This window comes from Chroicocephalus ridibundus, chromosome 6, assembly GCF_963924245.1.
Source record: "Chroicocephalus ridibundus chromosome 6, bChrRid1.1, whole genome shotgun sequence".
Classification (NCBI taxonomy): domain Eukaryota; kingdom Metazoa; phylum Chordata; class Aves; order Charadriiformes; family Laridae; genus Chroicocephalus; species Chroicocephalus ridibundus.
The window spans coordinates 74,565,939-74,632,826 of NC_086289.1; the positions used below are offsets into that span (position 1 = coordinate 74,565,939).

The 66,888-nt window shown below is 41.8% G+C and overlaps 2 protein-coding genes and 2 long non-coding RNA genes across 10 annotated transcripts in view; 2 read left to right on the plus strand and 2 right to left on the minus strand.

Annotated features, from left to right (window-relative positions):
• Positions 1-9,453: 9,453 nt before the first annotated feature.
• LOC134517833 (uncharacterized) lies at positions 9,454-16,904 on the minus strand. 5 transcript variants are annotated; one of them, XR_010071754.1, is made up of 5 exons: positions 16,392-16,904; positions 14,920-15,075; positions 14,339-14,523; positions 12,939-13,053; positions 9,454-10,654 (listed from the first exon to the last, which is right to left on the minus strand). It is a non-coding gene; the product is annotated as an uncharacterized LOC134517833 (long non-coding RNA). The 5 variants fall into 5 exon arrangements; XR_010071753.1 differs by having other exon boundaries at positions 12,939-13,393; XR_010071752.1 differs by having other exon boundaries at positions 12,939-14,489.
• Positions 16,905-18,886: 1,982 nt separating this feature from the next.
• Positions 18,887-54,571, plus strand: FXR1 (FMR1 autosomal homolog 1). 2 transcript variants are annotated; one of them, XM_063339059.1, is made up of 17 exons: positions 18,887-19,040; positions 28,825-28,877; positions 32,761-32,854; positions 34,152-34,223; positions 36,402-36,550; positions 37,013-37,106; positions 38,006-38,122; positions 38,222-38,392; positions 43,456-43,534; positions 44,575-44,684; positions 45,590-45,676; positions 46,456-46,663; positions 48,294-48,497; positions 49,168-49,368; positions 50,114-50,194; positions 52,600-52,691; positions 53,553-54,571. In XM_063339059.1, the coding sequence occupies exons 1-17, from the start codon at positions 18,990-18,992 to the stop codon at positions 53,721-53,723; spliced, it is 2,034 nt and encodes a 677-aa protein (XP_063195129.1). In that variant the 5' UTR covers positions 18,887-18,989; the 3' UTR covers positions 53,724-54,571. The 2 variants fall into 2 exon arrangements, with proteins under 2 accessions (XP_063195129.1, XP_063195130.1); XM_063339060.1 differs by lacking the exon at positions 50,114-50,194.
• Positions 54,572-55,895: 1,324 nt separating this feature from the next.
• DNAJC19 (DnaJ heat shock protein family (Hsp40) member C19) lies at positions 55,896-60,199 on the minus strand. 2 transcript variants are annotated; one of them, XM_063339061.1, is made up of 6 exons: positions 60,096-60,199; positions 59,635-59,686; positions 59,293-59,366; positions 58,853-58,929; positions 57,849-57,919; positions 55,896-56,618 (listed from the first exon to the last, which is right to left on the minus strand). In XM_063339061.1, the coding sequence occupies exons 1-6, from the start codon at positions 60,096-60,098 to the stop codon at positions 56,548-56,550; spliced, it is 348 nt and encodes a 115-aa protein (XP_063195131.1). In that variant the 5' UTR covers positions 60,099-60,199; the 3' UTR covers positions 55,896-56,547. The 2 variants fall into 2 exon arrangements, with proteins under 2 accessions (XP_063195131.1, XP_063195132.1); XM_063339062.1 differs by lacking the exons at positions 59,635-59,686; positions 60,096-60,199 and adding an exon at positions 59,719-60,059.
• Positions 60,200-65,987: 5,788 nt separating this feature from the next.
• The window catches only part of LOC134517498 (uncharacterized), a 1,502-nt gene continuing 601 nt past the window's right edge, over positions 65,988-66,888 (plus strand). Inside the window, exons 1-2 of the long non-coding RNA XR_010071644.1 lie at positions 65,988-66,063; positions 66,615-66,839. This is a non-coding gene — a long non-coding RNA (uncharacterized LOC134517498). The remainder of the gene's footprint in view (positions 66,064-66,614; positions 66,840-66,888) is intronic.

Sequence of the window (66,888 nt, forward strand, 5' to 3'; positions counted from 1 at the left end):
AGCTTGCGTGGGATTATTTTTCTTGTATAATCTCACAGGGTAGTCACTGTTCAGGGTGATGAATACTTCAGGAGACTGCTTTTTAGGCCTTCCATTACACTAAACAATTGTTATATTGGTCTGTCTAGCTTGTGAAGGTCCCATCCACTACTTTCCCAGTCTGTTACGTTTTCAGGAACGCCCTGAAGCATCCGACTCCTTCATTGTGTCAGACACTATGGGTGCCTTCCCAATGCTCGGACATCGCCAGCGGTGAGTCCTTCCTTCTGGCCTCATGGGGGCTCTTCACATCCCCAAGCCATTTGCTCGTCATCCTTTATGCATCCTGGGCTCTTGCGGCTCTTTCTCCACACCTCTCTTTCACACCATTATTAATTCTCTTATTCCTACAGTGAGAAGAAAAGCAGAGACGAGGTATTTTGTTGTTACACTGCATGCTGTTAATAGCTTTGATCTGTAGACAATTACAGATCATATTGAAGCTTCTGGTTCTGCCAGCTCTATATCTGAGCTTCATATATTCCCTGATTAACTTTCTTTCTCATTTGATTCTGCTTAAATCTGTAAATACCTATGCATTTCTGCCTAGGATGTTCTTTGAGGAACTGTGGAACTGATTGGATGTATTATTCAAAAGTTTCCATGTTGCAGCCAAAAAGACAAATGACACCAACCCGAGAATAAAACCTTGCTTCATTTGGCTACCTGTGTCATCTGCAGCAGTTTGCCTGGGGTGAGCTATTCCGAGGACATACAGAAGCACATCTGACTTTCATGTTGCTATTAAGGTGAAGCCATTGTGACAAGAGCTGTGACTAGTTTTCATAAGGATAGTTTGAAAAGACAAAACCAGGACATCGGCTTTACTTCATAGGTAGGTGAAAGAAGGCAAGGGACACAGCTAGAGGAACTGGGAACCAAGAACAGCCAGCTAGAGAAAGTTCGGTGATCAAAGTCCAAGAAAAGGGTTTTTTTTTTCATGAAATTTGCCATTAGAGATATTGAGGAGGCCTATGTATTAAATTCCTGAGTTTTGAGGCACTGTAATAGAGCCGTCAAACAAAGATATAGAAAGTGCTACTGTTTCCACTAGACATGACAAGCTGAGGATTCCCAACAAAGTAAGCTGTCCAGGCCACCTGAAGAGGGATAATGAAAGTGATTACATCAGCAAAGAGGAAGGAACAATCCAGGTAAAGAGTTGGTGGCTGTTTGATCTTGGAGGGTTGCTGTTACCTCCAGTGCAGTCATCCAAAGCTGTCTAAAAATTAAATAGGCTAAAAGAACAAGAATGCCTAGGATTTCTTCCAGGAATTTCTGTAGTTACCTACTAGGCATCAAAGGAGACTTCTTTTGAACCTTCAAATATACAAGGAGGTCACATGCACTGGTGACTGCAGATTTGGTAACCTATTATTCATTATTTTATAGAATCATATTTTCTTTTATTGATTGTTTTACAGTCCCCGAGGGATGTGTGTTGCTTTCAGTGCCACAAAAAAAAAAAAGGCTCTGTAAAATCTTGGGGGTTTTTACAGGAGTAACAGCAGCTGCCTGTCGTTGTTAATGACAATGGCAGCCTATTTTTTTCCCTATTAATTCTGATTAGGAGTTCTCATATGAATATTAAGTCAAATTTTTACGATGAATGATGTCCTGCAACCAGGGAAAAAATGTCAGGTTGACCTAAGATATTTTCTGATTTAAAGATTACCTTTTAAAACCTAAAATCACAACAAATTAATGATTGGGGGGGGTTGTTAATTTTTTAAAAAGAGAATATTAGCTGCAGTACTTGGGCTATACTGACATTTGGGACAAAGAGACAAGCCAAAGCAATGAGAAAATTGTGGAAAAGTAAAGTATCACCCACAAATATCAACAGCCACAATTAAATAGCTGCAGTTAGAAAAATAATATACTTGTTTCATAACTCTAGGTGGCAGCAGTGGAACAAAATAGAGAAAAATGTATGATTATGATTATACTTGCTCACTGTTAATACAAAATCCATTAATTAAATACTGCTGGCCGTGTTTCTTGACACAATATTACTTTTATACCCTAGATGGCAGCAGCATCACAAAATACAGAAAAATAAGATTCATTGTATTCCTGCTGTGTCCAAAATGCAGCCCCTTCAAGTTTTGGAGGTTAAAGTTGGAGAGGTCGAAATGCAGATTTCCTGTAGGCACTTTCCCACCACAAAAGAAGAAAAAAAATCTAAGAATGACTGTTAAATATCATGTGCAATTAGAGGTAAATCACTTCTGCAGTAAGGCTACGTTTTGGCAGTCTTAGGACGCTCTGGGTTTTACTAACAGGGAACGGATATGCAGAACACATAAATGACAGCATCTCTCATCCGTGCCTGTGCACACTTGTCATGGATCGTGCTTTTGTGTGTTGGGAGAATTACAGCTTTTGCAAGAGAAGGCAGTAACAGGAACCATATGTATTCAGTCTTTAAATTGTAAGTTTTTGCATATATCAGTTCAGAAGGATTTCATATGAGTAAGTCTGGTCAAAGGACTCTGAGGTGAAAAGAAGGCGTTTGCTTTAGATTATGCAAAGTTTCAGTAAAACCCTTTTTGAATACTGTTTGACTAAAAAGCATCATAGGTGCCAGCTCAGCAAAAGGCTGATGTGGAAGTCGCAGCAGGAGGGACTGGAGGTGGAACCACATAACCTCAGCTCCTCGGCTTTCTCCTCTCCTGATGGAGACAAGGCCCCAGCTGGATGGAAAACTCAAGCAGTCCAGGAGGATCTTCATATTCAAATCATTACCTGCCGGGTGAGAGTACATAAAATCCTGCAGAGAATTATTTAAGTGTAGCACCTTTGTTGTTCATATCATTGCCAGTGTCTACCCTGTGTAATTTTACTGCTGTTACGGCCAAAAGAGTGAGTATCCACCAGAGACGGGGTGATAGGCAGCGTAATGCATCACCAAGTGTAAACACCAAATATTAAGAGAAATGCAGTGTATGAAGAGATTCAGTATGGGGTGGGGAGAGAATTGAGTTTAATGCTGAGATAGAGGATGGACTTAAGGAAAACGGGGCACTTGCTTTCTCCAGCTGGCTCGTGTATTGTCTTCAGTCTCGGAGCCTTCTTGAGGGTTAAGAAGGGTATCGCCTGGTCCAGTTTTAATTGCGTTAGGAGCACATTTTGTCAGACACAGATTATTGCCCAGTGCCGTGGCAGGGTCACACTATGGAGGTGACTCCTTTGACATATTTTGGGAGTGTGCCTTGTTGGAAGGTACAAGTCTGTGTGCTGAGCAAGATGACTGACTGCGATCTGTTAGTGGGATCTAGGAGTAGGACAATGTGAGAGACCCAAACACTAACTGGGGCCCCATCAGGTTTTTCCTTGACCACTTAATATTCACTCAATATGGGAAGGTTCTTGGTCTGTGCTGCTTATTGAAAAAAAAAATATTTGTAATTAAATTATTATTTTATTTTAAAAACTATTAAATCTCTCTGGGGGAGGGAGGGGGGAAACCAAAACAAGAAACGGGACACTAAAATTGAGCTGGTATCAGTGGTATTAAGCTAAAGTGAAAGCTAAGGCAGTCCACTTAGTGAGTGAATACTAATGGAAGTATTTTGTTATATAAATAGATGTTCATCGGCTATTGATATATTGGATTGGAATCAAATCATGAAATTAAATCATCAGATCATCAGTTCCACAGACTGACTGTAAACTCTCCCTAATTCATTATGAACTCTTTGATTATAAACCCTGAACAATTTCATCTGCTGCATCTGTAACTCAAAGTGTTTAATATTTTGATAGGGAAGTTAAAAAAAACCTTTAGCACCTGAACAAAACTTTCTGACAAAGATATGAAGGTCTCCTTTCATTTCAGTTCCTCGATGGTGGCTAATACCTCCCTTTTCTCAAAAGTAAGCTTATCCAACTATTGTTTCAGACTACTTAAAACTATTATAAAGTTTTCTGGCACTTTTCCCGGATAGACTGCAGTTGCTTATGACGAACCAGCCTAACTGCATTTTCAAATACTAAAATTAAATTTAAAATATTTTGGATATCTGTCACCAAGGAAAAAAAAAAGGATTAAATCAGATAAAGGAAAAGCAAATACTGAAGATTGCAAAAAATTTGCAACCTTTCTGTTCTTACAGTCTCTTGGAAGAAGAGGTGAATCAATGCAAGAGGCAAGCAGTGGTGCTGGTACTGTGCTTCTCGCTCCAGGCTTCCTTCCCGAGCCGGGGAGAAGGCCGTGCGCTGGGCTGCACAGGCTGCTCCGAACCTCTGCAATTAGATGTGCTGAGGCTTCTATTTTCTGGTGACTACCAGGTGCCACTGGGACTGTGAAGCGTGCTACAAGCTTTTTGTCTTGGTGGTCCTTTATAACTTCATGGTTGCAAGCCAGTGATGTGTATGAGATCAGAGTCTTCTGAGGATTAGGCAGAGCCCAGCCACTTGTCCTGTACGTACAACTACCTGCTGGGGGGTTGTTCCTGGGAGACAGTGATTCCATGCAATTAGTATTTTTTCCTATCAAAATGAGATTCCTGTTGAACTTAACACTGTGGCATTAATTTTGCAAGATGTGTATGTGCACAGTCTCTCTTTTACTTCCCCCGTGCTGTAGCCAGATTCACAGACAAAGCTGTTCTACTGGTGGGATGAAAAAGCACGGTGAAAGTAAGTGTGTTGTATCCTTCGCCTGGGTAACAGCTCTCTGTTCCTTCTCTGCTTTGAATAGATTCTTTTAAGGCTTGGACAACTCTTAATAGTAGAGATCCCATTAGCTGATGCCAGCTAATGTTGCTGATGGGATGAGGGCGAGGACTGCTGCTGCCTTCTTCAGAGTAATATTAATATATATAGGAGTAGTAGTAGTGTTCTGTCCACCGTTTAATTTGTCAGCTGAATAGCAGCTACATACTACAAGAGACTAATAAGCAGCGTTTGTCATTTTGTTTATTTCCTCTTCATTGCAATGACTTTGAATATTTCTTTAGAGGGGAGTTCCTGTGCCTGAGACTATTATATACTTACCTACTGTCTGACCTGCTGTTTAGTTGTGTGGAGAAAGGACTGAAGACATGCTGTAGCCAGAGTATCTTGAAGTGGAGGGGTGCAGGAAGAGGAATGATACAAGAAGGCTATAGAATCTATGTTTTCTTTGGAGAGGAAAAAATGCATTAAGACACAAACATTTTCTGCATGTCCATGAGTGCCCGGCTTGCTGATACAATGCCACTTCATTGAAGTGGTCCTCTCAGCCTGTGAGGTACCATCGTTAGCCAGAGAGACAGAAATCACTCCTTGCTTTGTGAACTACTATAATGATCAAGCATAGAGGTGTCTTAATTTACTGAAAAGAGACAATGACTGAAGATGCTGAAAAGCACTGGCTGAGATTCTCACAGAATCCCTGCAGCAGAACCTGGCTTCTTCGAAGTGTTCTCCAGCACTTCTTTATATTTTTTTCTTATGCTTTGTAGATCATTCCTGTGATTTCTAACACACAGGCCCCCATTCGCTGCCTCACACTGTGTGCTACACTGGGTAACCATAAATCCTAAAGAAAGTGATTCACCAGCACCTCGATCTGCCTCTGGTGGCCATTCTCTAATGTTAGTGCCTTAGAAGTATCACTAGGAGCAGGGAGATTTTCCAACTAACATTTTTTGCTTAATAGAATGTGAAGTTAATGTAGTGAGAAGGAGTTCTGTGCAGGTAATCTAAACCGTTCCCTGGTATAGAGGATTATGACGGGATCTTTCATTAGAGGTCCATAAAATAAAGGAGGCAGAAGGTCTGGGTATGGAAGCGGAAAAGCTGGAGGTAGGATGGGAACTTCTTCTGTGACAATTCCAGCATAACAGCTGCCTCCAAACGACAACGGACTGTAGTGTTTTCACATATGGACGATGAAGTTGGCCTTCTCAAGCTACAGGTTAGATGTACCCTGACTGTATCTCCTTCAGTGCACGTTCCGCTGAACTTCATAGCTTGGGTTCAGTATTAATGAACATTATGGTTTCTACTTAGTGGATTGTAAGTGCTTTTTAAAAAAGCCTCTCCTCTTGAAGCACACAGGCAGCACTGAGACACCCCAAATCCCAGAAAATTTAGTAGATCTTACACTGATGGAAACATCAAAAATTTTGTTGCTTGTTTAGTAACCAAGTTTGAGCAGTATGTTTTGAACTGAAGAGCTCAAACCTAGGAGAAAAAAAAATCTCAGCATTTCATACTGAAAGCGACTGTTATCTGTAAATCATGAAGAAGCTGCACCAATAATGTTCTCAGCTGAGCACGCAGGTTCTTAGTTTGGTTTTGCTGATAACTAAAAATTAACGATTCAGCATAAGTCTTAATATAGACGTCTCTCTGTCTGGCACCTGCAAGACTTTCCTCCAGTACTTTCTCTTGATGCTTTAAATGTCAGTATTTGCAATGACTGATTCAGCAACACGTACCTTCAACTTTGGAATAGTGACTTGGCACCTGTGCACAACAGAGCTTCAAAAGGACTCTACCCCTTACAGCTTATCAAGTCTTCTCTTAACAGGCTACACGTCAAAATCTCAGCAGGCTCCATTACCAGACTATTCAGAAGATGCAGAGTATCAGAGTAATACTGGGTATTTGGTTTATGATACTACGTATATTCTGATAAGGTGATAGGCAGAGATATGGTTTTTTCATAAACAAGTTAACCCTTTCTTTATGTTCCGTCTTACCTACAGTCTTCTAACTGCATTTTACTCCAGCTGTTTTTTCCAGACCCAACCAGATAAGAGTGGGACAGCAATTATTCCACTTTTTTGTCCTGTCAACAGAATTGTTTACCAAGTTTCATGTAATTCCATGTATACAAATGTATTGAAAGAAGCTGGGTCGATGACACAAGTTGAAATTTTAAAGGCAGAGGTCTTGACTGACTGGAAGTGAAAGCCTAAAATATTATATATGCACAACATGATGAAACACTGGAAACACAAGCTCTAACTACAGTTTCAGCTCTAAGGTTATGGTGTCAGGTCTTGGGTTGTAGGTTTTCCAAAGGCAGTGGTACAAAAGATATATCCTTTGCTTTTCAACTGATTGAATTTTGTGCAGAATCATTGGCAGACAGTGGCATTACATCTACTCTGCAGAGAAGAACACGTAGAAAATCAAGTATGATGTGTAATCTCATTATCAAAGAGAAGCCAAAGCTTTGATGTCAACAGGAGTCCTTCTGTGGACTTTGATACAGAATTAATTTCTGTAATCTTAATTATTTTTCCTCTGTCTTAATATTTTTATCGCACCATGAAATAGTGCTTTCCTAAGAGAGAGCAAACAGTTTGGGGATTTCCTTTTCTTTCTTTTTTCAGTTTGTTTTGGTTTTAGTGGGAGTATTTGTTGTTAGTTGAGTTGCTGAGAAAGAGGGAAATGCCTCTGCCCAGAGGGAGACTAGAGGAGGTATTTGTCTTGTAAGAGAGACGTAGGTGGCATATTGGCCTTATGATGGGTGCATGGGAATGAAGAGCGATAATTCGTTCAAAATCCCCAGTTGTAGTATTTTGATGTATTATGACAATATAAGCTTGTGTGTTAATAACAGAATATAATATGTATATTTATAGGGCAGTATTTAGCCAGATGAGATTTGCTTATGTAAATTCTGCTACCTGTGTTTGAAACCGATGGTGGCTGTTACCGACAGTGGTTCAACGAAAGGCATGCCGGAGCTTCAGACTTAGGTGGGCTTGTGCTTTTGGAGAACTCTCTCCATGGCTATTTGTTTCCTCCTCACTCTCTCTTGAGGATTCATAGAAAAATATATTTTATCCAAGAACTCTAGTGTGCTTCTAATTTGGGGATATTCATTTCATCTAGTGCGTCCTCGTCACAGGCTCAATTTAATGCGCCATGTTCCTCTGCCACACAGAACAGGGATGAGTGAGGGAGAACCAAAACTTTTCTGCAAACAGACAGAAAGGGTTTATTACACGAAGCTTCAACAGAAAAGCAAGAGTGACAGGATTTCCATACAACTGAAAGATTATCTTCTTTAAATGTGTAACTCATGTTTGCTCTTTATGGGTAGATTGTTAGACTGTACGTTCAGCTCTCTTAAGAGGCATTTAGGACTTCAAATACAGTAATAAATTAATTTGCAAGATAGAGACAATAATGAAAGATTCGATTTCAAACCACTGTCGTGAAACTTTTGTGGAATTTTCAAACATTGAAAAGGATAAATGACAGCCTTATATACTTGCCTAAATGAACCCACCAATGAAGTAAAATGCAAGATTGACGGCATTAGGAAGAGAAGCTCATTTTTTTATCTACAGAGATGTGACTCTCAGCAGTGTTATTGCTAGCTTTTTCCGTGTCACTTGGCCACGCCACTTCCCTCAGAGGCAGATCACACAAAGCGGGGGCAGGTTAGAGATCTGGTGTAGGCAGTCCTTGCTTTTTCTCAGATAACTGAAGTTACTCTTGGCAACAAGGGAGTGATGAGTTGACACCCATCATCTAAGAAAGGAAACCATTCGTTTACTCAGAGGCCAGTACAAAGCCACCAGGTGGGAAGAGTCTTCTGTCCCTATCTCTCATGCTAGAGCACAGCTCCCCAGCCTCCTGTGACAGCCATTCTATGCCAAGAGCACAGCAGTCTCAAAAAACACTGAAGAGCCATTTACTGGTAAAGCGTAAGAAACATCTGTCAGGGGCTAAAAGTGTTAAAGAAATACTTAACCGTACATTGAGTTGGCAGATTCTTAGGCTCAGATTGCAGGAAAAACATCAGCTGTGAAAGTCCACAAGATTTATCCTAATTTATCAGATTACTTCCTCAGAAACTCTCCTTTTGAACTGCTCTTCAACAGAAGAACAAATGTGTAGACTTCAATGCTTAATAAAGCTAAAAGCTTCTCCCTGGGGTAATTGAAATTTTTCTATCAAAGGCTAGATAGACCTGGTTGCAGCTGCAACAAAGAAGAAACATATAAAGCCAAGTGGAAAGCAGTTAGGCAGCATTGGTGGTGTAGGACCATTGAACATGGTCTTGCTAATTGGAATCTATAGCACAGGACATTCAACTACATGCTGGGCAAATGACCCTGAAAGTTTCAAGTCTATCTAGTATAAAAAAAAGTTCAGATGTAAAAATAATCACACGAATGATGGATTCTGTATCCTTGAATGGGCATAACCAACCAGAGATCTGGGTAACTGGCAAATTTCTTTTTTAAATAAGGCCCTTTGAGTCCCGTATATGCATCTACTTTCACAAGCATTTCAAAACCTGTCTTCTAATAATTTCACACAGAGCTTTCAGAGAAGCAATGTTCAAAAGAATGAAAGTAATGAAACACAGCAAAGTTTTACATTTTTATTTCTGTACTTTGGGAAAATTCCTATTGAAGACAGAAGGCAGTTCAAATTGGAATTGCTTTACTGCCAACAAAAATGTGTGACTCTTGATCTGATGAAAAATTAGAGAGATTGAAAAGCAGAAGTAGACTTAGGAAGGATTTCAGTTACAGCAGGATGCAGCCCTTATTGCATTTGTAGTTCAAACTGTGATCTCTAAGGAGACCTAAATTGCTCCAGACTGTGGAATTTAGGGTATTTGAGACTTTATTTTCTCAGAGGAGCAAGTATGGGTAGCTAAGACATCAGACTTTATTGTCATGCATTTAGAAACATATTTTAATTTAAAATAAAATATCATTTAATGATAAAAGTGTTCAATTCTTCAAACGTTTGTCACGTGAATTAAACACTGTTCAAAACAGTTCCATAAAGTGGAACTTGTGAACTTTTTCAAAGTTTCCCGTCCTGCAGACTGATCTGGATAAGCATACTTTCATTTTATACAGCAAAAGTCATTGTATTTGTGATTGTTATTGGTATGCAAGGATTCACTGGCTCAAAATCTAAACTGTTGTTCACACACGCTCTGTAGCTTTGTGAGCACTGAAGTATTTCTGGGAGATGAAACGGCTTCAACAAAAAAAAAAAAAAAGAATTAGAATTACACCTATACTTCACAATATGCTAACGTGTAGGGATGTCAGAACAAGCTACCTTGGGCACAGGAAACTCTTTGCCCACGCTGCTTTGTTGTTCCACCGAGGCCAAGTACCCAGTGACAGGCAGGGGATCTTGGCTTGGGTACAACACCCTGGTACATGTCCCATGCAAATACTCTTCATTCAGAGCTTGGTCCCGGATCTGGACATGACAGAACATGGGCTGTGTGGTGCAGACATGCTCACGCAGCCCAGGCAGCAAAAAAACTGTCTTACGGTTTGAAGAACCCGCAACAATTTATCGTCATTTAGACAATTATTCTCTCACCCAATGATGCCTCCCCACCCAGGAAGGGGAACTGGGAAAAACAAGGAAACCCGAGGGTTGAAATATAAACAGGTTTAATAGAATAAGACTAAATAATTAACATTAATAATATTAAGAATCAATATTGATCCCGATACCAATATAAAATATACCAGGATTATACTCAGCCCATTCCATCAGCAGGAAGCTGTGCACTCCCTGCAGGGACAGCCAATGTGGGACACTGCGAGTGCTGTGGCTTCGGGAGGAAGGGAAGGGCTCAGGACTCTGGCGCGGGGCAAGGAGTTCTCAGGATGGCAGCCTGCAAGGGAGGGAGAGAACTCCTCAGCAAACTTTCTAATTTCTATTGAATGTGCCATTCGTGGTATGAAATAATCCTGTTGGCAGCTTGGGGCAAGTGCCTGGGTCTCGCTCCTCCTCATCCCTGCACCTGGCGAGCTCGAAACACTGAGACCTTGAAACCCACATACCAGAACTGGCGTGGGTTACAAAGTACATATTTTCACAAATTCAGACACTAGAGTCTTCAAAAAGTGCAGTTTTTCCAGGCATTAGAAATTAGTCCTGTGTCGCTCAAACCAGGACAGACTGCAATCAAATTCCAGCTCTGGCAGGAAGTCGGCAAGAAACAGGATTTCCCAAATACCAGTGAACATTATGTTACATCTGAATTAGACTTATGGGTTTACGTAGTTGGTGCCTTCCACCACCTCCTCTTCCATTCTTTCTTAGTGAGAAAAAGCACGTGAATGTCAAAGGTGGCAATCACGTATTTTCATGTAGTCCCTAGAATGGTTCTCTCTTGCCTTTCATTTATCATCCACTTTCTCTATCTTCCTCTCTTACCACGTCTTTTTCAGTCATCAAACTTTTCTTTCTTCAACAAAGCCTAAGTTTTGAACCTTTCTTTCTTCTGCTGTTCTTGCCTTTTCTCTTTTTATCATTCGTCTTCTCCTTGTTCCTTGCATATTTCATCCGTTTGCGTTAATCCTCCTCGGCCCCTCCTTTTGATGGCTCTAATATATTTGGTTTCTGACAATTAGCCACTTCTTCCCCACTGTCTAGAGCTGTTATTAGCATTACTGATTAGATCAAAAGGATGGTCAGTTTTGTTGTGTTTACCAGAACTGTCTACTTTATCACCAAAGTAGCTTCATGAGTTCTCTTTTTCATCTCAACGGCTAGGCAATGTGGGAAAATACTATGCTATTAATAAAACAGTATTTTTAGAAAGATGGAAAAAAAGAAAAAGGCAGGAGTCCAGATTTTATCCCACCCTCTTCAATGGTATTTGTGATACAACAGGAACACATGTACAAGAAGAAGGCCATGTCAGTTGAGAGAGCGATCACAAAAGCCACACAAAACATATTTTAACTTCTTGATAACTCTTTTCACTGAAATACTCTCTGTTCCATACTGCCTCGTTGTATCTAACAGAAGAGCAGGGTTTGAGGTAACGTGTATTTATGTGGTATCAATTACTAGCTATGTCTTGATACACCAAAATGTGCATGATTAATCCCTTATTTTGAGTATTAGTATTTAATTTCTTAAAGTCAGTGCCTATGACTAAAGTAATAGAAAAGGTTCCCCTGATTTTTTGAGGGAGTTGAATACGATCCATTTTGGGAGAACAACTGGTGTTGAGATCCTGACATTGACATATATCAACATTCTTAGCACTTCATCTGTGAAATGTTTATCTTTGCCCCTAGGGTACTGAGACTCTATTTATCTGCTGTTTCTTTATATATATAAAAATGATATATACAACAAATATACGTAATTTTTATATATATATATGAAAATCAATCTGTTACTCTACAGGTGGGAATTTTTCAGAGAAACCTGAAAATATGTGTATACAGAATGTTTTAAATTATTGTTCTGCCAACAAATTAGCAGAAAACTTTCTCCTCAACTCCTTCCTTTCTTGAAGAGCACAGATTAAACCAACTATTTAAAGTCATTCTTATGTCCCTACCATTCAGATACCCAATAAAATACCTGCCCAAGTATTTTGCTGTATTGGGCCTTCAAAAAGTAAAGCGTGGCAAGACAGAAACCTGCTTTTGGGACTCTCGACAGCAGAGTACCTTGAGCTGACAAGCAATCTTGTCTTGAAATTAATTATTTTGTGCTTTAGATTACATCAGGTAATCCTATAGGAACAGAAATAAGCTTTTCACTTTTCTTTTTGCTTAGAGTTTCCCACAGATGCATTGCTAACTTCTTCCTACCTGTGAGTTCCCTCCTCGCTCTTCCATACTGCATTCCTTCACTGGGATTGGTGTGTGACCCTCTGCTACTCCAGGCACACCTTTGTTTAAGTGCTGATGATTTGGGTTTTGGTGTCCTGTGGCACTAAGTTCCTATACCTCAGATCATTTATTTATGATAGCAACTTGCCCACTGTCCACTGCCTCTTGCAAATCTTGCTCAGGACTCAATTGCCTTTTTTTTTAGAGTAGGCCCTGACTTTAAGAAATTAAATACTCATACTCAGAACCAGGAATTAAACGTGCACATTTTGTTGTTTGCAAGAAGCAGCTAGGAACTCATATCACATAAATCTACGTTACCCGAAACGCTGCTCTGGTCCAGTCCAACACTGGAAATGCAGATATCTCTTTCCAGGACACTGACACCAGAAGTTGGCCCAGGTGTCAAGTCAAGACAAAGGTGGTCTAGATTTGTCTGAGGATCAAACAAGGGCCAAAATTAGATCAGCAACAGAGAAAAAAATAATATTTTCTTTCCTGATTTCCATTGAAAGCATTCAGAAGACAGAAATGATTCATTTGGATTTGTGGGGTAACAACAGTGATAGGAAGGATATAACTCTTAACACTTGGAGATAAGAACTTCTAGGCTTGGATGTCTGAAGCTAATGCTGTGACAGGCCTGTCCACACCATTATGTCACCGTGCCGTCACTCCGCCGCACAGGTCTCTCTCTGCTGCTCAGTGCATGGCACTTCCCGGCTTGGAACAAAGTCAAGCACAAGCCGGGTTCTTTTTGATCGGCTGCATCCACGCTGGCATTCAAAAGAGGCAGATGTAAAGTGCTAATGAAAATAACCAAACCAAGCCAACCCATGAAAAGCTGTATTGCGAAAGGATGAGCTTCAGACCATTGCATAAAGTCCATTAAACTGCAGTGTTCTTCATTTAAGTTCATTAAAATTTCAGTGAAATGATTTTGCAGTTTCTTTGCATTGTGCCAGAACGAACACTGCGCTTACAGCAAGCATTGTCTGCCGCTTTGCTTTGCTCTTAGAACGACATCAAACTTTGAGTTTTATTTTGCTTACTTTCCTGTGCTGTTACTGACAAAACCAGGAAGGCCAGCCAAGCAACAGCAAGCCAGAAGTTCATCCACTGTGAAAAAACAAGCTTTATATGTTGTCATTCAGTGTGAAATTACTTTCACATAGTAGTCTGTTGCCTGGATGTATATTTTTCTTCTGCTGAGCATGCACATTATCTTGTGGACTTTGAACAAATGAAACCTGAATCGTATTACTCATCATTACTTCAGCATAAATACAGACGGTAGTCAAAACCAATTTTCCTTTAATATTGATTCTTAACGTCTTCCTTATGTAATTTAATTAGCTCAGTGGCTTTTTCTTTTTTAGACTGCAGTAACAGGAAGTAGAATATAATAGTAAACACCTACTGCATTCTGTGGATTATTAACAATTTTTATCCTTCTAAACATTGGAGGATTTTAACCCTTTTACTGTGGAACATTTTAAGTTCATTGTGTCTAGACCCAGAGAGATTAACGTGAGTGCTATCAGCTGTAATATACAAAAACTAAAATAGCTCCAAAGATTTCCCTTTCAAGGTAGGTGTAAATAACTACAGAAGTTAATTTACAATAATAGGAACACTTATGATTTCTTCTTTCTCTGATTTCCATACCAGACAGAGGGTTTTAAACTGCGCTGCACAAAAATGTTTTCACATACACTCACTTAGCAACACCTTTTGTGGATCCTATTTTCAGAAGCGGTGTCTGCTTACAGCACTCACAGATGTATCCGGGTATGGCAGAGGCAGCCCAGCGAACCTCCAGACAAATATTCATTCATTTGTAAAGGTCAGGAGTGCATTTGTAAAAGGATGCTGAAAATTGGGAGAGATTCTTCTTCAGCTTGACCTTCAAATAGTGCAAATAATCACAGTGAAGGACAAAATAAAACATAAGCTTTTCTTTAGGAGATTTCTTTGTTTTTACAACAAACCACTGGCCCTTTACCCAGTGGCAGCCCAACAGCACGGTCTGGATCCAGACCATATGCCTTAATACCAATTTTGTGACACGGAATATTAGATGCCCCACTCTACTTGCACAAGTCTATTGGATTTTACATCTCACATGTCCCGCTTCCTTCTGCTACCCAAGTAGAATACGTGGAACAAAAACCCCATACACATAAATGAGTAAACCCTCCCCACCGGGAAGCATGTAATTTTTCAAAAGAACTTCTCCAGGACTTTTTCTGAGTTGTAATGTTTTGTTGTTCGGTAAGACATGAGGCCAATCTGATCTTACCTTGTGATATCCTTCAAATATTCATCTGTGTTGCTCGTCTCCACTGAGGATTGGGGATGTGCGGTAATTTACAGAGGGTCTAAGTGCCGCCAGTCGCCCAAGCCGCTGCTAAGGGTCGAAGTCTCTGCGTGGATGTCTCTCATAGGTATCAGCCTTCTGCCAAAATTTCAGAATGAGCAACTGAACCAAAAAGGTTTTTACCCACTTAAAGGCGAAGCTAGATTAATATTTTATCATTATTTTATTTTTTTATGGCACAAGTTGCTAAGTGTTAGCATTTCCGTCCACTGAATGGAATGTAAGACCCAGGTTATTACACTCTGCATTTGTAAGTAAAGGCACCAAGTCTGAATTTAGTTGACTTTGACTTTTGCATAATTATTTTTTACAAAATGTGCTAAGAAAGTATGCTTCTGGGAACATGTTCTGGAAAACACTGCAATACCCCTCGTTTTGGTATCAGTAAAGGCATCTAAAGTTAATTGGCAGAGAAGTAACTGATTAGTTTAAAACTACAAAAAATTTTCAAAAGTAAACAGTCTACTAGTAGTTTAAGAGGGCTATCAATTTCTGCATCTTTTCATAACTAAATATAATCTTAGTTAAAAAAAGATCACTACTCTGAGGAGTTAGGTTGTTGATTTCATAGTTGTGTCACTCTTGCCTGACTCCCTGAAAATGGCTAAAATTTGTCAGGTTTGGGGCAAGATGAACTTTTAAGAGAGTCTTTAACAGAAGGTCCCAGAATGACAATTCCATTCTGACCTTCAGTTACACAGATGATAAGATTTCCATGAATTCTTTTTTTGTATGAACCAGTGAATACCCAATCTTGATTTTAAAATTGCTGGTGATAGGAATCTAAAGAGGCCTTTATAATTTTTCCCTCCTACCTGGCTACTTGCAGATTGTGACCAAAAATCATTCTTTCAAAATATTAAAACTCTGCTATGATACTGTGAGTTACATTTTCAATCCTTTCTTTTTTTTTTTTTTTTTCAATTCCTATATTTTAGGCAATGGCATTTGGAAGGATAAGAGTGGGGACTTGTTGTTTATTTGTTGGAATTTGATGGAATCAATACTTTCAAAGTCTCCTATCTTGAAAGTATGGTTTATATTCCTCATGATATATCACCATCATAAATGTTTTTTCCATCCTAAAAGTAGGCAGGCTTTATTAACTTTCATTATTTCATTTTGAATGCCTCTTCAGAAACTTTCTTAACCTCCCACTTTAACTCTAATTTCCAGACTAAATTTATTAATGGTCAGCCTATACCTATTTGGGAGTCTTTTTTTCTTGTTTTGTTGCCTTGTTTTCTGTTTTTGTTTCTGTTGCCTTTCTTGTTTTCTGCCTTTTATAGCCTTAGTCTCTCGTTGATTGTCACCCCCTCTGTGTGCCTTGATATATTTGAAGACAACAATCCTAACCCTTCAGCGTTTAATCCTTCACCCTTGATTTTGCTCACTTGCAAACCCTTTTTCTGCTTTCCAGCCAGGCACCCCAAGGCTACAGAATCCCGGTATTTCTTGCTTACTGTCCTTTTGGCATCGTCACACTTGCTTTTCCTCCTGCGCTGCAAACTGAAAAGTAAAAAATAATCACTTTATGTAGTCTTGTGAAAAAAAGTTGTAACCAGCTACTATCAGAGGAACAGTCTTGAGTTCCCGAAGTGGGGTAAAGATCCCTTTTCTTATTTCAGTAAATACTTGAAGTAATTTAATTTAGTAGTTCTAATTTACATTAAGTGAAAGCTAAACTTAGAACAGATTCAGCCTTGCCAGTCTGGCTGATGTGCTGCAAACTATTATGGCCCACACCCTAATAATAACAACCCTCTTCTACCCCCGTTTTCGCATAGATATAGCAATCCGCCCCAATATTAATCTCTAAACAACCCTGGCACTTTAACTGTCATGTGCGCACTTCCAGAAAAACAAATTTTATCAAGCAAATTCAGACGCAGATTGGGTCAAGCCAATTCTCGTTATCATTATTGACCAGAATCGTCCCCCGTTTTGTAAATGTGGACACCCAGGCACCTTACACAGTTCTGAAGTATGTTTTTTTTTTATCTGTGTCCTCTTTTGCTTATGCATAGTTTGGTTTTGCCTTTTTAAACCCTGAACACCCTTTTTTAGCAGTTGACATCGAGAGTTTGTGTCTTGGAAGCCGAATAAATGAACCTCAGGGTGTTCAGTCTTGGGGCAATGAAACCTTCTGACGTAGAATTTTTGTAGCACAACTGTTTACTTCATTTTATCAGGTTTCATACTTTATCCTGGAAAGTCCTGAGTGCCCCCTGCCAATAGGAAAGGGGGCACCTACCATTTTGCATGAAGGGCTCTCTTACCCCTGCGTGGCTTAGGCACCATTGACAGAAGAAATTGTGGGTCATTTCTGAAGATTTAAACAATATTTATAGTAAAAGGTACCCTCCAACATTCCTGTGGAATAAATATGATGCAAGAATAAGAATATTCATGCACACAGCATGGGAAAAGAGGAGATCACATAATTGCATTTTTTTTCTAAACACTACCTCATAGTCGAACAAAGACATGAGTTATTCAGTGGAAAAAACATGGTGTTCTCTGGAACAACCAGAGCCTATTGGGTTTTTTTTCCCAATTAATTTGTGTCTCATTTCCCTTCATGCTTCACCACAATGACTCAAGGCATTACAGTCCACAGCGCCTGGAACTCCAGCTCCCCTTATGATCTTCAGTTCTTTCTCAACAGGACCCTCCCAGCCCATCCCCATCCCCTCAAATTACTCCCTGCACAAGACAAATGTGCATAAATGGCCAAGGCATGGTGCGCTGGCCATCTGGCACGCGTGGGGCCAGCCAGCAGCAGGCGGGCCGAGCTGCTGGGGATGGTCCCCATCGCTCCTTCAGCTGTGGCACGTTTGAGCCGCCTTAACCCAGCCGCCGGCTTTTGCTAAACTTTCAGGCCTCTGTCACCTGAAATCCACACTCCTCTGACAGGTAAAACAGGCCAAAAAAGCTACGGTGGGAGATTAACATGGAGAAACTAAAAATGGCAACATTTGATGGGTAAGATACCATCACGTGCTCCTGTTCCATTTGGGGCCCGACATCTAACACGAAAGATCAGCAGAAAGGACATTTGAAAGTATGGTTGATATTTAAAGCTATTGCAAAAAAATATATGTGTTTGGCAAAGATACAGGCCTTTCATCAAGCTCTGCATGACTAAGCTTACGTGAGCATTGAGCTCATAGGAAAATTCGGCTCTGATTGTGTTGTGAGGGTCACCGAATAGCACAGTCATTATTTTTTCTCTGCACCAGCACACGGAGGAAGGACGGACGCAGCCTGCAACCGGGCACCTCCCCACTCCACGCCGGGGCCCCGAGACGCCTCCCCCGCGCCCGGAACGGTGGCGGGCGGGGGCGGCCACTCCGTGTGGGGCGCAGGGCGGACGCGAGGGCGCTCCCCGCCCCCAGGGCCAGGCCGGGGCCCCGGGAGGGACAAAGGCAGCCGAGCCAAGGGTGCACCGGCTCCATCTTGATTGCACCGGGCGGGCAGCCAGGCCGCCTGAGGCGGCTCGGGAGCGGAAAGTGTCCCCTAAGGCCCGGCCTTTTGAATCGTTATTCAATTAATAAATTAAAAAAACGACAACAACAAACAAAACACCGCATTTTCCCTGCAGCGCTGACTGCGGCCTTCATTACCCCGGGGCGGCCGCTCCCGCAGGGCCGGGGCGGCCGGACCACCTGCTCCTCAAGGCGGGCGCCGCGCGCCCCCCTCAGCCCCGCGCCGGGCCGCTCCCACTCCCGCGCGCCGCAGCGGGGGAGGATGGTGGAGGCCGCTACCCTTCCCGCAGGGAACGCCCCGCTCCGCCGCCGCGGCCCCCCCCTCCCCGCGCCCGCGGCGTGGGCAGACCCACCGCGCGCGGCAGTGCGAGGCGAGGCGGGGCGGGGCGGGGCAGCGGCGGCGCGGGCGGCGGGGGAAGGGGAAGGGGAGGGGGGACCCGGCAGCGCTCCCCCCCGTGGTGACAGTTTCTAGAAGCACGTCCCGGCGTCCTTTGCGCTCTCAACATGGAGGAGCTGACGGTGGAAGTGCGCGGCTCTAACGGGGCCTTCTACAAGGTACCGGCGCAGGGAGGGGGCGGCGGGGGGGCAGTTTCCGCAGCTGGTGGCGGCGGCGGTGTGTGTGTGGGGGTAGGCCCTGCACCGGGCCGCGGAGGAGGGGGCGGTGAGGGGGGAAGGTGTCTGGGTGTGGTGGTGGCGGCGGGGGCGGGGGGGGGGGGGCTGCGGCGGACTGGGGGGTGCGTGAGGGGAGGCGGCCCGGGGGGGCGGCGGGCATGCAGCGGGGCGGCGGTGGCCGCGGAAGGCGGTGAGGAGGCGGGCGGAGGAGGGCTCCTCTCCAGCGAGGTCGGTGTGAGGGAGAGAGCGAGCGCCGGGAAGGCCGGGGAGAGCGGATGCGCAGCGCAGGGTTTGCCTGGGCTTCGTTTGGGAAGTGGGGGGGAGGAAATAGGCCTGATGGGGGCGGGGGGGGGGCTATTCTGGAAGAAGTAGGGGCTTTGGGTGGGATGTGGTGAACTCAGCCGAAAATAATAATTTTAAAATGTTTAAAATAATTCTTTAAGCATTTCGAGTTTATTTATGTCATCAGAAAGCTTCCTTCACCATCACCCTCCCAGGAATGTCAGGATGTTACAGGATCAATGCAAAATACTCTCAGCTGTTGCCCGTCAGTCATTTTCCCTTAAGCCTGGCTTCAGATGTTTAAGAATCCCAGCTCTTTTTATGGCAAGAGCCTTCTGTCTTCCTTTCCAGGAGGGCTGATTCCGGCCGGTATTGTGAGCACGCAGCATAGCTCTGTTCTGGGGGCATTTAGTCTCAGGACTCTCTTCAGCTATTGTGCCTGACCGTATACACAGTGTGGTATTGCACATGCCACACGCGATATTACACTGGGGGGGTGGGGGGGTGTCCTTTCTTTTTTTTTTCCCCCCGTGAATTTCCTGTGTGCAGCTGTGGATTTGGCTTGGAAGTCATGTGGTAATTGTACAGTATGTAAAGGCAGTTGGTGTTTAAAGGATTGTAACCAGCTGACTTCAGGAATTAGTTTTTTTCAACTGGCTGTCTATTAAAAGAGACAAATAGGAGATACTCTATGAGGAAAGAATTTGATGGGGTAAGTTATATGCCCTTGCTGTGTAAACCTCTTAAATTTTTACCAAAATTGGTAGATAATAAATTTTGTAAATCAGCCACACTTTTAGTTGTACTTGAAATACCACAACATAAACCCACATCAGAATCATTTGCATTTAGAACCAGATACTCCTAAATAGAACTGATTATTTATTTTTTTCCTGTCTTTTTCCCTGCCCATGAGGAAGCCCAGAATCTAGAGACGCTCCTCCTAGCTTTCCATTTTCTGCCTTGTGATCTTGGACAACTTCATGGATTAGTTGTTTCTTCTGCCGAAGAGGAATGTGAGACTAATGGGAGTATTAGGAGGTGGACTGAATTCTTGGACTGAAGGGATCTGTGTACACAGAATTTATTACAATGAGCCTGATTTAAAATACGCAATGATGACATCTCCGTAGTCAGTGAGAATTGTCAAGCTTGTGAACAGTTGCTAACAAAAGCAGAAGTTTTACTTAAAAATTGAATTATTGGCTTTCAGACCAATGAAATGGGGATTAAATCCAGTGATGGCATCTTCGTAGTAGATGAAGTCAGATTAGAGTGATTGGACCCATAGAGACCAAAGCTCCAACTGAGAATAATCCACTGTTAATGTGGAGGGGGAAAAACAAGGCAGAACCTTCCCAAAATGCAAAACTGAATAAACGAAACTGAAACACAATTCCAAAAGATTATTCTTGTGAGCCATATGCAGTGAAATGTGTGTGTCAGTGACTCCATTTTGTGAATCTTACTGTTGAGGTAGGCAGAGGTTAGGCATGCATTTTGGAACTACGTAATACTACTAGTAACTTTCCTTTAAAGTTTTTAAAGTAAAGGAGGGAGGTGTGTCAGTCTTCATTAAAAGGTATCCTATTTTGGATGCTGATAATAGCACTCGTAAGATAATGAGAATAGGCTCATCTTGTCTAAGCCTTGTGTCACTGTATAGAAGGTGGCAAAAAATTTTCTAAAGAGAAAAGCAGAATTTGTAAGATGGGATGAAATTTGAGGTTTCAAGTCTCTGAACTCGGACTCATTAGCGCAGCGTACCTCCCAGTAAAGATGAGACGGATCCTGCTATACCAGCAGAGTTAAAAACCAAAATAATTATGTAAACAATTACATGACAGAATTATTTTTAATGAGTTGTTAATATCATCTGCAACTTAAGTTGTAGTAGAACAAACGTAGTAATTGAATCTGGTGGAGCATTATAATGGTTTTTTTAGTAGTTATTAGAGATACGACCATGGTAAATGATACTCTGTAGGTTCTTTTGCTCCTCTAATAGTTGTTCTTCGTGTTAGTAAAATTCAATTTGAACAGGGAATTCTTTGTATGTGTATTTATGTGTACACAATGGTTGCTATAAATTAGTAAAGAAAATGATATTCTTTATTAAAATACATGAAAAGTTAAAATGTTTTTTATGATGCATAAATCAATGGACAGTAACTGTGGTTATGGTAGACAAGGTAATTTTTCACGCTCTGTCATTTACAAAAATACTATGATCTAAATTTAACCTTTTATTTATAAACCTCCATACTAATTTATGTTTTTTTTTTCTTTAAATAAGCAATGAAATCTGCAGAACAGGACAGGATTTATCTTGTAATTTATCCCAGGTTCTCAACCAGGATACAGCAGAGCCAGTGTTCAGCCACTCCCTGCAGCGGAGGAGACTTTGCATATATCATAATATTGAGCACCCATTGTCTTTAGAGAACAGATGGCACTGATGGGGCTCAAAGTGGTCACGGTCTTCTGAAAAACGATGAGGCTTGTGTTGTGGAACAGGGAGGAGAGTGGACAGGGTTGATGAACCCTACTAGTTAAGGGTTTGCATGTATTAGGGGTGTGGTGAGGACTTCCTGAGAGCAGAGCAGTTGATGCTTTCTAGGTGAGCGCTAGATTGCGGGTTGGTTTTTACCTTTGGGATGTTAGAGTAGACTTTCATGTGAAATGGCCAAAAATGTTTGGATTTCTTCAGGCTCTAAGGGAGAGAATGAAAGTTGAATACTCCTAGACTCATCTTGGCCCGAGTGCAGTGTTTTCAGGATGCTGAGTGTCATTAAGATCACTAAGTAATTCACAGAATCACAGGTGTTTGAGGCTGGGGGAGGTCATCTGGTCCACATCCCTGCTCAAGCAGGGCCACCTAGAGCCAGTTAGTTGCCCAGGGCCATGTCCAGATGGCTTTTGAATATCTCTGAGGATGAAGACTCCACAACCGCCCTGGGCAACCTTGTGCCTGTGCTCAGTCACCCTCACATTAAAAAGAAGAGTTTCCTGATGTTCATACAGAAACTCCTGTGTTTCAGTTCCTGCCTGTTGCCCCTGTTGAAGGGTGTCTGTGCAGCTCTTGGCAAGAACAAGACGAAAGCTTCCGTCTTATCCAGTATCTTCCTCGCCCTGCGTACTTTCACTTGTATGCAAACTAGAGCCCTGGTCCTGCATGTTGTTCATGAGTTCAGATGTCAGCGTACATGAAATAGGTTGGGCCTTACAGTAAAATGAGACCAAGGTACATGAATTGAACTCCAGATAACTGCTTCTACCTGAATCTTTCAGTGGCATCTGAATAACTGAAAGATCCATTGCGTTATTTGTGGCAGGGACTTACATGTGCTGAAAAATCAACTGGTGTGTCGCATGCCCTTGCGCTCTTTGTGTTCTAGAGTAATAGCTGTTTAGATTATGCAAAGGCATGAAGTGGATAACAATGTGAATTAGGATGAAACTCAGCCTTTAATTTACAGGTTCAAAAGTGCTTCCTTCTTGGTCTGTTCCTCTTTCAAGAGGTGCAGCTGTTGTGGCAGCAGGACTGACCAAAGCACTGGTAGCGGGAGTTGGGGTAGGCCTCAAGGTAGAGAGTAGCCAAAATATTAGTAGGGGAAAAAATTATGAAGTACACAACATTCCTCCGTGTGTACAGTGTGAAAGCATGATGAGCAATTCTGAGTGAGAAAAAGTTTATGCATCAATAAAAAAATATAATGACTTTTTAATTTTTCTTAGATGTTTTTAATTAGTGGCTTTGAAAACAGCTCCATGAGTTCTTCTGAATGGTCGTTAGCTTGGCAGTTATTAAAATAGGAAACTCACTAAGCATATAGCTTACACAGCTGTTTGTACCCAATTACCACACCAGGAAACATGGTAACTGGAGTGACTCCTTTTCTTTAAGGATCTCAAGTGTCTTATAGTGGTCAGCATGTATTTATTACATCTGGTCCGAATGGGTGGGAAATTTCGGATGTTTTGAAGTTATTACCGATCTCTTGAAAGTTGTGTGGGCTGGTGCAAGAAGTATCTGTAGTTGTTACTGCTGTTGACAGCCATTTGCTGACCCCTTTAGGCTGATAGAAGGGAGATGGCCACGGGCAGTGGTTATTGACTGCTCTTGTACATAATCGGTGGAAGGTGTCTTTTCAGACGTGTCGCCCTTTGGGAGTACGCGAATGAAGAAAGCAGTAGTGTGACTCATTTGGGCTTTCACGAACAAGCCTAAACCAGGGGATTCAGTGCTGAAGTTCTTGTATAACTGTCATAAGGACCCTTGAATTTACATATGATAATTATGATTGTGAATGGAAATAAGCAGTAATGTCATAGATTAAACTGTGGTTGCTATAATAGTTCAGGATTTTTCTTACCTGATGCCTCCTTGTAATGTTTGTGGCAAGCTACATCTGCTTTCTTTTATCACTTCCTTGTATAAGCAGTTGATCACTTCTAATGAAAATAATACTTTATGGAGTTCAGTCTATTTCATCCAGCGATTTGATTATTTGTAAGTTTCCTGTGTTTGCTTTGGATTTTTTTTTTTTTTCCTTGGAGGGTCAGCATTGGGTGCATCCCTTAGTAATAATTCAGTCTTTCATGTATTTGTTACATGAAACAGTTGTATCTGAATGTTAGTTAAAAATACTAACGGTTCTTGCTTCTGAAAGGAGTGAAAGGATTGGTAATTGGATATAGGCTTCTCGACCTTTATATCGCTGATTCAGAATCAGTCCTGGTACCAGATGCCGAAGCGTTTACTGTTTGAAATTTGCTCACTGGTGAGTAAGGTGATATTAGTATAGTTCTTAGTGCGCAGGTATGTGTGACTCAAAAGCCAGCACAGTGGGTATCCCTGGAAAGAATGTTTGGAGCTGAACTAACTGCACCTCATTTTTAGATTGGACTGTCCTGCTTGGGGGTCAGATAAAGTTAAGAAAGTAGAATGAAGAGGGAACTTGGATTACATCTGAGTTACACAGATTTTGTGACTTTGCCTGGAGCTGGATTTAAGAAAAATAAAAATGTGTGTATATATACAGAGACGTACAGTTCACTGTAAGGGCACTTCAGTAAGTCTTGATCCGTTTATGTTATCAGCAGATCCTAATCCTAAATCCATGAGCAAAACCCAGGTAAAAGGGAAAGAGAGCGTGTGTGTTGTGAGATGAAGAAGTCTCAACTATAGGGATTTTGGTGGCAAATGATCCGTTCGTAATTTCCTGTCCCTTTGTTCACACTTAACACAGTGTGGCCCTGTGTTAGATTGGCGGGATCTCTGATCCCAAACCTAGGCAAGAGCCCTAGCAGTATTACCCCACGATTTACAGGTGCTAGCGCTGGGAGCCTGGCTTCGGCCAAGTGAGTGGCAGAGACAGGTCTGTCCCCAAGTGCCTGGGGAGCCAGCAGGACATTAATAGCTGTAGTACAGTATAGGCTGCTGCCTGCCTCCTGAGCAGGGCATACATGGGCTTGCAGAGATCCAGCTCATGGCGTAAACTGAGTGACTGACACTGATATCTGCGCACTCCACATTAGAGGGCTGGCGAGATGAAGTCACATCAATTTTTCTTTCCTTCCTGCCCTCTGCAGTTTTGTATGTGGTGTAGAACACACGCAAACGTGAAGTGTAAGCTTACTTGCGGATAACACGATTCATCAGTGTGTGGTTTTGATGCCAGTATTTTTATCAGTGATGCGTTTGGTGGTCTGTTGTTAGCTCTGCCTCATCAGCTGTGTTTGGAATGGGGATACATGGAATGATGTGTAAGGAACATAGAGCATTCCAAACTTAAATATTGGCATTGTCTATCTTGGGCAACACTGCTAAATTAAATATCAATAACGGAGTACCTTGTTCATCTGAGCAGAAGTTAAGATGATGCGTCATTACTTAATTTAGTAGAAAATGTCTTTGATACAGTATCAGACATGACTAGTGCAAGTTTAGAGTACAAATCTATTTATATAGGTTACCTCACCGATAAAGAACTCCTTCAAAAATCCTAGTTGAAAACCAGGATAATTTACTTTTCTGTTTTATGTTTATCACGCCCTTTCTGAAGAAATCCTTGTGAATTTATAGGATTTGATATAACTTTTAATGTAAAAAAAAAATAATCTGCATTGTATTGCAAAATGTCTTGTCAGAGGTTTTTTGTAAATCCTTTTTTTTAAAAGAAAAAACCAAAAATGTTTAGGCTTTCTTTAAAAATTACACCGAATCTCATCCTGACACGTATGAAAACTGTTTCTCTGTTTTTATCTTGGAGTTGTAAGTGACAGCTGATAATGTTTGTAGTAAAGGTCAGGGTTGTAGGTAGGAAAGTGGTTTGCAGGAGTTTTTACTTTCAGCAAATATTTTAATGCTACTTTTGGCATGTTTCTTGTCAGTAATGGAATAATTTCTTATAAAACTATTTAAAACCTATATTGAATTCTGATCATTTCTAGTTGTGTTACAAGTGAAGCATACAGTCTGTAATACCTCATAGACTGCTGTGCATCAGTTACTGTAAATGTGATTTCTTCCCCACAGCTGGGGAGAAATTGATAATAGTCGGAAGAATTATATTTGGGATTTTTGACTATTACGTTAGTCCTCCACTACTAGTCTTGTGTTTGTACAGCTAGACTCTGATCAGACTTCTTTCAGGCCTCATGACAATATAATTATTTAAATAATTATGTAATTGTATTTAGTGCTTTACGTATGTCCATTTGTGACCTGGAGTGCATACCCGATAAATGTTATATTTGATTTTTAGTGTTTCCCTTATCTAAATACTGTGGAGTGAAAGAGTTTGAGAATGCCAACTGAAAATGCTGTTCAGATAATCCTGAGCAAGTTCCTGCATCCATGTCTGCGAGCCATGAGTCTGCATTATGCTCTCTGTATAGGAGGAGCAGTGTGCGTGCTTTGGACTGAAAGACTTCCTTGTGTGGGGGAGTTCCCGAAACCCACACGGTGCTGTAAAATGTACAGATTCTGGGTCAGAATTTGTACTTTGGATTTTATTAAAAAGTGTTCAATGTTTCTGTTTCTGCAGCTGAGGTTTGTGCAGTGTCAGCTGTTAGTCTGCTGCTAGTCATATCTCTGCATTATTGTTCCACTTCAGCTTTCCCTTTCTTCAGCTGGACGTTAGCTTGAAAATCGGTTGTGAATATTGAACCTGTCTGTACTGTTACACGGAAAGCCAGACTTCACCTAATAATGGACTAATTGTGTGAGACCCCGGGAAGTCAATGCTGTTGGGATTCCTTTTTTCCACTTCTTTTGTCTTATTAATGAAACCTGCAGCTAGTCAGTGGACTCAGGATTTTCGAAGCTCTGCAGAGCGTTATGTTCTGAATGTTTTCCAGGTGTTTTATGGTACCTGATTTTGAATCTCTCTTGATTCTGAAGTTCCGTTTTTTAACAAAGGAAAGATAACTGAATTCAGAACTGCAGAATAAATTTTTAGCTACTGTAGCCTGAACTAAGGAATGAAATACATATTCTCCCCTGCCTTGTTGAGTACTGTGAGAGCACGTAATAACATAAATAAGAGGTAAGGTTCAGCCATGAAATAAAGCAGCATAATGAGGCTAAGACTTAACACTGAATCATAGACTCCTGGAATGCAGATGAATGGCTGTCTGTAGTAGGGAGTTGAGTCTCTGTCTGTAAGTACTGCTTTCTGTTGGTAGGTTTTCATTTGGCAGAATGTTGAACTGCAGGAACTCAGTGCGAAGTGCTGTGACTTGGGTGTTTTGTCCCTGGATAGAGTTTGAATGAACCATAGTAGAACGACTTTTATTTCCTGTAGTTTATGCTGTGGTAATTCCTCTCCATGTTGGGACATGTTTAAAGGGGACGTTGGTAGCACAAATATAGTAAAATTTCTGCTTTACCTTTGTTGTTAGCTAACACATACTTCAGGCAGTAAAATTTTGTGTGCTCTTTCTAGTTTTAAACAGACATAACTTCAGTATTCCTGTCCAGAAACTTCCTCAAAACTGAAAGTGCCTGATTACAGGAGTATTTTCTTGCCAACCGTTCAGTCAAAGAAAGAGATTTGCCTTCCCTTCCTTGTGGTGGCAGGACAGCCTTTGGAAGGATTTATTTTATTAGGAACACACTAGGTGGTTCAGTGAGGAGATTTCTGTCAGTTCTGGTGACCTGCTTTGTTCAGGATTATCAGTATGCTTTCTGCTAGAACCAGTCTTCTGTGTTGCTGGCGCATGGTTTTGAGTGAAGGTCAGGGGGCAGAAAAGCAGGTTTTGAGCCAATGCCTTCCCAGCATCACCTGAGTACAAGTTCAGGTAAAAGGAGATTTGATTATGTAGGCCCTTTGCGACCAGCGGTCAGTATGGGCTCCTTTGCTGACCGTCGTTACGTTGAGGGATCTCCTGTGTCAAAATTCATCTGTGCCTGAGCTGACACATAATACCTCTGTGGGCTGGTTGCTCGCAGTTGATACGTTCTTGGACCTCCTCCGCTGGCACTTTCTTAAGTGGATATAATCCATTCAGCAGATTTCCTGGAACTTCTCTTAACATAGCTATGCAACTCTCTTACTCCCTTAAAACTGCAGGTTCCTCCTTGACCTCCTCTGCTTGGGCAAATACCAGGCTATAGCAAAAGCAGGAGCAGAGCGAAAGAGCTTTCTTGTGCCTTTATCTGCTTTTTTTGCAACAAGCCTGCCTGCCTTAACCGAGAGATGTAACTCAGTTTCTGCATGGATACTTGAGTACAACTGTATCTATCAGGTTTTTGACATATACAGTGCCCCCTAAAGCCTTTTGTTTTTCAAAAGAAAGAAAGGGAAATGGGATTTCCCCTCAGTTGTTCCTGGTATCATCATAGTGTGACACAAAACCCCATGAAATGTCGAATTCTCTTTGTTTTCCTGTGAGGTGCTATAGACGTTTGGCCTCATGCAGTCCGCAGTTTGCTATGTGGCAGCCTGTGGCAACCTGTATTGCCAAATTTTATCCAAACTTGGTGTCATACTGTTCTGAAGGACAGTTGTTTGGGATTCAGTTTTGGGTTGAGAAGAACACCTCTGAAGCAAACAGTGCCACATGCAGCTATTTGACCTTGTATCGTGAGTTGTACTGGTTGCCCTGGGGCTGAATCTCTCTCATTTTATTCCTGTAAAACAGTTACGCACACCTGTAGATAAAATAATAAACTCTGATAGCGAGTTTTTGGTTGTAAACGTGCTGGTCTGATTTGAGCAGTCATTTGAAACAATCCCTGTGCATTGTATTTCTTAGAATGAAACTGAGAGTATCACCAACCTCATGCAAACGGTGGGATCATGTCTTGGAACTTTCCTAAATTGGAACCATAGTATTAGTGGTGGTCTGGTGTTCGGCTTCGTTTCAGACTGTTTTGAAATTGCTGCCTTGTTTTGATTTCACATGCATTCTTACGCAAAAACATTTTTTGTTTTAGGGATTTATCAAAGATGTTCATGAGGACTCCCTCACAGTTGTATTTGAAAACAAGTAAGTATTTTATTAAAAAAATAATCATTTGGGTATTAGATTATTATTTCGGTTTTGTGCTTTTGGTGTTGATTTTTGTTTGGTTTGACATTAAGAGGAAGTAGATTTCATTAGAAAGGTGTAGTTCTATAAGGCTCACTATTCTGTTCACAGTCTCCATGAACTACCTTCTTCAATCGCTCGTCAGCTACACAGTCCTTTACGATTTTGGTGTCTTTAGGAATGCACATAGATGTGACAGCCAAATTTAACTAATAATCGGTGTCAGAGTCCTGATACTCTTACACTAAAGCAGAAAAAGATGGAAAATACCAAAGTACTTCCATTAAATAAGCAGCTCTCTATATGTCTATTCTGAGGAATGCTGATCGGTGTTCTCAACCAGAGAGAAATAGAAGTATCCTGATGGTGATTTTGTAGTGGAAAAGAGTGCAAATTTGTAAGTAAATCTGGAGAAAAAAATATCCATGAGGCCCTCTTCATTTAGTGTATAAACACAGCAGCACTACTAGGGACTTGTAGTGGCAAGTCAAAGGTAATCCATGGGATGGTAAAGTACAAATGAATACCTGTTGTTCAGCGTTCAGACTGATAACACCCTGGATTACCTGGGGGATTCCAGGGCTAATTTAAAATATTCTGGGAGCTGCAGACTCTTTCCTGTTTCCCTTCCAGTTGCTAGGTGGAGATCCTAAAAATGTGTCAGCTTTTGATGTGAAAATTGTTACTAAACTCTGCCAACACCAACCTGTAGATTAGTCTGTGAGCCTTTCTTCAAGAAAGATTGCTGGGTAATAGTAGGGAGTGTGCAAGTGTGTGTTTATAAACAGCATTTTATAACCCTGAATATACAGTCCTAGGGTATTTATGTGTGTGTACGTTTATGTGTGTGCATATATACATGTGTATAAAAATAAATCCTAGGGGGTGGAAAGAAGTAATCCTAGGGTTTACCCTGCAAAGTTCAGTCCTTGTTTCTTTCTAACCTGTGTTTTCTAGCCCTTCTTTTATGAAAAATAGTTAGAAGACGAGGTAGTAACTATAATTTGTACTGACACTTACTGAGGTGGTTGTGGAAGTTGTTACTATCTTCTAGGTTTTCACGGCCCCACCCCAAAACCCAACAAACAGAAAAAACAAATTGGGTCCTTCATGCTATCCGTGGTCTGCGGAGATCTGACAAATCTTCAGTTTCATATTCCACATCAATATTACTTTTCTTAAGGTAGGAGGCTCTTTGCCTTCAAAGCATAAACTTCCACGTCAGAAACCAAGTGAGCTCGAGGAAGTGCCTGTAGTTCAAAGCAGGGGCATAATTGTTGGCAAATGCATTTCTAGTGTTTAGTATCCGTGTTGTGCATGTGTTTTACAGGAAGGCTGGCAGCAGCCCTGCTCCAAAAAGGATGGGCTACAACATATGTCAAGTGTTCTGTTGACCAAAAATAGGTGTTATCAGGAAGTGTGTATACAGTTCTAGTCAAATTATTCTGTGGTGTAAATCTGATAAATTATTGCCCTTTTTACTGAGTTAAATTCATGAGGGCTCTGGTAGAGCTGAAGTTGGCAAGAGTGTCCTCTCCTGAGCACATCATTCTGTGTGATACTGATCAGCACCAAGTGAGTACAGGCATCTACTCCGCTAAAGGCAGTCTACATTGTCAGTTTGCATTTTCTGCTCTTCTTAACCAGTCTTTATCTACAGCTATTGTAAGGTTCCCAAAGTTGGTGTACTAGCACAGACTGCTAAAGCTGATTCTTGTGGCCATAGCAATAATTAGTCTCTGGGCAGATATCCTTGATTCTTTCATCAGCCATTTTCTGGAGGTAAGGAGGCAGAGAATGAATGCAGAAGCTTCAGGAACTGGAAACTTTTATAACTCTGTAAGACAGAAAATTGGATGTTGAGGTACAACTTTGTATAGGCCCATTGGAGTCTGAAGCAGCCATTGGAAGAAAGAATTCTGCATTGTAAGAAGCAAGAACCTCCCTTTTTTTGTAGCTTGTGCCAGATATTTGGGATAATCCTTCTGACGGTTCGGTGTCAGTGGATGGAGTTCCTTTAGATCATTAGAGATGGAACCAAAATCCTTCCTACTGCAAGTTCAAGTGGATTTTATTGAAGGTACAAGGTCTCTTCCACCACAGCATCTCATCGTGGGCTGTTTATAATTTTCTGTAAGCTCCTGTTTGCTGGATTCTTTAACTACAAGGCACAGTTGAGATTCTCAAGAGAACTTGAAGCAGCTCACTTGAGTTTGCAACATTTTTGATTCTGTTGTTCGGTCATGATTATCGTGCTCGTACTGTTTCTAAACTAAAGTTTTATATACCCTATAATTTAGGGAATCCATTTTGTCCTTACTGTTTGCCTCTGCATCTGTGAGAGTAGTAACTTCACAAATGCGGGGAAGGGAAGGAAGAACCCAAACCCCAAGTTCAGGGACTGTTATAGTTGCAACAAGGACAGTTGAATTGCACGTGATTTTGCCCCTTTTCTCAGAAATAGAATGAGATTTAAATAGCATTTTACGGCCAAAATACCTTTCAACTTCAACAAAAGCTATCCATAATCTTCATGGGGTTTTCTTTTTTTCAAAGTTCCACTATTGTTAAAAGAAAAATTTTAAGTGTATAAAAAAAAAAAATTAATTTTTTAATTTAAAAATTAAAAGTGTATAATAATGACTAGAGCAAGACTATATGGATATCTCACATCTTTATGAAGTGGGGTACTTGAGCGTAAGGTGTGAGGTGTCTTTTCAGAGAAAACATGTAGATGTACCCATCTTGCAGAAAGTTGCAGAAGTGCCCTTTGCTGTTAATGCTGAGACTTGTGCTAACTTAGGCTGCTTTGTCTGCGTGAATTAGAAGCGAGCAGAACAAATTCCTTGCAGTGATCCGTACTGTTACAAGTTGGTTCTGCATCCTGTCTGTACCCAATGTGGACTTCGATTAGCATGGGCATAAATGATGGACATTGGAATGCTTTGACAGATACTGTCGAAGTGCCTCAGATATTCTAAGTTAATAAGTTTTTTTTGGGGGGTGTGTTTTCCCCTGGTTTTATTTCCATGTGTGTAGGGTCTTCAGGTGGGTTTCTGACTAAGAGTGAGAGCGAGCTGGTGGTGTTCTGTGACGTTCACAGAGTAGAAGGAGAAGGAGTTTCAGGAGAACACAGAGGATGTGAATTGCCCTAGTAGTCTTTGTAAAATGCACCTGAAACACATGCTTCTACAAATAAAATGCTTTGTGGACCAGCCACAGTGAAATAAATAGCCTTTTTGTTCAAGAAGGTAAAATTTTAATTTTATATGCCTAGTAATTGGTGTTGATAAACAGATACAGAGGTATGTTTTGAACTGAATCTGTTTGCCAGACACTTACTGGAGAGGGTTAACAAGTTTGTAGGGAGAAATGTAAAGTTTTGTTAATGATCAGATTTTCCTGGACTTCTTAACACATTGATGGTAAGCTGTTGAAACATTAAGTATGAGGTGAAGAAATGGACGAACCCCATGGTGGACTGCGAAGTTAAGCTTACATCTGTATAAAGGCTTTATCAGTTGAACAGTAGAAATGTAAGTACCTCATCTAATAAGTCTTTTCATTGGGGTTTTATGAAAGCCATTTAGTGAATCGAGTCAAGTTAAATTTTTCAGTTAATTTAAAAATTATTTTGTCATTAAATATCTTCCCAGATACTATTTTTGTCTTGACAGGATTATTTTGTTTCCTTTGCTTATAAGGTTTGCTTTCTAGCAATGAAGAAACATTGATTATATGGGAAGAGTGTGTTTTAACTAAACTCAGAGTGCTAAAAATAAAACTAAGAAAACAAGAGGAAAATTGTAGAAATAACGTGTAACGTCTTTTCAACTTTCAGTTGGCAACCAGAGCGCCAGGTACCCTTTAATGAAGTCAGATTACCACCACCCCCTGATATCAAGAAAGAAATTGGTGAAGGAGATGAAGTGGAGGTGAGTCTATCCTAATGAACTGTCCTTACGTGTCACTGATTGTCTGTTCAAGGTGGTGGTGATACTGTAAGTACGTTAGCAAAGTGAAGTTTTAAAAAGGAACCTGTCTCTAGTAGTGGATTTATTAGGCTTTCAGTGAAACTGTGACGTTTCAGGTTTTTTGCAGAAGTACCAGTAGAGCTTTCTCAAAACCTAAATTTTAAAGTAACTGAAACTGTTAGAATTAAAAAAAAAAACCTAGGTAATTTTCATTTTTAATCTGGAATATAACTGTTGGAGATGTTTTGATGTGAAACTGTAATAAAGCTCTTCCAATAACAAGAGCATTAACCTAGATAAAATACCTGATACAAACTGGTAGGAAATTCTGTGACTTATACTGTTTTACAGAGAAACGTTGTTAATTAGAAATGATATTTTAAACCAGGGAATTAGAAGTTGCATCTTCTGTTCCCAGGTCATTGTATTATTTTTATCTTTACTATATTTAGTAATTAGTTTAACTTCTGCTTTTTACTTTACTTGTCTTTAAAATCAAAGTAATGAGTTTCTTTAGGATACCTTTGTAGTTTGGGGCTAGTAATCTAAGAAGCAACGTAGTGTAGGTGCTGGGGTTTTCTGTTTGTTTTATTTGAAATACATGTTATTTTTTGGCTTTGTTAGAGGTTAAATTTAAAGGATTATTTTCTACCTCTGTGCTATTGCAAAACTTCCTGGTTAGTCTGCATACAAATGACTCTGGCCTGTCCGAAGTGTGTAAGGAGTAAATGAAACTTAAAGAAACTGAGGAAAACGAAAGTTTCAGAAGTCATCTGTTCTATATCTGATCTTGCATTAACTGGGTAGCGTTTTTTAAATGTGTCACATGTAGTCATATGGTGACTGATTCATTTCAGTAGTCCTAGGTATATCCAGTTAGCCAAGGGCAAACCAAAAATCTTAATTGTGGATTTACTTCTCTGTGTGAACTTTTCAGTGTGAAGATAATGTTTGAATTGAGTGAGGAAGTGCCCCTGACTAAGTGTTGAGCCGAGGTTTTGTCTTCCTTGAGAAATTTCTATTGAATTGTCAGTAATGTCTGCAAAGGAAATACGTTCATAGTCCTTGTAGTGCAAAATAAAAAATTCGTGCAAGAAGCACATGCCTGCATAATTTATACAAAAACTACTTTATGTAGAATACTGTGCCATTTTAATGAAAACTAGAAAAGTTGGGATGTTCTTCATTTATTATATGTGCAGGCAAGTGAATTTTGTCTGTGTGTGCTTTCAGTGCTTCTTACTACTTTCATTTTCAGGTTTATTCTAGAGCAAATGACCAAGAACCTTGTGGCTGGTGGCTGGCAAAAGTTCGAATGATGAAAGGAGAGGTAAATTAATTTAAAACCTACTCGTGGAATGCTGTTACGTTAATACAGTAAATATGAAAGGTCTTTGTGATGGAAAAACTATGAATAAAGTACTACAAATATAAAACCATGACAAAACAGAATTACACGTTGAGATCACTTTGGAGTGACCCATGCTGCATTACGCACCCGAGGGTTGGGGTTTTATAGCTGAGCAAGTAATTTCAATTATTAGTAGTTTAATTGCTTGGAGTAATCTATGCATGCATAAGAACAGGACTTCTAACAAACATACTTTGCGAATTGAACTTGGCGCTAAAAATTAAGTAAAGCAGTACAGTACGCCTCACCTGTGGTTAGAGTCTGTTTAAAGTCCATAAATGAAGCATGCTGTAACGATCAATGTGTGTTGCTGTGGGTTCTCTTTTGGGGTTTTCTAGTGAGTGTAGTGGAAAGACACCAGTTGGTTTGCTTTTAACGATGTCAAGTTTGTGTTTTACGTTGACTGTTACAGCATAGAGCTTGGCAGTGTCTGATACAGTCTCATTAAAGCTTTATTTTGTGAAATGGCAGCAAGAGAATTTAGCTTCATGGTAGGAAGGGTCCTGTATTTTAATGCTTCTACTGTATTAGATTCCTAAAACTGAAGGAAGCGGGGTTGAGGGAAAAAAAAGTTGCTCAATTTCTGGTATTGTTCAAAGACTCAACAAATAGTAAGTTCTGTTGAGCTGTGTGAGGGCAAGGTGGTGGTAAACAGTTATCAAAGGAAGATTCTGTGTCTTGGTCCTTGCGGATGAACAGCTTGTTAAGAAAATGGGAGACGCCAATTTAAATGATAGAGTTTGTCCTTTGGGGCTAATCTGCTTCTCTTATATGTCACAGAAATTTGGAATTTTACTGTGAGTTACCTTGCTGTGCTGCTTATTTAAAAAGTTGCAAAAGAAAAATTTTTAATTCTGAATTTAAATGCAGTTTTATCCAATTATTAATTTTCTAGTATTTTTGACAGGAAAAATACAGCATTGTCAAATTAGTTACTTTATGGAATTGTCCCCCCAAAAAACCCTCAGAGTTCAATTTTGGCTGCTTTGTACAGTCTTTAACGTGGTTCTGTATTCAAATTTTTTCCTCAAAGTAAACGTGAAATTCACAAACAATGCATCTGTCTAATGATAGTTAGTTTCGTGATTGTTCTGAGAACCAGAATTATCTTTAACTATAGAAGGAAGGGTTTTTTTAAGCGTATAGTCGTAGTTATCTTCAGTTTAGTTGCCTGCTTAGTATTTATTTTTCATTATTATTACTTAAGTTGGTTTGTCATATGTTTCAAAAGCAGCTTTATATGGTTAGGATGATACCAAAGCTAAACTTAAAACTAGAAATTGAAAAATAGCATGTGGAAAAGTGTTCGTGACCTTAGTGATTTACCTTTCCTGATAATTGGAGTAAGTTGTGTGTGTTGACAAAAGCAGGTGCCAGTTTTGAGGGAGGAAGAGGAGGAAGCACTGCTGCACTGCCAGATTGCACAGCGGTGGCGGGGGGGCAGGAGGCTGCATCCCTCACACAAAGCCAGGCCTCAGGGATGCTCTGCACACAAGCCGCTTTGTTACTTGCGTGTGTCAGGTGGAAGTGTGGGAGTAGATTATTGGTAGCTATTAAGTCTTCTTAGTTCTCTTGCCTTCCTTGGTTTGGGGTAGCATGTGTCAGATTGTATTTTTATTTTCCTTTTGATCTTACATTGTTCACAGGTAGTTTGCCCATTGAATCAGTGGATTTGCCTTTTCTTAAAAAAAAAAAAAAGAACCAAAAAAAAAACTATTGCAGAGCAGACATTTCTGTGAAGAATAAATTGTGTTTGCTTCTCTATTAGGTTATTTTTAGAATTAGTAAACATTTTGAATTTTGGAATTTGAACTGGACTAAAGTAGGTGTTTGAAGAGGGATGGGCATGAGAAAAAACAACTGAAGATGATTTTGTGGGGGACTGAAATTATGCTGATACAGTGCCCTGGCTTCTCTGAGGTATCATATGGGTGCCGAAATATGTCCAGGCTCATTTGTGTAGAATTGCAGCATTGTATCAACTCAGATTCATGTTTTAGTATATATATTCATATTTTGTACTTTCTTGGTGATCCTGGTAATGTTACTCTGTCTTTGTTCCTTACTGAAGTTTTTTAAAAAAAATTTCTTCTATAGTTTTATGTCATTGAATATGCTGCTTGTGATGCCACTTACAATGAAATTGTCACTTATGAACGACTTCGACCTGTGAATCAAAATAAAACTGTCAAAAAGAACACCTTTTTCAAGTGCACGGTGGATGTTCCTGAAGATCTGAGAGATGCGTGAGTAGCTCTGCCCACTTTAATAAGGCATTTACTGTGTTTGAGGGGGGAAAAACCCACTCGGCTTCTACTTCGGAGGGCAGTTTACAAGTCCCTGTGAAGAACCTTAAGGGTGGCTGTGGCTGCAGTAGCTGGTTTAGAAACTGCTGACTGGGATCCCTGCCGAGCTTTTGGTGTGGGGACAAAGAGCAAGTTCTGAGGTGGGAGCTTTGGGTCTTTCTTGGGGCTTGTAGAGGTGGTGCGCTCACAGTGGGCCTCTGGTACCAAGACTTGCGAAATAACCGTGATGACATTCAGTCCATGGAGAAATAAGGACTGGAACCGTGTTAAGGAGAACAGGAATTTTCCAGTTTCTGAAGGGTCTTCTCCTGAAACTCCTGAAACATTCTTGGTTCTCATTGTGATATTACATGGTTCGTTTTGACGCAGCTTGTTGAAGTGACAATCGTTTTGTCTCCTTAGGTGTGCTAATGAAAATGCACATAAAGATTTCAAGAAAGCTGTGGGAGCATGTAGAATTTTTTATCATGCTGAAACTGCTCAATTAATAATACTGGTAAGTAATTATTTCTATGTAAATGTTGCATGAATTTTCAGTATGTTCTTTATGGGAAGTATGTAGCCAGCCTGCATATTTGTGTAGAAAGTGGTTTATCTTGTCAAGCTGTGCAAATTGTGAGAGATTTAAGTAGATGTGTTTAAGTTTTATCTTGGGGGGCAGGCCTTTTGGCAGGCTACAAGTACTGCACGGCATACAGCCTACATTTAGGAGCCGCTTTCAGTCTCGCTGTTTTTACGATTTTTGCCATCCACAACTGAGTGGCGTTTCACTGATTTGTGTGGATGGCTCAAAGCCAGCTTGAGCTTACTCTGCTCTGGAGCAGTAGATTTCCCCCCGTACTGTATTACACTGGGCACCTTGACCTACAGCTGTGTTTCCACGTGAAGAACTGCACCAGTTCAGCATAGCCATTAAGGAATTGTTCACTTAGATTCTTCTGTGACAGTTTTCTCTTACTATGTAGGCTTTTCCGAGCATTAGTTTCTCTTCAGAGTTCTGCTTACTTAATACCATCTACTCGAACCTCACTCTCCAGAATTGCGTTTTCCTTACTCATCTCCTTCGCTTTGCCATTCAGACAGTGAGTGACAAGTATGTATATGGTAGAATGATATTTAACTTGCTTGTCTGGGGAGCATCAAGGGGAAGGCGTTACTGTGTATACCCAGCAGCAAAATCTTCAGTGTAAAACATGCTGTGAGTGAGAACAGGAAATTGTTGGTTTGCAGAGGTGGTGCTGTATTTCTCATGCTCTGTTTTGAGGAAGAATAATGTCCACGTAAGTACTGGCAACTTAGATCATGTTCGTGATTTAGTTTTAATAGGTTCCTGATTTATTCTTTAAATGTGGATTTGTTTTAAAAATGAAACATCATGTTCCTTCTCTTTTGTAGTCTGCCAGTGAAGCAACAGTGAAGCGAGTGAACATACTGAGTGACATGCATTTGCGCAGCATTCGTACCAAGCTTATGCTTATGTCAAGGAACGAAGAAGCTACAAAACACTTAGAGGTAAGCCATAGCTTGTAATTCTTGTTGCTTGAAACTGAGCATGTAACTGTATATTACACTGAGTACACATGGACAAGTCTTACTTTGTTTTCCCTTCAGTGCACGAAACAGCTTGCTGCAGCATTTCACGAGGAATTTGTAGTCAGAGAAGATTTAATGGGACTTGCTATAGGAACGCATGGCAGTAACATACAGCAAGCCAGAAAGGTTCCAGGAGTTACTGCTATTGAACTTGAGGAGGATACTGGTACATTCAGAATCTACGGAGAGGTAAGGGGGAAACTTTGTAAGAGTCTTATGAGCATTTCACTCTGTATCTGCATTTAGAGTGGTGAGAGCTGTGTTCAGAAGTAAGAATTGCAAATAGCTGAGTATTCTGACTGTCTATGTGCATGTTCACGCTATGGCAGCTTGTGCTACGTCTATTTGAAATACAAGACTTCATTGCAGCGGTGACCTCTGTAAGATGCGTTCTGTCCTAATCAGTCCGTGTGCTGATGCACAGATTCTGTAACTGCACTGTGCATCTTGGTCAAAAAGAGAAGTATCATTTGCTGCTGTTTTACTTGATCGCAGATGTTTGGTTTTTTCCTTCAGACTGTATATGCTGTTCCTGTTGGTTCTCTTCTTCCCCGCTTCCAGTTCACGTGTGTTTCGCTGTGTGGTGTCTGCTCCTCTGACCTAGCCAAATGTGTTAAGGCATCTTCTGCTGTTTCTAACCCTTTTATTTTGACAATTTAATGCTGACTTTGGCAAAATAATGCTGGTTTGCTCCAAGTTACTTCTATTTGCATGACTCTTTAACTGATGTGCTTCAAATCTCACAAGTGCTTTGAAATGTGGCTGGTATTTGGACCAAAACAATGATCCATTCAGGAGGCAGAAGAGTAGTGACAAAGATGCCACTGTCACCAGAGCTCTGTCAGAACATCTCTTGAGGGTTTTTTTTATCCCATGTTACCAGCTCTACAGGTGCCACTAACACTTGAGTCTCTGGTGTTAACACTCCTAGAAATCCTTGGTTTTCTACTGTTTCAGGAAATCTGTGGTCTTGAATTATGTTCCATGCATGTCAGGAGTAGAAGCTGATTGTGATCCAAGGGTCAAATGAAGTTGATACTGATGAGGGGAGGACAAACTTCTGTATTCCTCAGTATCTCTGAACTGTGTCCTTTTTTTGGAAACCTTAAACGCTTCCAGGGTGTCAGGGTGGCCACAGATCCTCTTTGATCTAGTACTACTGGTAAATCACATCTCACAGTTCATGAAGAAGAATTGGGCAAGTTCAAATGCAGGAGAACGTGTAGCGTGTTCCAGTTTCGATCTCTTCAACGTGAATGATGTGACACTGAAACTTGTGGAAAGGTTATGACACTCACCAGGCTCTCACAGTCATGCACAGCAGAGATTATAAATACCAGATGCCTCCTAAATAAAAATGCCATTGGACACATCCAGCCTTGTCTTCTCTGGAAGCGATAGCTGCTTCTAAAAAAGCCAGGCAACCTAAATATTCCACGTGACAAGGGTTTCAGCGTCTAGGTATACTCCTCTGCTCTTTTTGCTCCTTTTCAGCTGGATTTGGCGAGTGGCCAGGTGCTAGTGGCTGAATGCACGGGCAGACAATATTAGGCTGAGAGGTGTGGGAGCTGTGATCCAGTGTCCTTGACATTGTAGTCAGGGTCTGAGGGTCTCCCATAGCTAACATTTTGTATACAAATAAAAGTTCAGTGTTGTTTGGGGCCCAAATCTTTGAGGGAAGGAACAGGGAGATGAATTTTAAAGACTATTGGAAACCTACATGATTAGAAGGAGGCTAAACTGTATGGGATGCCATTCATGCCTTCTCGCTTGCCTGATCCAGACCACTTCGATTCCAAGACCCTTTGCCTTCTGCCTGAACTGCTGCTTGTTACAGAGAGCACAGTACTGTGAACTTCAGAGCTTGGACTCTCCCTACTTCGGAAATCCTGTGCTTCCCCAGCGAGGGAGGGGCCTTATCAGAACCAGGAAAGCTTCTCTTACACCTTCATTACTGGCAAAATTGAATTGCATTCAATTCTTGTGCGATTCCTAGCACTTCCCTCTTGTACCATTTTTTTAAAGATACTTAACTGTATGGTAACCATTCTTTTGGATTGAAGGATAGCGAGATCCTGTCTATCCTGGCTTTTTCAGGAGACTGTTCCTACTTGTTTTCCCGTTGGAGAAAATAAGAAAACTTGTTTTCCCTTTGGAGTTTTCATAAGCTCAGTTCCATTTTTAAACCAGGAGACTAATATGCCTTTTATTTTATGTCTTGAGAAAAGACTTATATCGCAATGGAAAAAGCATTGTTCCCTGCCATGACTTAGGAGGACTTTGTCTTTATCTGCATGAGATGAGGCTTTTCAAATGACTCCCAGAGGTAGATTTCACTTTTTTCTGTTGGGGAAGGTGTAAAAGAGCTACCAGGACTCTGGAGAGACTTTTGAAACCTTGTCCCAGAAGCTGGTGTGAGACTCCTGAGACAGATCCACCATTTGTAATAGGAGTGTGTTCCACCGGCTTGTAGCTACTAGATCTACATTAGTGACCATCTTACAAAACATCTTCCCTAAAATCTACAGCCATACGGTTCTTGTTTGACTCTCATTTAGAACTCTCCTGCTGCAAAAGGTATAACGCTGAGTTTAGAAAAATACTCTGCATGTGATCTTTCAGTTGAAGACTCTTCAGGTAACCTGGACATGTGGTGATTGTACAGGCTACTATGGGAAGGAACCAGAGCATGAACAGATATGTAGACCATCATTCAAATTTAGAAAGGCAGTTACTAGTAACTGAGATACTTTGAGGTCTTTAATCCATGAGCACACTGATTTTTAGAGAGAGAATTTATTTTTCTTTTCCTTTTCTGTGTTACTGACTGTGAGGAACAAAGACTGCATTGTCCAAATCAGCTTTACGTGCTGTCTCACCTTGGGGTGTGAATGAGTGGTACAGGTTGCACTCGCACAAGAACTCTGAGTGCTTGCAACGAAGTGTAGGTGTGCAGAGGGTGCACTGGAGAGCTGCCACTGACAGCAGCTGTTCAGTGGCTCATCCTGACTCTGCTTCTGCGAAAGCCATCACTGTTCCTTTGTCTTTATTTGGGGAAGAACTGATTAACATACCTCTGAGGCAGGGCATTGTGAACTCTTTAGTTGATTGTGTCCTATGTGTAGAGTTGATGGAAGGTGAAAAATTGCTAATGTGCGTTGAAGTTGTACCATGTTAGCAGTTGGGTTGAGGGTGCAGCGTAGCCTCTGCTCCCAGCAGTGCCTTCCTCTTCACCTGTTTTCCAGGCTTGGTTGCTTGTTTCGTTCTCTTGAAATCCAGTTAGCCCATGTTTCTCATGCTAGCATTTTGACCTCTGCCAGCAGTAGAGATTTATATATTTCTTCTTGTTCTAGGACTTCCCTACTTGGAAAGATGCAGGAGCTGGTCGTGCTCTTGTTTCATGTGTTGCCTAAAACATGAGAGATGAAAGGGCTGAGGCATTAGTATAAAATGAAACCTGCTCAAAAGCTGTCATTACTGACTAGATGCTGATACTTGTTCCTTAATTCCACACTTTTGCTGTTGCTAATTTGAGGCTTTGTTTCTTGTTTCAGGATCTTTGTAGCCTGAATTAACTGTCATTTAATTTCTGTCATTCAATAATAAAGCTATAAGAGAACACTGACAGGAGTTGTCCCCACTAACCAATGACACTGTCCTGTCTTGGAAAACATTGTAGGTGAACTGTGGCTAAAAACCAGCATTCTGGAAGGAGAGTTCTTTGGTTGCAGTATTACTTGCAGTGTAGAGATGATATGGAATTCAGGCAGATTCCTGATTCAGGCTCAGTTTCCAGTCAAGCATAAGACAAGAGAGAAACAGCAGTTGAAAAATTTCTGTAGCGAAAACAGAAAACTTCCTACCTCCTGCCAGTTCGAGAGTGGTGTGCTGTGTCTGTACACTCTTACACCTTCCCGCGGTGCTGCTGCACCTTTGAACCCCCAGTGTGTCTGACTGCTGCCGGATTCCCTGACCGCAGCCTCCCAGCCGTTCCGCGGCGAGTCCCGTTCCAGCACATGGAGTGGGTTGTGGTGGCCAGGCCTCTGGGTGTGCGCACACCTGGAGGAGAAGCTACTTCTGTCATTCTGGCAGTGTTTATTCCCCAAAGATTAACGTGTATTTGCAAACAGTGCTTGGTATTAAGACTTGCATGCAAAATGGATCTGTCCGTTACAGCAAAGTTTCTGTGACTGATTTTGTTGTTTTCTTTCTGTTCTCTTGAATACTGTGTAAGACAGTGGAATTTTCCTAGAGGAGAGAACTTCTAATGGCTGTTTTATTTAGGCTGTTCTGAAAAATCAGTACACCTTTCTTATGGGAAAAGCTGTAAAGCCAGTCGCTGCTTGCAGTGATCCTGTAAAGTTCTGTCATTGCCTTCGGCCTTGGAAATGTCTTATCTTTATCAGGTCACATCATCTTTAGATACTGTCAAGAGACAAATAAGCTTAAAATTCATTTTCTCCTCCCCCATTTTTTCACATGTGGCCCTCTGTGCATAGTAGCGTATTACATGTTAAAAGTGATGCTAAAAATTGCAAAATAAATCTATATTGCTGGCGATATCAATGGTAGTGCAGTTTCTGTTGAGAAAAACTGGATGCTTCCAAAGCAGCTTAGAGGAAAATGCAGAGGTTAAACTACAGTTTTGTGGCTTTCCCATCTAGTCGTAGCCATAGAACTACTGCGACCTCAGGTGAAATGAGATGCGTGATCCAAAGTTTCCTTTAACGTAGTATTCTTGTAAGCTGAAGTTTCTATGAATGTTGGCAGGACCTCTTACAAATTTATTTTCAGTACGAAATCTTTGTGATAATTATGATATTGATTTTTTAATAGATGGATTCTAGATTTGAAAATTGTGTCTTGATTTTGGAGAAAACTAATATAATTAGTTGTTTTTTCCCAATTAAGGTCTACTAGAAACTGCTTCAAGATACATCTGTAAGACATTTTATGTCCAGGGTGTTTTTGTGGTACGTTGCAGATAATATTTTAAAATGTCTTAAAATAGCATCAGAAAAGTGGCTTTCTTCGTTACTGATGCTTTGCTTCACCACTGAATTTAGTTTCTGGGCATTTTACTGAATTATTTTTCTTTAACATGTAGCTTAAAACTAGATTAATCTTGTCACTATTCTTCTCTTTTTGAAAATAATTTCGATGTTTGGAAGGCTCACAGCTGTTGCTACAAGGTTTTATTTTTAACATAGTACATTCACAAATAAACTCCTTTTTCTTTAATTCATTTTCAGACTGCTGATGCAGTGAAAAAGGCTAGAAGTTACTTGGAATTTGTGGAGGATTTTATTCAAGTTCCCAGAAATCTTGTTGGTATGTAATACTGCTAAAACTTGGGGAAAGGGAGCCTAATCAGCACAACTCTGCAAAGAAGATTTAGATGCCAGTACAATATTTGATTTCTCCATTTAAGTAGAAAGTGATTAATCTTTCAAAACTATATGTACCAGGGAATTAATAGGGAATTACATATATTATTATTGAGTAATACTTTGTCAGGATTTTAACACTTAAAATGGTTTGATTACAGACTTGCACTGTCTAATTTAATGGTAATTTGAACTTTAGATCCTAGTAAAAAACCAAAATTGGAAGTGCTGAAACTAAATTGCAGAATTTAATGTGGCAGTAACTACAATTGAGTTGCAAGAATGGCATCAGACGACTCTCATTGCTTCCTTCTGGGCTCGGATTGGTCCGAGGTGGTGGTTGGATGGTGTTGAGTTGCTGGATAAACCAGCAGCGCTTGTCACTCTCGGGCTCGGTCTAGAAACGGGCAGGATCTGGATGCAGGTGCTGTCCCTGATTCAGCTGCAGGTTGGGTTATCCAAAGCAGAAATCAAAGGCTCTGCTTTTAACCTCTTAGGGTTTTGGGCTCAGAGCTTGCACATTATAGAGTACATCATTTAAATAATTCACGTGCAAACTCCTAACAATTACACTTTCAAAGTTTTATATCTTGAGCAAATTAAGGTGTGTAGCGTTTTGTTGGGGTTTTTAATACAAATAGGACCTCTACAAATGATGTATCTGATGCAACTCGATGCTCTCATCTACTAAATGTTAAAGCTTGTTTTAACATTCAGCAAATTCATCGTTAGTTTGTACACAAACACATTTTTTTCTGTAACGTAGTGGTGATCTTCATCAATATTTGTCATTCTGTGCATATATATAGTTTAATTTTGGAAGTTTTCACCTCTTCTGGCACTGTATGGTTTTCTTTGGGGTGTGAACGGTGAAGGGGAGTCAGGTGGTTGTTACAATTATGTTATACATAACTTAAAATATCAAGAAATGCATGAAAATATTTTGCACATGGGTGCAAAATTAACCATTCTTGCCCTCTGAAGGGAAAGTTATTGGAAAAAATGGAAAAGTGATTCAGGAGATTGTAGACAAGTCTGGAGTCGTCAGGGTGAGAATTGAAGGAGATAATGAAAACAAACTGCCCCGTGAAGATGTGAGTACTTTATTCTTTCTTCCTATCATTAGGTTTTTATTTTCCAAACCAGTCATCTTGAATCTTTTAACAAAGAATATGTAGGAAAACATAAGCAGACAGTGAGAATTTTGGGGGCACCAGAATGGGATGCCTGTTTGCTCCGCATCATCGTGCGGTTTATAAATACAGCCTTCATGGCCTGTGCAGCTCCTTTTCCATGGCCAAGCTGTAATCGTGGGGGTGTCCAGTTACAAAATCATGGTGTTGGGGATTTGGGTAGTTTTCTAGGAGAGATGCTTGTGGATTATTTAACGAAGCCAGTTTTATAACTTCTCTGTGGCTATTGAGAGCACAATTTTTCTTTTTTTTCAGACTGGCATCTTGCAGTAAATTTTATATGAAACAATTCAAGAAAGAGCTTTTGCTGCTGAAGCAAGACTTTTTTTTTTTTTTTTTTTGGTCTTTCTCCTATATGTACTTTAGCTGCGTAACTGATTCGGGATTGATAGTGTTAATAATGTTCACATATTTTAAATATATGAAAACATAAGAAAATCCTCTAATGGTCATCTTGTAAAGTTGGTTTAATTAACCACTGGACACTTCCTGATAACCTATGGATGCTCCTCCACCTGTGTGATAAACACGCACAGCAGTTGTGTTGGGGGAGGATGTGAATGCTGTATGTCAGGGTACCTCAACAGCCAGAAGAGGTTGTTGGGGACGCTGGGCAGCCCTAAATCCTTAACGTATAAACCCCGACCTTCACCCCAGTCAAGCTCTTCCTAGTGCATCAGTTACTGTCTTTGCTTGTGTAGTTCACTTCTGTAATTTGAACAGATTTTTTTATAGTTCAAACAGAAAGCATTGTTTTGATGGTAATGTTCTTTCTGAAAATAAGATTTGACGTTCTGTTTCTGTAGGGAATGGTACCATTTGTATTTGTTGGTACTAAAGAAAGCATTGGAAATGTCCAAGTTCTTCTAGAGTACCACATCGCGTATCTAAAGGTAAGCGTATTTCAGAGGAAAGAGTCTCTAGGGGAAACTGTGGTTGAAGTAACAGAATTTTTGAGCTTCAGCTGTATTTGCAGTTGACAAACTGTTCCTCTGTGTATTGGGATTTAAGGTTTGGTGCCTTCAACCCAGCCCTTGTCCAGAGATGTTCTGGAAGCCTCTAAATCCATTAGCGTGGTTACATAGTACTGGTGCCGTTGGCAGGAGTGGGCTGTGAGGAACACTGTTTTAACTGGCTTTTGGGAAGTAACACACGACTTTTTATATCTTTGTTAGTGTTGTGTTGTTCTGAGGTTAATGCCCTGTTGGGGTGGGATGGAATTTCTAATAGTATCACACTAATACTATGGACTGTTAGAAGAACGACACATTTAAATTAGTTGGCTTTGTATGGAGTTGTGGCGTTGACTTAACAGAAATAATGAATGAATTTGAATCATGTTACTTTCTCAGTTGGCTTTTTTTTTTTTTTTTAAAAAAAAAAGGACTGGAAAACTTGTGGTTTGACTAGAAAAGCATAGGTAAGAAAGGTAATAGTAGTCTTAAAAAGAGTCTTTCAGCATGGGAATTTAAGAGAAAGATTTTTAGATTTCTTCCAAAACTCAGAGACTGCAGAACTCGGAGATAAATTCTGTTATTTGCAGCCAGCTCCGAGGTGGTGTCAGCTCTCCCACAGGAATGCTAGTTTTTAAGGTGACTGGATGGACGATGGTATTTTGTGAGGGGAAAGAACGTTTCTTTATCAGCAATTTTTTTTGTTTGTTTTTATGTAGGAGGTAGAACAACTAAGACTGGAAAGGCTCCAGATTGATGAACAATTGCGTCAGATCGGTATGGGTTTCAGACCTTCTTCCGCTCGAGCTCCTGAAAAAGAGAAGGGTTACACCACTGACGAGAGCACCCTCTCCTCGGTGCAAGGCTCCAGGTCCTACAGCGGGAGAGGGAGAGGCCGCCGGGGCCCCAATTACACGTCTGGTTACGGTGAGTTTCCTTCAGCATCTCCTGAGGACTCCTCAGGATGGATACTCCTGAATCCAGAACTGTCTCTGGATATCCTTGTGTTCAGCAGAGTTGAGTGAAGGGAGGGTTAAAAATTTAGAATTGCCATTTTATTTTTTACATAGCTCAAAAGACATAATGAGATTTACGTTCTTGTTGAAGTTAAGTTTTAAATTGGAAAGATGAGCAAACAGAACTCTGGTGAGATCTTGCCCTTCAACGGTAGCAGCTGTATCTTACAAAGCTGGGAAAGGGAAAGAGCTACAGGTACTCTTCAGGAGATACAATTGAAAAAAAATAAAATATCTGGAATTAGCATCATCTGTTCTGATTGAGGAGGAGAATAAATAAATGCCTGTCTGTGATCACGGCCATCTTATGAACGTATTTTTGATAAGCAAAGCAAAATAATTTAAAATGGAGACAGCACAAAATCCTGTTTGTTTTTTTTTAGTTTGGTTGGAACTAACAGGGTTTGTTTAAGATGTAGTGAGATGTTGTGATATATTTTTAAATAACCAGGGAACTGCTATTGAGTTCCCTAGAGCTGTGCGCATCTCCTTTGTGTTCAGCAGCAGCTCCCCAGCTGGAGACAGTCTGCACCTGAATGTAGACGTATTTCACAAAGGAACAGTAAATAGGGACAAAAACAATCTATAGATTCAATACAGTAAGTCATTCTTGATCATCTGCACATAGCTCACTTCTGGTACAGAATCAGACAAGTTCTTCCTTTGGATTTTATATTCCGTCACTGACTGTAGTTTCCAGGATCATGCCATGGTGGGCAGGTTGATTCTGATGATAATGTTAATGTGTGGTTTTTTTACAATTTCCCAATGCATTGCTTGACTAAAGTATAATGATGGCTGTTCAGTTTGTTTATTGACCCACAGACTTCCATTTGGAAAACTTCTTATTTTTCCTTCCCCAAATAGCAAGAGTTGCAGCTTGGAACCAGTTGGCTCTAAATACCTTTATTACAGAAAGGTTAGCAGGGAGAGCTCCTGGCCGCTTACGATAAATAGTAGACCTGGAATTTTTAAGTGGTAAAAAGCTGTGTGGGTTTGGTTAGCTCAGAGACGGTGGGATATTATGGCTGCTATTTAACACGAACAGTTAAATTGTTCAAGCAGCATTGCAACAGCCCGAAGAGTTGCTTAGCAACAGTCATCAGCGATAGGGTGGCAAAGTTGTCCTTGGGAATTTCAGAGAAGTTGCCTAGAAACTGCACCAAATGCCTGCAGTGTTTGCACAAAGAGAAGAAACGCTGTTTAGTCCTTCATTTATCTGTGTACATACATTATCGTTGGTAATCTTTGAGCCCTTCTCATGTTATTGCAGACAAACTTAGGTTGAGAATCTTAAAAATGCAGGTGACTTATGCTCTATCTATAGTTTATATGTTGCATATATTTTAATATATAAAATTATATCTATATTTATCTACTCTTATAAGTATATATTAATAAATTTATTTACTTCTAATAGTTATATGTGTATATATATATAACCAGCCATGCTGGTTGGAGGGCATCTGTGAGAATCTGAAAGCAGAATATAATCCCAAATTTCATATTAATTTCCAGTTTTCTTTTCCTTCTTGTACAAGGTACAAACTCCGAGCTCTCTAATCCCTCTGAAACAGAATCTGAGAGAAAAGATGAACTTAGTGACTGGTCCTTGGCAGGAGAAGATGATAGAGAGAGCAGACACCAACGTGACAACAGGCGGCGTCCTGGAGGACGGGGCCGTAGTGTGTCTGGAGGTCGTGGGCGTGGTGGACCTCGTGGTGGCAAGTCATCCATTAGCTCTGGTACCGGGCTTCAATCGTATTTGGAATTTAGTTTTTGTTCCTGGCAGTTTTCTGTATAACCTCTTACTATTTTAAAATACTCTGTTTTTACATTATAACCTTAATACACAGGGGTGTCAGTAGAGTTGTGTGACAGTTTCTTGTTAGATTTTTATTTGTTTATCTTCTGCTCACGATGATCTTCATTTCCTTCCTCTACTACAGACACACACTAATGATATTATCAATGTTTATAAAACATGTTCCCTATGGTCGCCTTCCGAGTTAAGCTTGTATTTAGATACAGAATGAGAGAAGAAATCCTAGCGTGGAAGTTATCTTATGTTTTATCAGAATTTGACTGTGCTAATTCATAACACTTTAATAGTGTCAAAAGCACCACACTGCTGTGAAGCGAAAGGCGTATTTTACCCATTTAGCAGTAAAATTTCTCTAAATGTCCCCTTGGAAATCTTTGCCATGAAATAATAGAGGTGCCCGTTGTGGTGCCTCAGAACGTTTCCTGTTGGGTTAGAGTCAGAGGGGAGCTGTGTGAAATCAGAAGTCCTGCGGCTGGGCGTAGTACGCCTTCTTGTAAGGTTGCTTTGTGTTTTGAAACTTCCAGACGCAGCCTGGAAATTAAGCTAGATGTAACCACAGGATCTTAGATGGAAACTTCTTGTTTGTTTAGTGCTTAAAGACCCGGACAGCAACCCCTACAGCCTGCTCGATAACACGGAGTCAGACCAGACTGTGGACACGGATGCCAGTGAGTCTCACCACAGCAGCAACCGGCGTAGGAGGTCACGCAGGCGAAGGACTGACGAAGATGCTGTTCTTATGGACGGAATGACAGAGTCTGACACGGCTTCTGTCAATGAGAATGGTTTAGGTATGTAAACAGCTGGCTGATAGTCCCAGAACAAGCTAAGAAAAAAGTGTGTCCCTGTAAGTGTAGTGAAACACGCGTTCATTCTTGTCAGTGCCAAGTCGTTGTTCTGTTAGAGGTTGCTGTCTGGTTAAAGGCTTCCCCCACGGCTCTGCCATGAAACCTCCTCTTTATGAGCTACACTAGTATTTTCACGTGCCTCTTGTAAAAACTGTCTGACGGAGACATCAGAGACTAACTTGTTTCCCACTAGCACTGCTGTTCTCACAAAAACAGTGCTACTGGGGCGGCGTTCTGGTCTGGCCGTGGCAACCTCCGGCTCGGTGTAGGAAAGCTACTTAAGAAGCTGTTAATTTGTCCCTACCCCGCTTCTGCTTAAGTACTTTCTCTCAGTAAATTCTCTTGATACTGACTAGGACAAGAATATAATCTGCTTAATAATGGTGGGGGGGGGTGGAATCTTCTTTCATGGGGTCTGTGGCTAAAATTTGACATATGGTTACTTATTAAATAAATCTGAGGTAATCAAGTATATGCCTAAATGTCTTAATGAGCCAAGAGCAAAAACGTAAAATCTAGCTCTGGCATTATCGTGTGTGCTTTCAGTATAAAGTTATGTTTATCTTTCAGCCTGTCTCTTTAATAGAAGCAATGTTAAATGCCCCTTGCTGAAACTGCTGAAGAATTTATTTATTTATCTATTTATTTTATTGTCAGAAATAGTTCATGGTAAACTTTGCAATTGCAGATGATAGTGACAAAAAACCCCAGCGACGCAATCGTAGCCGCAGGCGTCGCTTCAGGGGTCAGGCAGAAGATAGACAGCCAGGTAATTCCAGTGGAGCTGTGGGGAATGGCAGGTCGAAAGCATGAGAGAATGTTGTGTCTGCTCTTTTCCATATAGCTGCATAATATAAAGAGGTTACTCAATAACTAATAAGACTACTAGATAAAGATGAAAGACATTTTTTTTTCTACTAGGAGAACTATGAAAGTTCTTAATCTGCCTAATGAAACTAATTTTAAAGTCTAACTTTTTGCTTGGATGTACAAGTTCTGCTTCTGATCGGGCTCTCGCTGAAGTCAGCAGCCAGAGCGCTGTCGGGTTCAGTGGTGCCGGATCGAGACAAATGGAAAGTTCGTGCTCCGCGCTCACCCGCATCCGCGCGCTCGCACCCGAGGTGTCGCCATCCCCACTGGGCACAGGGCCCCGCGCTGGCCCCGCTGGGAGCCCGGCCAGGGGCTGGCGGGAGCTGCCTGTCCCCGGCCCGGCCACGCTGCTGCCACCAGCCCCCGGCTCCCGTCAGTGTTTCTGAGCCAGCCACAGATTGAGGGGGGGAAGGAGGAGGAATTGAAATGAAATTGCATGTTTTCAATTTTATGTTGTTGTGGCTTGTTGCATTTCTTTGGTGTGTACTAACACTCGAAATGTTCCAGGTGAACTACCCGATTGTCACTAGAATGCCCTACTCAGAAACTGCTTGTTCATACACGGCGTCAGGCGGGAGGAGATTGACAGGCTCAACATTTCACCCAGATTCGTCTTCCTTATGTCTGTGGTGCTCACACAACATTTGATTAAAAAGAAAAAATTGTTGCATTACACTAATTAGAAGTTGGGGGAAGAAAAAAAAACCCAAACACCCCCTTCCCCTAAAAAGACCCACAGTAACCCGTTACTTCTCAGCATTCTAGTTTTGTAACAGTGATTGGAGTTTGTAAACAGGCGGAAAAAGCAAAAATGGATTTCAGCTTTTACTTCTAAGAAAATAATTTTAGCAACATAGAGAGATGTTAGTCATCCCTACAAAAGCTATGATACTTCTAAATCTGAGTATTCTAAAAACAAAATTCCCAAACAAGATTTCTCAGTTTCTTTCTTGTTGATGTCTTTGTTCCAAACACCATTTCCAGTTTGCACAATAAATACTCTGGAATACAACAGTTAAGAGCATTGGTAGTTAGTTATACTGTCTTTGTGAAAAATGCTCAAATAATTTAATCTCTGCGTAAGTGTATAGTGAGTGAAATTAAGACAGAGGAACTTCCCCCACCAAATGCTCACAACGTACTTCAGTCATTTAGTTGTATTATTTGGTTTACGTCACTGTAGGATTCCTACTATATACATAAAGAATTAGTGTCTTACACTGTATGCATAAAACTTCCTTCATCTTTACATTAGAGGAGCTGGACACAGAACCTCATTTTTAAAGAAATAATTCTCCTTGTGCAGAAACTCCCTGGGCCTTGACCCTCAGGCAAGGACCCAGCTGTGAGAAGCCCGGTCACCGTAACAGAAAAGGCACGCGCCCTCCGTCCTGTTCCCAGCTAGGTTCCATGCGCAGCCATTCCTAAATCCAGGAGAATAGTTCACCTGAATGCATGATCTACTAAACGTAACTGTACTGTTCATTAGATAATGCTTGCCAACACTAATGTGCTTTAGCTCATGACAGATACAAGCGTCTATTTAAATTTGTAGTGCTGTGTGTTCCGAGGCTGGAGTTGACTCTGGTGTGGTGGGGCGAGGGCGGGGTGAGGCAGAGCCGGCCCCAGGAGCAGGTGCTGAGGTGGGCAGAAGAAGAGAGGTCAGAAGCCCGCGGCCGGCACGAGTAAGTGCGGCCGCAGCAGGGCCCCCACCAGCGGCTCCTGCTCCTGAGCCGCTCTGGGGCCTGTGTCACCGCAGTTAACCCACCGCCCGCACCCCAGAGCTAACGGGGGAGCGCGGTTTGAGACCAGGAGGAGGCGAGGTCTCCTGCCAATTGCTCCATGAAGTAACAAAGATTTGGATGCCGCCTTATCGTAAGTGATACCACGCTCTGAACCTCCCCCAATTCCTTTCATATTTTAATTTGCCTCCATTTTATTAGTGTCGGTAAAACCCCAGTGACAAACACAGTCTGTAGCTGAAAGAGCCTGCAGTCTGCTCTCTTCAAACCCAGTACAGAAGGCCCGTATTTTCCAGTAAAATTCACAATTGGACCAAAATTACTATTTTATTAACTTTAAGATTCCACCTTCAGATCCTCGCATTACCACTGATTTTAGTGAAAATTGTATTTAACAGCAGAAACAAACTGATCCCTGCTGTGTAGGTGATAGCTCTAAGTGTGAAGGCCTTTTGGGAGACGTCTCCCAGTTGTAGCGTAATTTGTACAGAAAAGACCTGTGAAGTTAGTGCTGCTTGAGGCTTCTGACGTGAGCATCACTCTCGTTTCTCTCCTTGCACAGTAACAGTAGCTGATTATATCTCACGAGCTGAATCTCAAAGTAGACAGAGAAACCCTCCAAAAGAGACACTAGCCAAAACCAAGAAAGAAACGGTAAGCTTTTCTTTTTTAATGTTTCCTCTTTTTTTCCCCTCTTCCCTTGCAGCAGAACAGTAAAGGAATGATTCGTGTAGCTGGCCCTCATTTGACTACAAGTCATTTGAGTTCAAGAATAAGTAATTAGAAGTAAAGCTGGCCCAGAGCCAATAGAACGGACACTGACTCGTAGACTGTCATTACAGACTTTAGTAACCAGTGTAATGCTCAAACGAAGTCGTTATGCATTTTCAAATATTACACTTGCTGAGGGAGCATTACCTAGGAGATGCGCAGTTATCCCTGGAGGAGTCTGGAGAACTAATCCTTGAAATACTTTATAGAGGATACTAAGTAGTGTGTTCAGTGGCGCAGACGAGCTGCTTCAGAAAGAATTGATGTTAGCGAGACCGTGGATCTGAGATCTGCGTTTGTTAAAGGACCAGAGTGGCATGACATAAAGCACAATAGCCAGCGTGCCTTTACTTCTACACTAACACTGGACTTGCTGCCACAAGTTATGTCTGAGTGTAGCAAAATAAGAAAAATCCATTGCTATACGATTACCAAAAGCTAATTCGAAAGGGGTGTGAAAACTCAGCTTTTCAGTTAACTTCATTGGCTTGAAAAGCGGGGAATTGAGAATTAAGCCGTGGGGGGCGTGCCGGGGCTCTGCTGTCTCAGGGTTACCCTGGCACCGTTTCCTGGGCAGCGTCGGCTGCAGAGGGCTCCTGTAAGCGACAAGAGAAGCGAGAGGGGGCTGGAACCGGTGGGGTGCGGCTGCTTCCCGTGGCAAAGCTGCCCCCTGAGCCAGAGGGAATTGGACTCCGTGCTCTGTATTTTTACAGGAATTTTATACTCTGGTTTTGTTTTTGCAAGGCGAAAGACGCGATTGACGAGAACAGCCCTTCCGAAAAGGCAGTGAATGGGCCTGCTACGACTTCTGGGGATGAGCCTTCGAAACTACAGCACAGTCCTGAGGAGAAGAAAGTTACCGTTCAGGAGGATGGGAATAATCAGGAAGAAGCAGTGCTGAATGGTGTTTCATAAACTGAAGTTCCTAGTTTACAGTTCTTTTACATTACATTTAAAATAGTGCTTGTATAAGCTTGCCAAAGATAGAATACGGATCGCCAGTCTTGACACCGCACTTTCAGTTCCTCCATTTTGGAATACAGAAAGGGGAGGGATCCTGAAGAAATCATATGTTAAACATACTTTGACACCTACTGTGTTATAAATATATCATCAGATGTGCCTTGAGATAGTATATGTAACATTTAAATAAACAAAATTGCTGGCTATAGGAAATGTTATTTTGTTTTCAAAATATGGCGAAGATGTGAGGGGGATCCCTAACATAATACTCTTTATGAAAGCATTAGCTGCTTTTGTTACATTTTTAATAATATGCAACCACTTCTTCACCTGAGGAATACTAGAAAGAAATGCAGTCTAAAATATTTTGCACTGAAATGTAATTTCTCCATTAGTTTAGTCTGGAAACTGGTCTGTTTTAATACATGTTTTTTAAATGCTGTATGTAGAGGAAAAATCTGCAGACCACTGGAATACATTTGTTAAATTCTCATAATCTGCAGGGATACTGGGTGACATTGGCAGTGACTGTTCTACATTGAGGCTTTGTTTGGTTTATTTATTAAACTGTACAGTATTTAAAAATCAAACATAGCTTTAGTTAACACTAAGCTGAATTAGTCATGTCCATTAAGACATAACCTGAACTACTGAAAAGATCAATTTCCAGAAAGTTTATTCTGTATAAACTACATATGTTAGTCCTTAGTAGAGTATTTTTATTTTTGTTTTGGTTGTTTGATGTGCAATATGTTTTTTTTGTATGCTGGTAGTAAAAGAAAATAAACTTTGATCTTCCATCTGTTGACTGTTTCTATCAGAAATTTAAATTACTATTGACTTCAGGGTTTTCCAGCCAGTAACACTAACAATTGAAGCTTACTTGCAAGGCAGCTCGAACCTTTAACTCTTATTTAGGAGTTTTCTAACACGCTCATCTTATCATCTTATCTTCTGTTCTTTAAGGTGATGATGTAGAACAGCAGTTAACACATCTAGAACCAGGCTGCTTACCTTGGAGACATCACCTAACCCCACTAACATCCGTAGGAATCAATGCAGACGTAGCTTTTGCTGGAGAAGGGGGAAGCACGGCACACTAACCCATCGCGGCAGGCGCGGGAGCAATGGAGCAGAAGACGCCCGTGCAGGAAGAGGTCGGGGTAGCGAGGAGATGGTGGAAGAAGTCAGAGCAAAGGGGTAGCGCTGAACTTGTGCTGACTTGAAAGAGAAGCTCTTACCTGGTTCCTCAGACGTGAGTAAGGACAAAAGCAAGCACTCGGCCAGCACTGGCTCCAGCTGCTGCCCCCGGCACCTGCACCAGCTGCAGCTTTGATTAAGGAGATGGGCAGATTTAACACAACTGTTGACACTAAGTTGACAGTGTTCCCTCCTGGAGAACAGTGAAATTGTCTGAACTCTAGAGTGCACAAGCATTTCACCTGATAAGGCGGCTGCGGGAGTGACGAAAATTTAAAAAACTAGGGGAAAAAAAGCCAGGATTATTACTAAAGTATGGTAACATTCTGCAAATGGCCTGAAACGTGCACAGCCTGGAAGTGCTGCATGGCAGTGTCCCAGCTGGTGTTCTCACCCCACCTTAAATTCTGTAGTGAAGCAAAGTTACCCCTTTCTCTATAGATTCTAAGCATTTTCTATTTCATACTCGAGTTAACTGATTCACTCCTCTCTTCTGAAGGCAGGGGACCCTTCCTTGCTGTTCTGGTAATACTTACTCAGGGGCCTGTCACTGGTCTGCAGAAACACCGGGGCCAGGGCTGGGGCAGAGGATGGCGGAGCGGAGCGGGGCCAGCAGGGCGCTCGAGTGGAGGCTGGTTGGTTCAGGAAGAGTGACACCAATCCATTGTGTTTACAAGGAGATGGGGTTAACGCTTCCATACGCTGCACGGGTGGGTGGTGGCACGTGACAGGGCTCTTGGGCCCCAGTTAAATACTCGAGAGACGCCGCTGAGGTCCGTCCGGCTGCCGGCAGCGTGACAAATCCAGCGCAGGGATCTGCAATGGCTTAGGTAAGGAGCTCCTGCTTCCTAATTACTATAAACACAGACCTTATTATGTGAATTCTAGCTTTGTACTGTTAAGATAACGTATAAAACTGCAGTACTTATATTACACATTTAGAATTTATTAAATGCTATAAAATCCATTAAAAATTGAAAGTTACTAAAAAATCCAGGACATTCCCGACCTGTCGGTAACACTTCAGAAGCTCAAACAACCTTGTTTTTCACAAGGCAAAGACAACCGAGCACATCGTTTCCTATTCTTTATTTCTTCAGTCAGAGACAACCACAAAACTGTCCCAAATCTTCCCCTCAAATAAATCCTCTTGATTTCCCCCCCCCCCGCTCCCCAGACTGGTTCATCGTGCTCGCTTTGGCACACGAAGGAACAGCAGCATGAACTTTAAGCACAGCTACTTTAACAAAAATTAGGTAACGGCAGTAAGTTTACCTATATCTGGTAACATGCATTGGCCAAACCAAGTCATTACTCTTTTGCACTGAAAATATTTCCGAGTGGCAGATTTTGCTGCTTAATAAAGAACAGCTTGGGAAAAAAAAAACAACTTGAAGCCTCACTCCCTCACACGCTTCCCCAAAAAGTGACTAAAATGCAAGGCGGGAAGTAGCCCCCTGGATTCGTATTTCCAGCTTCATTTATGTTAAGTCAAAGACCAACAATAGAATGTTTCTTAATCTGTTTATCAAAAATAATCATTTGCGCGGACAAACCCTCTGATTTTCTCACTCATTCATTTTTTAGCTTGGTCTTCCAGTAAATCTTTAGCTTCGTTGATTTTGGCCGCTACATATGGAGAACCGCCTAGAAGAAAGATAACTCATGTCACATCAGGTGAAAGAATTCTGTGTTGTTAATAATGCCAGAGTACACAGGAAAATAGCACGAGCGTGGTCTGAAAAGGATCCACGTTCAAGAACAAACTTCATTATGACTGAGGCCGCGTAAGTTTACACCTACAGTCAGCGCAGGAGCTGAACGTGCAGACAGCTCATTCCGCTGCGGCTGCTTTTCGTTTACTGGAGTGGGTTTTTTCTCCAGTTTGATCAGGCATAAATGAACTGGTCACTAATGGCGCAGCCTAAAGTTTGTTGTGAACACAGAAGTGTTAAACTGGCCAATCTGCAGATAAACCTTCCCCTAGCTGAAGGCCAGCGTCTGAGCTGCTGCTGGACCGACGGACTGGGGTGGTTTTTAAACGGGACAGACAAGTGACTTACGCAGGTACTGAACCACAACCCACAAATGCACTGAAATTGGGCCCGGCCCTGAGGTGCAGAGATGCGTACCGCGCCGTGGTAGCGTGCGTACCACTTACTAGAATTGCTCTATTTACTTGAAGCTTCATTTAACTTATTTAGGTCACGTGAAATATGCTCCTAGCACTCTTCCAGGTTCCACGTATATTCAGTAAAGTTAATTTTGAAGTTAACTTCTGCTAGATATTATCTATGAAAGGCGTATACCAAGGATTATTTTGGATTTTTAAGCCATTTTACCTTTGAAGTGAGGATTAAAAAGTTAAATGCCAAACACTAACAGGTGATTCTGACTTACTGAAGTAAAGAGAATTTAGAGCAGGTACGGACACCTCAAGTTAATAACTTTAAGCATAACTAGATTCTGAGCCTTCAGAGTACCACGAACAGAAATACTTCCCAGTTCAGTGCCTCCGAGAGACACAGAAGGCTCAACGCCTGCCAGTTATCCGTCGCATTCAAACCAACTCAAACTCACACGTGCACAAAGTGCGCAAATATACTCTGCTCCTTCATCTAAAATTAAGGCAATTCCAAGTCTCATTTTAATCTGATATGCACCAAAGACACAGCAAGTAACAATCTGTTCCAAAATCTGTTTGAATCCGTTCCAAAAGCGTAAGGATCGAAGTACCCTAAAAGTTTTTTCACCCAGAGCTTTCTGGGGTTTTGTAGGAGCTGAGGTAGTCACGTGGCAGTCACTTCTGCCCTACGCAGTGCTATTATCTGTGTTAAAAACATGTATTAATTAATCAATGTGACTTAATTTACTTACCTTTATCTGGATGATTCAGAAGCATGATCCGTCTATGAGCTTCTCTAATTTTACTTCTGTTGGCTGTAGGGCTTTAAAAGAGAGAGAAAAACTGACTTAAGGGAACCTCTAAAATTCCCCCAGCTCCTTAAAGGATGTCTCAGAACAAGCGAACGCTGTCTCTGCATGAACTCTTTAGCTTACACGTGGTTTTGTTTTCCTATTACTGATGTGTAGCATCTAAGTCCTGGAGAGGGTTTCTAATTTTTTCCCAAAATACTGTGTGCTGACGACGCGCTAGAGCAGTCGAATACGGTGGGGACATTCACACGGTTGAAAACAAACAGAACTACGTTGTAACATTTTTATTGGGACAACTTCCTAAAGGCTGGAGGAAAACAATAAAATAAAATATGCTCTTGAGTTATTTAAAAACAAATGACTGTTTGTATGCGAACTCCACAGTTGGAAGTTGCCTTCAAACAGAAATGGTTCTTGCTCTCTATCTTATTAGAAAAGTTTGTGGGTTTAGTCTTAAGCCTCTTTAATTTTTGGCAGGGATAGCTACCATACTTGTATCTAAGGTGTTCTAGAGTAGGAGATGACTTCACTCCTCACGCGAGAAGGGGGAGTGCAGCACCCTCACACTGCGTCTCTCTCAATCTCACCAGGAGTGAGCAGCCCAGCCCGGCTCCCCGCACCGCGTCAACCCCGAGGCTCCCTGAGAACGGCGCGTTTACCGGGACCTGGATTTGGCTTTTGAACCTGCTGGGGCTTTGCAGATGCACAGAAGTCCAGCTAAGCTTAGCTTTAAGTGAGGTAACGTGTAGCAAAGAATCCCAAATAAATACAGGAAATCCTGAAAGGCTGGTCGTGCTGCCTGACTCGGCAGTGACGTTCCCAGGGGAATCTGGGCATAGGAGAGTCTTAAGCATTGAGAACTGTGTCCTTTTCAGACCAGGCCAGCAACCAGGTAACAGCGCAGCCTCCTTTTTACCTTTCGTTTGTAATAACTTTCCTTTTACCTCACTCCTAGTATTAAAGCTGCTTCTCGTTTAGTCATTTTGGGTTCAAATCCACCTCTGTAATAACCACTGAAGGCCTGAAAGAGAAAAAGTCTTAGTTAAAAAACCACTACTTTGTAAGTTTATCAGTCAAAACAACTCATTATTGCTTTAGTAGCTGCTGAGCTTTTAGTCTGTAAGAACACTCCGAAGCTGCCTTTGCACTTATAGTCAGAAATTCAGTTGGGAGTATCATTATTTAAACGAGTACTTAAACTTCCCAAAACAAGTTCTCTATTCATCTATCACCACCGGAGTTGCTGACATTAATTGTTATTACTGACAAAATTATTTTTAGTATTAGAAGAAAATACAGTAATGCTATATAGAGACAACAGCCTGTATTATTTCACCGAGTAAACTTTTAAATAAAAAGATGTTACTGATAAAGAAAAACTTACAGATTTTGGTAGATTCTGAAGTGCTTGTTTAACTTGCGGCTCCATTTGCTTCATAGCTTTTAGAGCATAGCGACCTTAAATAAATCAGTGTTGAACAAGGCTAAGTATAATGTTTCGTAAAGATTCAGCAATTCAGCTCAACTGGTAACTTGTGGAATAAATTTTTTGAGGACATAAAAAAGTAAGACCTTTGATCTGTTCTTTAATTACATGTTTCTCAATACAGGCTCTCCCAAGAGCATCCTGGACGAGTTATCAAAGTACCTTACAACCACCAGCACCGAAGCAGGGGATGGTAAGTACAACTGGGTGTTCGGTGTGTCCCCCCCGTCATCTACAAACCTGCAAATCCAGCTGCCGCTATGGTCAGCCCAACCGCCACCATGGTGCTGGCCTGCACAGGGAAGACATGAAGGAGTCACTTACCAAAGGAAGAGGACAAAAGCCCCCCCGGCGATCCCCACCGCGGGCCGGACTGGTGTGTGCCTTGCAACCACCACGCCTAGGGGACAGGCGCTCCTGACACGAGTCACTCCGGCCACGGGGCTCCGAGCGCAGCGGGGCGGGAACCCCCCAGCCGCGGGGCCGAGGGAAACCCGGCCCGGCAGCACCGGCCCGCTCGGCGGCGCCCCCCGGAGCCACCGCGGCCTGTGCGGGGCAGCGCCCCGGGCCCCGCGGCCGGACGGCCCAAGGACAGACGAGCTCCTCGGCCCGGGGCAGGGCTAGGGAGCTGCGGGCACAGGCGTGAGCACCCCCCGGCTCCTGCGGCGAGACTCGCCGGGCCCGGCCCCCGCCGCACTCACCATGGCCGACCCGACCCGGCCGCGGGCCGCGCTGGCGGAGCGCCCCGCCTCGCCGTACGGCACCCGGCACGGCCGCAAAGCCGCCACCGGCTGTCGTAAAGCGGGGCGGGGCGGGGCGGGGGCCGTGCCCTGGGGAGGGGCGGCCGCAGCCGGCTGGGATGGCGGCGGGGCGGCGGGAAGGGCGGAACGCGGCGTCGCGGCCTCACGGGAGCGGCCGCGCGGGGGCTGCCGGCGGTGCCGGTCAGCGCTTCCCTTCCTGCTCTAGAGCCTCCTCGCGCTCCAGAGGCGTTTCTTAGAAAAAGTAGCGTTTCCGCCATCCCGTTTTTCTTGTCTCTTGTTCTAGTCACTCGCGCCCCTTCTGCCCGTCCCGTTTTTGCTGGGCCGGGCTCCCGTCGCCTCGCCCGGGCCCGTCCCCGCCCGGGGGTGTCCCCGGGGGTGTCCCCTCGGCGCTGGTTCCGGGTGGAGGAGCCCAGTTACCTGGCCGCTGAAGATGACTACGAAGCGAGGGGCAACTACAGGCCTGGCCTCGCATTCGAGTATTATTAATAACGTAGTGTCATCTCTTCGTAACGCGGTGTCTGTAATGACACTGTGCTCAGGCAGCGGCCCGGTGTCCGTCAGTCTGTCCGTGGGTCGTGTCTGCAGTCACGGCGTGGACACCGGGCACGCGGCGGTGCGGCCGTGCCAGCCCTTGGCCCCGAGGTCCCGACGGGATGCGCCCGGTGCTGTCTCACCCAGCCTTCCTTAGCAGGAGCAGACGGCGTTAGCATCGTCCTCCGTGTGGGCTGAGGGTGCCGGTGCCCTCACGGGCTCCTGGGGGACCCGGTGGTCCAAAGCAGCTTTTGGTTGCCTCAGGCCTCAGACTCACAAGCCCTCATGTAAGCGGTTCAGTACGAGAGCTGACAAGTTTGTCATTCTGCTGGCTCTTGCAGCGGAAGATAGATTTTTTCTTTTCTGATGTATAGTTTCTGAGAGTCCTGTGTTGACTTTGAATATGTCATCATTTCAGTTTGAGCTGGAATTGTTTCTTTTCCCTAAAACTCTGTGCCTGATTTAATGTCTTCTGAGATAATGTTTGGAGGTGGTCTGCTGTCTCTTTCCTTCCCCGTCATCCAAATAAAGCTACAAGAAAATAAGCTGCTGCCATTTACCGAGGGTAGAAGAAAGGTTTTGGTTAAGGCACTCGCACCGTTGTACGAGTGTTTCATGAGATGGAAAAAAAAGGAAACTTTTCTCTTTGATAAAGGAATCAAATCCATCCGTTGCAGAGCACAAGGCCCCTGCCAGCCTGTGCGACGTGTCCAGATGTGGAAGGGAGAGCGAGCAAGCGGAAAACAACTAGAGGTTTGTTTTATGGGGGGAGAAATAAACCTGTAGAGATGTACGGGTCTGGCAGCCAACTAGGCGTTCTTCCTATGTAGAAGAGGACTGGGTTGTAAGATGGTTTCCTCTTTGTCCCTTTTCTATCAAAAAGGGGGGGTAGAGCTGTGCAAAAAAAGGGGCAATTACTTTACTGGGGCATGACTAGTGTTTAATTTTTCATATCATCTAAACCAATAAAGAGACGGGGACTCCTTCCCTGTAATTAATTACGAGAGGTTTGATTCTTCCATCTTGACAGAGCCTTTTGCTACGTGCAGATCGTAGTGGCTTTCAGGAGAAAACTCTCCTGAAAGGGAGTTTTATTTTATTTCTTTCCTCGCTTTCCCCAGTCCCTGCCCAGAAGGACTGGTAGCTCTACTCACAAAGGGCTTTTGCAGATTTGTACTTCGTGGTTCTTTCTATTGAGAAATTCCTCATTTTTCGAGAACGGGGATAGACGTGAAATGTGCAAACTTCCCCATGGGTTGGAACGGGTGAATAACTGGTACGTAATCCTTCTCCTGTGACAGCCCTTTAAGGAAAAGCCGGAAAGGGAGATCTTGGGAAGCTTCTGCTTGCTTAGGAGAGAGATTTCATCTTTAGTGAGGAAAAAGGAAACTTTTATCTGTAAATGGGATGAGCTGGCAAGAGTTGAGGTGGGATGGAGGGATTTGCATCATTGGTACATGTTTGATACCAGCCATTGGACCAGACTGTTGGCTGAGCCTAGACGTGGAATAATTCATTTTTTTATTATTAGATGAAGTAACTTATAATACAGGATTTGAAGACGAAATGTCATCATTCCTTTAAAATATGCCATATATATTTTTACTCCATGAGACAATCCCAACTTTGTTTCGTCTCGCAGTTTGTTGAGCTTCCCTAGCAGAGCTAAAGGAGAACTAGATGTGTCCGAGCTTGGACATCCGTGGGCACATTACTTTGGATAAAGAAGACAAAGCCAGAGCTGCAAAATGCCACACTTGCTAAGGAAGAGGATGTTTTGGAGACTTCTAACATGTTTTGAGTATGGTCTTTTTTTCAGGGCCTCTTTACGTGCCGTGCATTTCTAGGAGGCATAGGATGTAGGAGATACTCTTCTACCTCCTGCTAGCTGAAGGGAGGAGAACCCGTTGCTTTTCCTTCCTTAGCACTGCGCGTCTCTAGGGTGCTTTGGCGCAGGTGATGGGTGCCAGCTATTGTATCGCTTTACTGACCACGGTGCCTACATGCTGCCACTAAGCTTTCCAAATCTAGCAGAATTAAAATAAGCTTTCTGTGCATAAATTTGCAAATAGCTGCTCTAATTTTGTCTCAGTCTAGTCCTTTTTCCTCCTCTGCTGCTGGGGAAACCTGTATGCAGTGTGGAAGGCACTGGGTGTTTAAAAGCTGTGCTTTAAGTTCGTGGTGGTTCACATTTCAACACACAAAGTCAGTGAACACTCATCAGAGTAGCTTTAATAACAAGTGCTTGAAGGATCAGAGCTGCGATATATTATTTCTGAAACCGTAAGGTTTATGAATTATTACCTATATATAGGTTGTGTTCTCCAGAAAGTAATCACCTAGATGCCTCTCTTGGCAAATGGTGTTTTAAGTCTTGCCAAATGCTGAAAGTTGATTTTGTTCAGGTTCTGTACATAAATATTAATCTTGTGCTTGTTACACAGTGGGTAGCTTCAGGGTTTTTAAGCCTTGGTCCTTCAAGCTACTACAGCTAGAGCTTTATGGCCACGTTGGTGGCTGTAGAGACACAAGGGCACGATGCTGAAATAATAGTTATTACTGATGATTTATAGGAAGCAGGAATCGGGCGTCATGAGAATATCAAAATCAAACAAAACCAGAAAATGCAGAAAACCTCATGGAACCAGAATTAATTTTTTTTTCCCCAAATGAAGTTGGAATTGGCTTCTTTTGCCACCAGAGTTTCCATTTATTTAGAAATCAAAGTTCTGTTCTATTTCCCTGATTAGTTAATTTTATAGCACCTTATTCCTCTGGATCTTCGTGGGTCAGCCTCGTGGTGGTGTGTGGAAGGTCATTCACAGGGGAAAATTAAGAAGCTCTACTGGGCTCAAAGGAAATAGATGCACTACGGGTTTTACCTTACCCCTTCTGCAGAATGTCTGGTTTTGAAATCAGAAGGCAAAATTATTGAGTGTTTAAGAAATACGCTCTCAGCTGGAACACAAAATCTCTTTGCCTACTGTGTTTCTAAACTGCTGCCTTTCTATTTTCCAGAGAAACCCTGAAGCTTTTGTAGTTTCTTTTGTCAAGAGTTTTATCCCACAGTTGTCTTCGGGTTTTCCACTCTGGGGTTAAAATACCTCATGATGAAGATTATTTTTCTTTTGGAAGCTTTATCTTGCTGGGCTATCCAAAGTAGTAATTAAGTAAACTTTTCCATTGAAGCAGACCACTTCTGCAGAAATCTGGCACTACTTCTCTTAACTGGATCTTCCACAAACTGGACAGAAGGTGAAGCAGATAGTTGTGCTTTCAGGAGGTTTGTGACGTACCTGTTAAATGCCTCTAAGGCTGTTAAACATTTGTTCGAGTGAGAGATCACAGTTATGTGTTGTCATACATGCAGCCAGCCAGATCTTACATTGCTTATTCCTGTATGTACCGTGGCTGAACTACCAAGCTGTTAAAAGCTTGCAGATTTTCACCTTGGGGCACCAAGAAACAGAATCTCTTAGGCACTTTTAAGCACATTATTTATTTATATTTTAAGATATATATCATAAAAGTAAGGTTTAGATAGAATATCTTGGGTTGGTTTTTTCCCTGCAAACTTTTTTCCTGCTTTTTGCCTGTACTCCCCCTTCTTTGGCTGTGCCAGTCTGCCAGTTACGTGTTTCACACCTTTTTTCTTTTTCTTTTCATTTGTCCTTTTTTTTTTAGATTTTACTATCTTTTTGGGTGCTCAGCATCTGTACCAGAATACAATGCCGCACTCTCTTACCTGTGGCTAAATTAGCTGGGTATATGTAGCATCACTTTGTCATTAAATTGATAATTGTAATTATTAGAGCATAGTGTGGATGTATTTAATTATAAACTGAGATTCTCTCACTTGGTAAGAATGATTTGTGGATTTTTGTAATCAAACAAAGCAAGATTTCACTGTAGTTTGACAGCAGGTATGAAGTGTGTGTGTGTGGCAGGTAGCATAGCCGTGTTCAGGACAATCACGAGAGAATCTGTTTGACTTGCAGTGGGCATTATTTGACTTCCTATCAGTTAAAAACCAGGTAAGATTGTTGGAAAGTGATGGAGGGGCAAGATTTGTAATTGTTAGTAAATTAGTCACAAAATTCCCTGAAGCTGAACTAAGGAATACAGAATCTAGATATGAATATATACTCCTCAATAATCTGTAAAGTCAAGTCTCGATACTTATCATCTTTTACCTGAGTTGTCCTGAGTTATGCTTCTTATTTGAGGAAGAAGCAGTGAGATAATGCTGACGTCTTTTACTGAGGCTGTTACGTTATTTCTGGTTTTGTGTTGATTGTTATTACTCTTCAGTCTTCATTTTTGAAATTTGTATTCTGCCTGGATTGGCGCTGAAACTTGCATGTCTGTGCTGTGAAGCTCTATCAAGTGTTAGGAAAACAAGCTTATGCTAGAAATTGGAAAGAGTAAAGCCTTACTTGCACTGACAATGAATTGTAGTGAGGAATAGTTCTTCAAATCGAAGGTCCCAATTCATAGGTTTCCCTCTCATGGATATTATCACAGGATCAAGGCCTGAATGAGCTGTCGGGTGGACTCTGGTCCCTTTGAATACTGCAGGTTCAGATTCGCACCAGAATCTGCTCCTCTCCTACCTAAAGATTACAATTGAAATGTCAACATTGTCAGCCAGCGAGGAAGATATGGGCGGAGCAGATAGCAAAAGGTGGGGGAAGAGCAAGAAGCAGCAAGCTACCAGCGCAGGAGAAAGCTTTAATGGCATTCTTCAGCCACGAGTTCATACGGAGCTTTCTCTAGACATGAAGTGTTATTCTGAGGAGAGAGCGGAGGGTTTTGCAGTTTTGGTCGTGATGTTAAGGTTGAAAGTTGAAACTGTAATGCACAGGTTGATGATGGAAGCTGTAACGGGCGCTGCTGGGTTTGCGTTTTGCTCTTGGTTTGCATGTTAGGCTGCATTAAAAAGAAACGCTGGATTAGGTGGAACCATCAAGAGGAACGGGGAGATTTCTTATTTTCTTTAAGAGCAGCTGACTGACTTTGGGAGAGAAGACTCAAGACTGTAGGCAGAGCAAGAAAGAAATGAAAAAATCACAGCAAAAAACAGGGAGGCTTTTGCTCAAGTGGGGATATAACTGAAAGGATCAGGGGGCATACGGTCAGTCCTACAGAGGATAAGAAGGAAAAGTTCCTAGGAACTATGCAGAGATTTTTTCAACCCAAACAGTCATCAAATTAACCGAAACCAATCATGGAAAACACTACCCGTGAAATACACAGTGGACAAGAAATAATTTGTGTATAACCCTTTTTACTGTTCTGTTTTGATAGGATATTTAATAGAAGTGCTGCTGAGAGACTGGCACATGTGGAACAGAGGATATGACGTGTCTGCAATGTTGTAAGTTTTTTGACTGTGGGGTATGGTTGTTGTTTTTTCTTTTTTCTTGAAACACGCAGGTTTATCTGGATTTCACTTAGGAAGAAACCTACTCTCTGATGGAGTGCTGGCCAGTGAAGGTAACTGCACAAAGCACATCCTGCCCTCCCCACTGCACTTGTGACGTTCTGCCAGCACGTGGAAAGGGAGCAGGATGAGATCAGCACATTCAGCTGTTGGGGTTTTTTCTGGGAGAAGCTGGAGCACCTGGTTGGGGAAGGGCTTGGGGACACCTCTGAATCTCTCCTTATATAGGGATAGCAGGGAGGTGGGGCCTTACCAGCCCATTCTTTCCAAGCAGAATCCAGCATTTGCTGTGGTCACCAAAGGCAGGAGAAATAGTGCAAAATCGGAAAACTTGCTCTGCTGGTCTCTCAAATCTTTGGCAAACACACCATTTTGACACTGGGACAGTTACCTTCTGATCTTTTCTTTAGGAGCGTTTCTAATTTGCATAAATCCTCAATTATTTACCAGGTGTGACGTTTGTGTCATGGTCCCCTGTGTTCCAGATGAAAGCTGTAGCCACTGGCTTGTGGGAGAGACAGAGATTTGTTTCTTGGATCCAGTAAATATTTCTGAAGCCTCATTTGAAACGTCGGAGAATGCATTTCCTTCATCACTGACTAATGTCAGAAGCCTTACTCTGGGAGATCCGTGTCCATCGCACAGGCTGATTCATCTCCGTCTGTCATATACAAAACAGGATCTGACTTTGTCCCTCCACGATGGAAGAGGTACGATTGTGTAGCATAGCATAATGTAATGCCTCCTGGCAGAATATAT

Excerpts from the sequence above, each read along its gene's own strand:
- FXR1 (XM_063339059.1), top strand. The coding sequence starts at position 18,990 with ATGGAGGAGCTGACGGTGGAAGTGCGCGGCTCTAACGGGGCCTTCTAC. Across the intron at positions 34,224-36,401 it reads TTCGAATGATGAAAGGAGAG|TTTTATGTCATTGAATATGC; the intron begins GTAAATTAATTT and ends TTTCTTCTATAG. Across the intron at positions 43,535-44,574 it reads AGTTCCCAGAAATCTTGTTG|GGAAAGTTATTGGAAAAAAT; the intron begins GTATGTAATACT and ends TGCCCTCTGAAG.
- DNAJC19 (XM_063339061.1), bottom strand. Across the intron at positions 59,367-59,634 it reads AGCGGCAGCTGGATTTGCAG|GTCGCTATGCTCTAAAAGCT; the intron begins GTTTGTAGATGA and ends GATTTATTTAAG. Across the intron at positions 56,619-57,848 it reads TCTGAATCATCCAGATAAAG|GCGGTTCTCCATATGTAGCG; the intron begins GTAAGTAAATTA and ends TCTTTCTTCTAG.